The following is a 59,463-nucleotide window of genomic DNA, read 5'->3' as shown; positions in this document are numbered from 1 at the left end:
GTAAACAAAAGAGATGCATTCCTTTGTCACCAAGGTACAGAATGAATTTCGTCTTCCGCTGGCTTAAATACCAGCAATTTTTCAAAATATGTGCTTGAATTTGGAACAGGGTGGAAAATTTGAGCGAAATATGTGCTCTGCAGTGTGGCAAACGGAGAAACACAACTAGTAATCGCTATTTTCGGTTTGTTCCTCCAGCATCAGCTGTTCCCCAAAATGAGGTAAACATCATGTATGTACACGCGTATTTCGTGTTCGCTAGGGTGGGTGCTTAAGCTGTCAGAAAGCTCTATATCTGCAGTTTTGGCATTGTCTCCGCCGAGACGCACCATCACGTTTCGCAGGTGCACAGCAACGCGGATTTAACGTTTGAGTTGAAAATTCAGGATTTGGTTTGTAGACTATACCGACCACCCAGTTAGCTTCGAGGTACGATGCTGGTCTAACAAGCCGGTCGTCGTATGTTTGAATGTCGGCTAAGTAGGTGGTGCTGCTAGATAGAGTCGGTAGGATTTTTGCACTAGCCCCGTAACTGTCCTGTACTCTAAGGCCCCGTACAGACTAAACGCGACACGACTGCGCTCTCATTTTGCTAAATGTACAGTCCTGCTTCGGGCGAAAAAGGGCTGCGCGCAGGACTGTGCATTCAGCAACATGAGAGCGAAGTCGTGTCGCGTTTACTCTGTACGGGGCCTAAGGGTGCCTACAGAGTGCACGCGACAGCGACGTGACGCGACTTCGCTCACATTTGTTTGAACATTATGTTTTGTCCTTAAAAGAACATTTTGTCGACGTGATATGTTGGAAATTTAAGTCTTCTTTTCCGTCTTCTTGTGCAGCAACAAAACAGGGGTGACATTGCGATTCTCGTTTCGAGTGATTTTTGTTCGTTTCGCCCATTCGTTTAACGTGGTCGAAACAAACCAAAATCACTCAAAACGAGAATCGCAATGTCACCCCAGCTCGGATGTTCGGAAAGACACTTCTCTGAGCAGTGGTGACACCGGACAGCAATTTGTTAAACTCTTCGAAGTTGCGGATAGCCAGCTGCAGGTGACGATAATTCTGATCGTTTTGTTGTCACAAGCAGCATATTTCCAGCCAATTCCAGAACTTCAGCAGCCAGATATTCCATCACGGCAGCGAAATGAGTGCTCCAGCTCCAACTCACGGTCAGCAGCCGATGAACACGACCGACCGGGAACTGCAAACGTGCACGAGTCGAGCGTGACTTTCGTTTGCCCTGGTAAACGATGTTGGCAGTAGCTCAGCTAGCGTTTGAATAATGCTGTTCGCCGGCTTACCACGTGTTATGTACCAGACCAAGCGACAAGAATCGGCCACACCTATTTTTCATGGTCCTTCATTCTATCATCTACGTTAAATAAAATGAAGCATTTCAATTTGCCTGAACAAAAGAGTCAAGTTACCAGTGAGCCGTTCGCCTTTTGCTGCTAAAGAAAAATTATGTTACGTATCATTACTGTAGCATTGGTGATGGATAAATTTATGTTGCTAAAGAAAACCGAGTGAAAAGCCCTAAGTTTCAAGTTTCCTAGGTTTCATCAATTACCGAAAAACGTTCTTTGAAGAACGAACAAATTTTTATATGAAGATGCAAAAGATGTTACTAAAACTCTTTCATTTTATTAAACCCATGGTTTCATTCATTTTGACGCTTGACCGAACACATTTACTTGGAGCTGGTATATTTGTAGGCTGCTTCTTACCATTCGAGACGGCCAACTCAACCAGCAGCAACAAGCGAACAGAAGCGCGAGAGGTGATCAGTTAAAATTATTTGATAAGAAGCGAACAATTAGAAATAAAATTAAAATCAGTGATCGAAAATTCCTCAAATCTTCATGAACATTATGTTTTGTCCTTAAAAGAACATTTTGTCGACGTGATATGTTGGAAATTTAAGCCTTCTTTTCCGTCTTCTTGGGCAACAACAAAACAGCTTGGATGTTCGGAAAGACACTTCTCTGAGCAGTTGGGGATGGCCAGCTGCAAGTGACGATAATTCTGATCATTTTGTTGTCGCGAGCAGCATATTTCCTGGCAATTCCAGAACTTCAGCAGCCAGATATTCCTTCACGGCAGCGAAACGAGTGCTCCAGCTTCAACACACGGTCAGCATATTTTCCTTTCCTAAGCAGCCGATGAATACGACCGACCGGAAACTGCAGACGTGCACGACTGCATCACCGACTCATCGCTCGTGTTGCCGTTGGTGGTACATCTCAATAAGGAATTTTCAAGCCAATTAGCAATCAACGAGAAAAGGTAGGATTCCATTTAATTCTCTTGTAACTTTGTTATAGTATAGAATTAAATGGAGCTTTTCATCAACTTTCTCCGTTCAATTCATCCTGAATTGTACCAAGACTTGTTCGATAATAATTGGACATGATTCCAACCAATCACAAAGCTACAATTTCTAGTACGACCGAGTTAGAGTTATTTTCAATTTTTCAATGACGCGCATTGAAAATCAATGGTTTTCTATATTTTCAATATTTTCCAAATCGATTTTCCGATCAATTGGTGTAAATATCTTGGAAATCTATTGAAAATTGACTGAATTATAAGCCGAAGCGTGAAAACGCGTTTCTACTTTGATGACGTCATTTCCAACAACCAATCACGAAGCGAGAATTCTGGTAAAACATAGGTTCATTATTTTTAATTTTTCAATAGTTCAATATCAAGAATATATACTTTTCTTTATTTGGGTCAATTCTTAGAAAATTTTCCAATCGATTGGTGTAAGATTATTGAAAATCGATCATAAAACCGCTGAGCTATTAGCATTTTTCGTGACGCTCGCATTTTTCGATTTTTTGGAATGACACCCTATCTCAAAACTTGCCGTAAGACGTCGTCCTATCGTCAAAAAATGAGTGGTTTTTGCCAGAACGTTGGAATTAACACAAGGCTGCTTGTTGTATAAATAATTTTTACGCATTTAGCTAAAGGCGCAGTCCTGTGAGTGCAAAAGAGGTTGTGTTGCGCCGTAACTTGAGGGTTTTAAACCACCCCATCGACATCTCTATATCGAGCTGCAGTAAACGTCAGCGACAGCATGTCCGGGGCTCAAAATTTGACAGCGGGCCCAAATCAGACTGCTGGCAGTTGAGTGAAACGCAGTGCTGAATTGCTATCTCATTTTCGCACACACGAGATGTTGGCGGCGAGAACATGGTTGTCTGCCATGGGCTTGTTTTAAACAGTTTTCATTTTTCAAGTATTTTTCAATTTCGGGACTCATATCCCGCATTTTGCACCTTACTGGACACCGCAGTCTAAAAGTGCGACTGGCACAAAAAGTGCGACAATGCGAATGCTGTGAGTGAGAAAGAGTAACAAGTGCAATGTTGCTGTTTCGTTTTGTCATATACATTGGCATTAGAGAAAATAATCTAGATTAATCCAGGTACAGCTGCAAAGCACAATATAATTCCACTCCATCGACATCTCTATATCGAGCTGCAGTGAACGTCAGCGACAGCATGTCCTGGGCTCAAAATTTGACAGCGGGCCCAAATAAGACTGCTGACAGTGTTGAGTGGAACGCAGTGCTGACATGCTATCTCATTTTCGCACACACGAGATGTTTGCGGCGAAAACATGATTGCCTGCGCCGATGGGGTGTATAATTCAAATTCAAACTCAATTCGCACCGCACCTTTCGTTGTAACCACATTGATGCTTTCTGGCTGTTGTTTTGTTTGCGCTCTCTTCTTTTGTGTGACGTTTAACACTGCGTGTGCCTGTCAGTTTCTTTCGCTGTGCGAATGCGGAGGAGGAGGAGCAGGAAAAAATTGATCTTTTGTCAAAAGAAGGAAAAAACGGTTTTAATATGGTGGAACAACAGTCGGTCCGCGAGAAGTGAGCAAATTTTTGCAGTGTTTATTTGTTCTAGCTAACTGTTTATTGATTGAGTGCAAGGTGCGAAAACAGTTCCATCGATAGCGGTGGATTATGCCGTAGCACTTTCCGGAACGATTCCAGGTCGAGAAAATGCATGTAAGTACGGGGATGATCAGGAACTGTATCAGGGAGTACCTTACTAGTAGTACACAGTAGGAAAAGCGAAGGGAAGAAAAAGTGAGAGTGCTCTGCCTGAGCGGCTCCTCCCGAACGAAATAGTTTTTTCTTTTATTGGAGCGGGCTAAAGATGGCCGAAAGCGAAAATCTTTTGTGTGTTTGAATGAATGCGTTGAATAGACACTGTAACGTACCGTTGTTGCAACGGAACAAACGATAAGCTGGGACCTTTTTGGGGTGCATGAGATGCGATTCCGTTTTTGCCGCACATTCAAGCGGGGGTGTTCAGATGGTTCAGATAGACTAGACCGGACAGCCAATCGTCAGATAGTCGCAGCGTATTTCTTCCTTATTCGGTTTGGTTGAGGAGCCCCACCCTCACGCAGCAATATTATTTTAGCATGTTCCAAAATTGGAAACGTAAGGTCAGGAGGAGGATTGAGCGCTGTACTTTATTGGTAATGGCAATTATAATAGTAGTTATGATAATGATATAAATTTGTATTGTGATGGGGAACGAATGGCTACCATAATCAGAAGAAAGAAAAAAATCAATGATAGCCAGATCGGAGGATTTGGTTGTTGTTTCCTTCTGCTGGATGGTGAGGAAGAAAAACTAGATGAAAAAAACATAGCAAGCTAACCCAATAATTGGGATTTTCAATCGAAAGAGTGTGCAAAATTTTACAAGAAGACATATTTTAAGTGAAGTTCTTTAAGTGACTTTTTTCTAGTTAATTGTGTAATGATCTTAACTAGTTTTATAGTGCTGTGATGAAACAAAAAAGGTTATCGCTAATGTAATTCAAATTGATATTTTAATATGCACTCAAACAGTGATCAAAGTGCTTTCTGTTCCATGAAACATGAAAAAATTCAAAAATGGAGTGCCAATTTGAATTTAGGAACAAACATTCATGTAATCTAATCTGAATCTTTCATTATTTGAAATACAATCGTTTAATATGTCGGTCGAGTCGACTGAGAATGTAAATCGTAATGTCCATTATGATTGAGTGCAAACAGCAATCAAATTGAATTTGCTTTTGTCTAATTATGTAGTTTTTCTACAATTGTAGAAAAACTACATAATTAATTTCATTCTTATAGACCTACTTTGATGGTCGTTGATTTTCAGCATTTTCAGAACTTTAAGAAAAGGTAAGAATTTATAGACACGGTTACTACGATGTGAGTGACGCACTGAATTTTTACCTGTCAGAAGTTCTAATATCACCGAAATGTTATTTATTTTATTTATCTTTATTAGAAAGGTTTCTAGTTTGCTCTGCGGGTTTGCTTCCGAGCAGCAAAACATGCCGTATATGCGTGCCAAGGTGCGCTCGCCGAAAAGTTCAGTTCAAGCTCAGAGATTATAAAAATAAACCAAACATCCATCGCATGTTGTGTGGCGTACCGAAGCCGAAAACGGAAAAACATAAAAAAACAGCGAAATGTTTTCTCCTGTCCTCGAAAACCGGTCCGGTATGCCATTCATTGCATGCCACTTGAGCGATCAATTTTCCCATCAACCAAATCCCTACCCTCCTCTAGCGAGGTAGTGCTTGGGTGCGCGTGACAAGCGAAATGCTCTTTTACGACACCCATCCATCACCCGCGGGACGTCGCTTTGAGTCGGCTGGATTCGCAGCTAGGTACAAGCGTCATTCGGTTGTGATGCATTTCTACTGAGAAATAAAGAGCGATTCATAATGTTTTCCGTTAGGGATCGGAACTGAAAAGATAATTTAAGTTGCGTTATCACATTCGAAGGAGCAGCTTGCAGCTAACTCGGCTTATCTACTTTTTCCCTTTCAGATAATTTTCTCCAGCAGCGAAACTGGCATAGCTAATCATCCTTATCACACTAATCATCACACTGAATCATCATCACTAACGTTATCGGAATGCAATCAGCGGCAGCAGCACCAGAAGGTGCAAGCAATTCGGTTGGAAACGAGTCGGATCTAAGATACTCGAGTGCTAGTGCCCTCTCGCCGCCGGACTCTTCGCTGGAAGATTTGGAAGAGTACGAAGATCTGGAGGTAAGTGAAGTCGGAGAAGAGGAGGAGGAAACCGGAATCATGGATGGTTCCGATGGCAGCGGCAGCGGCGCAGTGCGGAAACCGCACTTTCTAGACTACGACAATAAACCACCGGTTGGGCTGGAGGATCAAGTTGTGTTTGTCGGACAGTCCCGCCGAAGGAGAAGCAACGGCCGGACGGTGGAGGGTGGAGACGGTCTGCCGAAGGAGGAAATTATTTCGCAGAGTGTTGTCTCGGAAGGAGAAATCGGTCTCGGTGCCGCTAGAAAGGACGTTGGTCGCGGAACATGGCCTTCCGCCTCGTCCGGCGGGACCGCAGCGAGCGGAACGGCCAGTACCATATCCGATGCCCTACGATTCGAGTGCGTCTACTCACTGTTTTCCATGCTAGGATCGACGAATTCATTGGAACGATCCACCAAGCTAATGCAGCTGTCCAAAAATCGAGAAACATGCAGCGCACTGCGCTGCTCAATACCACTGCTGGTGCAAATAATTCACAACGATCCAAACGAAACGGCTCGCCGCAATGCCCGGCAAGCGCTGACAAACGTGATCTGTTGCCATCCGGACGACAAAGCCGGTCGTCGCGAGGTTCGCGTTCTGAAACCGATCGAGCAGCTCATCGACTACGCCGATTTGCTGCGGGACTACGGCGAGGAAAGTCCGCTGGAAGTTCGGGACGTGGTGGAAGACCCGGAAAAACACCCCATCCAATCGATAACGACTCTGATGAAAATCAGCTTCGACGAAGAACACCGTCATGCCATGTGCCAGCTGGGTGCCCTGCAAACCATATCCACGCTGATCCAGTTGGATCACGCAGTGCACGGACCGAACCCGACGGCTTCCAAGTGCGTCACTATGCGGCGCTACGCCGGAATGATTCTCACCAATCTAACCTTCGGCGACGGCAACAATAAGTCGCTGCTTTGCTCCAACAAATGCTTTATGCGAGCTTTGGTCGCACAAATCCAATCCACCAGCGACGAGCTGGTACAAGTTACGGCTTCCGTGCTGCGAAACCTATCCTGGCGGGCGGACGGCACCATCAAACAAACGCTAAGCGAAATCGGAACCGTCAAAGTTTTGACGCGAGCAGCCATGATCTGTACGATAGAAAACACGCTGAAGGCGATCCTTTCGGCACTGTGGAACCTCTCCAACCATTGTCCACCGAATCGGTCGGAATTTTGCGAGGTCGAAGGTTCGCTCGAATTTCTCATCGACATGCTCAGCTATGAGGCACCCAGCAAAACGATGAGCGTCATCGAGAATGCTGGCGGAATTCTGCGAAACATTTCCTCGCACATTGCCGTGCGGGAGGACTATCGGAAAATCCTACGTAAGAAAAATTGTCTGAAAATTCTGCTGGAACAGCTCAAAAGTCCCAGCCTGACGGTGGTCAGCAACGCGTGCGGAACTCTCGGTAACCTTTCGGGGGAAAACTACGAAGATCAAAAATTTCTGCGCGAAAATGGTGCCATCCCTATGCTGCGTTCGTTGATCTACAGCAAACACAAAATGATTTCCAACGGTAGCAGCATGGCGCTGAAGAATCTGCTGAAACCTCCAGCGAGCGCCGTTAGTGCCAGCGCAAGTTTACCGATAGCGATTCAGCAGAAATCGACGCCGGCCGTCGTAAATGGTTCGGCCGATTCGAAAGAATTACCGAGCCTAAACGCTCGGAAGAAGAAAGCGCTGGAACAGGAGCTTGATGGTCAATTTCTCCCACCGAAAGGTGGGCTTCGAAGTGACGAGAAGGATGTTTGTACCGGTAGACGATCTACCACCCTACCGGATGATGAGGAACAGGAAGTGGTTAATCACGATGCCGTTCACATTCGACTGGTTGAGCAATCGGGACAGATGCAGGAGGAAGATTCCGAGCGACCGGTAAACTACAGCTTGAAGGAAGAGGAAACCGTCTATCAGGACTACCAGGAGACGGACATTGACCAAATCACGGACTATTCGCTGCGTTACGCCGAAAACCAATCGGAAGAGTCGGAAGACGAGAAGGTGGAAAACTATCGACAGTCATCGAACCGAGCCAACGGAATTCTGATGGCGGAGGATTCGGTCAAATGTTACTATACCGAGGGAACGCCGCAGATTATTTCCAGTGCCACGTCGATGAGTGACCTGCGGTTACAGTTGATGACCGGCGGAATGACACCCGCATCGGCTACGGTGGCGTCGCCCAAAGCCGAAGAAGAGGACGCCCCTGCCAAGGAGGCACCGATTCCGATGATCAATGGTGGTAAACCAGAGTCGCAAACTGCTGCTGCTGCTGCTGGTGCAGCGATTGTTGCGACTGGGGATGACACAGGCGATACGGGATGCAATACTCCCGACAGACCGTACAACTACTGCGAGGAAGGGACGCCCGATTTCAGTCGGGATGCGTCGCTGAATGCGCTGGAGTTGAACGGCGGTGAGAGGGTGAGTATTTTCTATGGTTGGTAGCTAGCGTTGATGTTTAAAGGATAATTGGGACAGGACTAGACGACGACGACGGCAATCTATTGACGATAAAATGATGTTCCAGAGAAATGATCTGCAGACCTAGGTGGATGAACAATATAAGGTGGACACCAAATTGATGAGCTAGGAAAGTCTGAGATAAGACCTTAAGACTTGACCCTTTTTCATCGACAGACTTTGCAGCCGGCTGTTGAAGAGTACCGTAACTCAGCCGAAATTCGAACATGCGACGACTGGCTTGTTAGATTAACATTGTTGTACCTCAAAGTTAACTGGAGGGTGAGAGTCTAAGATATAGGTGCGATTTTCAACAAAATAGTGTGAGAAGACTTAGAGTTTCTGAAAAATTAGCCTATCAGTTTTTATGGAGAATCCGTACAGAACTTATGCGCTGGGTCCGGGATGGGGAGGGAGATGCTTTTATTCTGTAATGCGCTAACTTGGTATCGAACTTTGCGCTCGTAGCACAGGCTTTGACGCTGGAACCGCTACCATGTGTGCCAGCTCAAGGCCAATCTTGTACATCTTGGTTTCAACGGGAAAAGTTTCCCAGCGTCTAACGTTGCGAAACGTATTATTCTTAGACAATTTCCAAAAAATTCAAGAAATATTTCTGTCTACCGGTATTATCCAATGACATCAAGTGCGAAAATGCGTGGTCAAACCGAATTTAAAATCTGATTATAGCACAAGAGTTTGATCTCGCGCTATTTTACAACGAACCTTATATATATTTGCCTATTTGTTACAAATCAATAGACACTAATGGTCCTAATGATGTGCTTAAAAAGTTTACAATAATTCTAGAACGTAGAATGTCTTAGTTGAATCCAGAAACTGCTGCCTGAACACTACCGCGAAGGGCTCGAAAACGAACGTATTCAAAAAAATGGGGCGCACGATATAGTACTTTTTTAAATAATTGCTTTATTTCTTTCAGTATATATTTTATTGTTTTTGCGTCAACACTTCGTTATTTTTTGCATGTTATTGCTTTTGAACCGTTTTGTGATATATCAATAGTAAAAACTAAAAGAATTGCCAATCGAATCACAGTTTTATATTACCAAATTAGTGCAAAGCAAAGTGATTTCAATTACTCTGTTTGCTTACAAGTGCGATCAGTTTTCTGTTGTTTACCACCGCCAACGAATGATTCAGAGTAACCGTCACGACCCGCTATTGGCACGTCGATAATGTCGTAGTCACAGTAGTAATTCACAGGAGTCGCTACCGGAATGTATACAGCCAGTGTTAGAAAGCTAAGTGCAGTTCCACTACGGTTTTAAATTCGAACCTCTTGATCTTCAACTTTTAATTTCAAACTCGAAAACGTTTGTGATCAGTATGCTAAACCGGTTCACGCCGACGGAGAACACATCAAGTGTATGGGTTTCTGCGACCAACTCGTGCACGTTCAATGCGCTAAAATGAACGCGGCTTTTGTGAAAGTTTTACGCAAACGTAAAAATCTGCTTTGGATGTGTGACGAGTGTGTTAAGCTTATAAAAATGACTCGCATCAAGGGGTCATGTAATCGGTAAGCTGCACTGTTTCATAGCCATGGTGAAGCTATCGTCGAATTGAAGCAAGCCATACTTGTCAACGGCCAACGCATAGAACAGCTTTCGAAGAATGTTTCTGAAGCCGCCACTAGACTAGACGTCACTAGACGTGGCGGGATCAACATTCCCCTCCGGAATGCGCCGATGGTCATCCTGAGGTGTATGGTTACAGACGCCCACGTCTAGAATGGCGAGCTTCACGGCTGGACGCTCGTAGATACCGCTGGCGGTCTGAATTGTTGCTCATCTCACTTGACTGTCTACTCCTGGTTTCGTGGCTATAACTTGTCCTTTCGGCCAGCAGTTTCGCGAGAAGTTCGGATCAGCAATTATTACGATGTCCCCGGTCTTAATGGGTCTTGCTGGTTCGAGCCATTTGGTTCGGCGAGTGATCGAAGGATGGTAGATAGTCGCGTATCCATTGTTTCCAGAATTGGTTGGCCAAAGCTTGGGAGAGCCGCCAACAGTTTCGGAGCATTGTAGGATTGTCGTCGAGATGCACCCAGGGCTTCAATCCACTAGACGAGCCTAGCAAAAAGTCGTTTGGGGTGAGCACGGGCGAGTCGTCGTCTTCCAAAGGTATACTGGTCAGTGGTCGCGAATTGATTATGCTCTCCACTTCTATCAGCGCGTTTTTCAGGATCTCGTAGGAGATCGGGCGATTCGACAGTAGCTTACAGAGATTCTGTTTGACTGTGCAGATTAGACGTTCCCACGCTCCGCCCATATGCGGGGAGGCTGGTGGGTTGAAACTCCAGGTAGTGTGGGTAGTAGTCACTATAGTGGGTAATTGGTCACTATAGATGACTGCCGGTTACCCTTCCTACGTATGACGTTACGTAAAGCCAAAACGCAGGAATCGGTACTGAGTGTGTGTTCAATTTGCAAGTGTATGGCACGGATGGTCAGACAGGTAGCTATCAGCACCCAGCGTTTTTCTATTTTACGGTTTGCGGAAACCAAGATCGGGCCGAAATAATCCACTCCCATATGTGTAAACGGACGAGTAGGCGGTCAGACGTGGATGACTGACTTGAGGCGGGGGACCGCTGTCTAACCTCGTTGAGGACAGTGTTATAGTTCTGGTGGTGGTACTTGCGATGGTAGTAGAGCAGTATCAGACGAGTGATGTGGTGTTTGCCCGGAAGGATGATAGGATTAACTGCGCCATAATCGATCGACGGGCATGCACCGGTCCGGCCACGGACTCTCAACTGGTCCTTCTCATCAAGGAAAGGACATAAGTAAACGATAGAGCTGCTCTTTATGATGGACTTCACCTCAGTTCCACTCAGGCGATTACCGTAGAGAATAGCAATTTCGTCAGCGTATTCGCTCTGCTGGGCTAATTAATTCTTGCTGCATCAGCGGCCCACCTTTTCGTTGATTCGTGGTGATCATTTGCTTTGAGTTGCATATGTATCGAGAAACGTACGCCGTGCTTCAGAGCATGGTTGTCCACGTTGAGAAGCTCTGCGGGTCAGTGACAGGTTCTGTAGCAGGGGCGGACTGGCCCACCGGGCAACCGGGCAAATGCCCGGTGGGCCCCAGTAAAAATTTCGTTGTTACACAAAATGAGATTTTCCAAAATTTTTATTTCAGCTAAACTCTTTCTACGACTCACAAATGTTCAATTCCTGGGGCCCCATGATTTATGAAATCAACCGATTTGATGATTGAAAATTCAGCTTCAAATGGGACTGTTGGAGCCCCGAAGTTTAAACCAAAATTTCTCTTTCAATTGAACTTTTTCCATGACTCACGAAAGTTCGATTGTTGGGGCCCCATGATTCATGAAATCAACCGATTTTATGATTGAAAATTCAGCTTCGAATGGGACTGTTGGGGCCCCGAACTTTAAACCGAAATTTCTCTTTCAATTAAACTTTTTCCATGACTCACAAATGTTCGATTGCTGGGGCCCCATGATTCATGAAATCATTTAAGTTGAGCTGTTGGGGTCCAAGCTCCGAAAATATTACCAGCTTAAATTCTGAGTATTTAAAATTAGAATTAGTATTTCATCCGCAGTTATTTGACTACTTATAAATATTGAACTGTCGGCTTAAGCTCCATACTCAGTTTACTTCAGTGGCGACGGTTCGTTATCGATCCTGCGCCGAATGAATTATGGTCCTACCTTTCTTCAAACCTCTCGAACACCAGCTGAACGTGCATCATCCTCGATAGCACATATCTATAAATGCGATGTCTACTCCGAAGTATACGGCCTCTTCTTGATTCTCTGCTTACAATAATTTTGGCTCCTCTTTCGACGGGCCTTCTAGACACGTGACCAATCCAGCGCAGACTGCCACACTGTGCTATCTTCATTATAACAGCATATTTGCATTCTTAAGATAGCTCGTGGTTCATGCGTGTGCGCTACACTCCATTTTGGATTTTGCCAAATTTTACGCTAAAACCCCAAGCATTCGTCGATCAGCTTCTTTTAGCGTCCATGATTCATGTCCGTAAAGGGCCACCGAGAGGATTAGCGTTCTCTAGAGCATCTGTTTTACGCGAATTTGCAAGCTACGGGACTTCAGCTACAAAATGTAATGCCTGCGTAAAGGCCAATTCGCAGCTGTAATTAGTCGTTTTATTTTGCGACTTACATCGTTGTAAGAGCATACCAAAATATATTCAGTTCCTCTTCGACACCAACACCATTTGGATTTCCACGCCATGTACTTCGTTTTGGCGGTGTTAATGGTAAGTCCCAATTTCTCAATAAATGACCTAAAGGCTTCTTTCGCTGCTTTACTTTTGATTTTGGTATATCGACGTTCTCCGCAAAATCAAAAAGCACGTGAGGTCTCATCTGCTATTCTGACTCATAATTTTTACTCATCCAGCGTCACACGAATCAACGTAACTAGTCCTGTGGGAAAACCATGTCCTAGCCTTAACTGTTACAGCTCATTTCGTTTGACTGAATCGTATGCCGCCTTGAAATCCATAAAAATATTATGAGTCTGCAAGTTGCACTCCCGGAACTCGTCAGTTACTAGACGCATGGTAAATATCTGATCTATCGTGAAGCAACCCTCATGAAAACCAGCTTGATACTCGCCAACGAAGAACTCAGCTAACGGACTCAGTCTAAAACACAGAATAGGGAGAGCACCTTATAGGCAAAATTGAGTAACGTAATGCCTCGATAGTTTTTACTCTCATGTCGATGTCCGTTTTTAAAATTATGGGAAATGAGGTCAATCAACCACTCCGATATTTATTTTCCTCCCATATACTGTTCCTGACAATGAGGTGGCGCTCGCTCCCCGTTTTTAGAAGTTCAGCCATCCTTTACAGGATACCATCCTTTACAGCAACCTTACCGTTTTTCAGCTCACTGATTGCTCTTTTGGCTTTCTCCTGTGTTGGCGGCTCCACAGCTTGGCCTTCGCTCAAAATTTTTATCCTGAAGATGCTGATCTTCGTGTTTACTTCTCTATTCAACAGCGTCTGAAAATACTCTTCCACCTGGCTGGTACCGTCGTTTGGTCAGTAAGCAGGTTGCCAGCACTATCATTGCACATCACAGGCATGGCAAAATTCTTGCACCTGACCGTTTTGTGGAAACTCCGTGTGTCGTTGCTGACGAACCTCTCCTCTGGACTGGCGAGCACGTGCTCTTCGTACTAGCGTTTTTAGACGGTGGGTTCTTTTTTCCGCAGCTCTACCAGGATGAACCAAAAAGATTCGCGCAGAGGCTCGGGCATTCCTCACATTGAAATCGTGTGAAGAAATTCTAGGATTCGCACAGAATACCTTGCTTATAGAAGCATGATTCTTATAGGAGAATCCAAGAGTTGAATCCCAGGGATAGCTATGACTCGGCACGGGAATCGCCTGCACTATGAACTGTTCTGTTCTGACGTGTAGACGCAGTAAGCTACTCATATATATTGAACTATTGACATCATATCATTTATCACGCAAATCAAATCAAATGTTCACGCTGCGGCAGATCCTCCAAAAAGTCCATGAATATAGAATTCAACGGACAATTATTTCATTGATTTCAAAGTTGCGTATGATACCTTCAACCGTAAAATCATGGCCATTCTAACCTCGCAAGGGACTTTATCAACGTAATGGTTCCTTATGTGGGCTGTTTAACATGCCGTTACAGGATGTTATCAAAGGAGCAACACACAGGCACAATCTTCAGCAAATCTAGTTAGTTCGTCTGTTTTCCCAATAAAATGGATATTGTCGATAGAACAGTATCTGGGGTGGTGGCTGAACAAACTAAAACTCAAAGCAGCGAAGATTGGGTTGAAGAAAAATGCGTCAAAACTAAAGTACCGTGAACCGCTAATATGACGCACATGCTAAAAGCTGGTAACTCGGTTCTAATAACGATTGAGTTTGTTTTGTTTCGAGCATCGAGCCGCTATGCTGCCCGTTCTCCCGATACTCGACACTCGACAGTGCCTGAGTCGAGTCGAGTTGCACGACATGACTTACAAAATAGAGCCCATATTCATTCGATTTACTGTCCTTGTAACGCTGATGTCTTTAGAGTAGATGTCTTTTTTTGTGTTAATTTACTAACATGAGAATATTGCAAACTGGGGCCCCTAATATCAAAGGTCCGGTGGGCCCTTTGGCTCCCAGTCCGCCCCTGTTCTGTAGCAGAAGCGTGCGTTAACAGGTGAGCTCGCAGCTCCATATCTGTCGCTCCACATCGAGGAGTAGCAGGCCAATCTGCTTAGTCGCTTCCTGATGTTCTCTCCATCCATAGCAATGGCTCCTGCGGCGACATCCCTTGTCATCGAGTCTCCGTTCCCAGCACTCACTCAAACTGCCATCCACCGGCTACTTCAGCCTCCGAACCAAACTGCGGAGTTGTTACAGCTAGCAGCGTGGAAAATAACTACCCGAACGTTGCATTGCCTATACTTGAAGTCGATAGGACACCGGGATGCACCGACAGTGGCACCATGGAAGTCCCTATCCTCCCCACTGCAGTCGATATAATCGCTTTAACTGAAACCTGGCTTGATGAACGAACCTCGTCCACACATATTCGGACCGAGCTATGAAGTCTTCCGTTGTGACCGGAGTGTGCACAACAGCCGAAAATCAGTATGGGCGGTGGCGTTTTAGTAGCGGTTCCTCGCCAACTCAAGGCCTCTGTCTTAGAACACAACGATTGGTTACCTGTTGAGCAAGTTTGGGTGACTATAAAATTATCCGATCGCTCTTTATACCTGTCCGCTGTCTGTCTTCCACCGGATCGAGTAAGGGACGCCGTGTTCCTCAAGGCTCATATGGCATCGGTCTCCGCCATTTCTTCTGCAGCCTCCGCCTCTGATGATTTGCTAATTCTGGGAGATTGTAACATTTCTGGGTTTAATTGGCGAGAACGCGGCAACGGCTATCTGTTCATGGACTTCAGTTCTGTTCTCACCACCGAGTTGTTCGATTGCTATAGTACAGCCACTGTGCAGTCAATAAACAAAATCACCAATGAAAAGGAACGCCGCTCGGATCTCTGCTTCGCTAGTGTTCGCAGTCAGGCTCCAGAATGTATGTTGGCGCCTACTCCACTCGTTAAAGATGTTCTCCATCATCCACGGCTAATAGTTTCGATTCATCAACACATACACCATGCAAAACGGCCGACTCACCACTGTCCGTCTATTACGATTTACGAGCCGTGCCGATTTTGATGCGATCCAAGGTATATTAAATATGTTAGTGCTCAACGGAAAGACGACGGTCTTCCATCAGCCAGGTTCTTTGGAAGCGACACTGCGACCAAATTGGATATGGTTTGTCAACAGTTCTCACGGAAATTCTCCAGCGTCTTTGTCGATGAAAGGCTGTCCGAAACAGAAGTATCGACTGCTCTAGACAGCGATTCTCTCACTAACCTGACTATGGATGATTCTATAATCAAGCAGGTCAGTTAACCGGATGGCGCACCTTCGATCTTTTAAAAGAACTGCATCGATGCCTTGGCTGCTCCAGTTCGACTTCCATTTAACTCCTCGATTAGCTCAAGCATATTTCTTTCTGCTTGGAAATCCGCTTACATGTTTCCAGTATATAAGAAGGGAAACAAAAGAAACAGACTACTACAGATGGATCTATTTATTTATTGGTCTATTTGTACATTAACAGGGCTTGTGGCCCAAATGATAATTTAACCTAAAAACTACGCGCTATTGATAAAAAACGATTTTTTAGCACGTTTCGGTTGACGTCAAATTCGAAGCTGGAGTAAAAACAATGTTAAAGTGGCGTAGGAGACCGGTAATCGTGCTGAAGCTGCTGTAGTTAGTCCTTTGATTCGGCACGTGTAGAAAGTGCCTGTAATCAAAAGCGAACGGGCTCAGCTTTCTGGAAAGTGTGATGACTTCACACTTGTTGGGGTTACTTTAGCAGCATGCGGTTGTCGAAACGCCATTTGGCAAAGGTCGATAGTTCCTCCTGAAGGACATCAGCGGTGTCGGATAGATTTTCAACTTTTGAGTACAACCTGCGGTCGTCAGCAAACAAGAGTCGCGGACCTTTGAAGCAGGTAGTTGACGTCAACTAAAATAGATAAGGAATATTAAAGGACCGAGAGGGCTGCCTTGTGGTATTCCAGAATGAGCAGTGAACGATCCTCAATGTTCATGTTTAAGTGGCGATCGGATTGGTACCAGCGCGGCAACGGACCACCTATGCCAAGATTATCTAGTTTGGCAATGGCCATTTGGTGGTTCAATTTGTCGGAAACTGCGGACAGATTAGTGTACCTATATGACATCTGTTTGCGACCGACTTTCGAAACTATTTATCACGTAGGATGAAAGAGTCAAGAGATTGGTAGTCGTGAAGCGCATGATATAAACCCATGTTGGTTATCAGAGATGTACTGTTTGAAAAATGCAAATACTGGTTCAAAGCTCACGTTTTTCCTATTTCCCTTTTTATACTGTATGCCGATGCATGCTGAGGGAAAGACTCCTGGGTTGACGGATCAGCTGAAAAGATGGTTCATTGGAGCGTGGAGCGAGAGCGTGGAGCGAGAGCGTGGATGCATTTTTTCAGGAAAACAGGTGGTATACCGTCCGGTTCAACAGATCGAGAAAGTTTCGACTTCGCGGCGGCCGATGTAACCATCACTTCATCGATGGTGAGGTTATTCAATGAATGGCCCCGGAAAAGGAACATACTCGGTCACTGTGGATATCTCTGCAATCATCAAACTTTCATCAGTAAATACACTGGAGAATTTCATCGAGAACAATTCACAAATTTGCTCAAAATTGCTCGCTGTTTTATCACTCAGGAACATAACCGAGGGTAGACCGTCATCTTTCCGTTGCCGGTTGACATATTTCCAAAAAGATTTAGGGTTACGTTTCATTCTTCGCTCGACATTTCTAAGGTAATTTGTATCTCGTGTTGATCGACAGTGTCGACAGGTAGTGGTTGCGGAGGGGTAAGGTCCTGTACCTCGAAAATTTCTTTGAGTAGCTTTCCTTTCGGATTTTTAGACGACGCAACATAGTGTTTAGCCAGTATATCTGGTTCAGAACGGGAGCAGTTCTTTTAGAAACGTGGCGATCCATAACGTAGTTCAAGATATTAGGAAAGGTCGTGGCAGCAGTGTCGGCATCTCGGATGCGATCGGGAGGTACATAGATAGCACACAACAATAGTCTACGGTCTGAAAGTTGGACATTTACCCATAACTTGCTCGACCGGCAACTACTCGACGTTTTCGATGACGAAGGTCTGCAACTGGCGGTGGATCGCAACCAAGACTCCGCTTCCCGTAGCTTTGCGGCTGTTGTGCACACTTCGATCACAGCGAAAGACCTCTGTAGATGTTGCATCAGTTGCTTTAAGGTTAACCCGAAGCCTACCAATCAATTCATGGGAAATCTGCCATGCAACCGCGTGATGCCTGCTTTCCCATTTGAAATCGCCGGAGTGGATTACGCTGGGCCCATTACCATCAAGAAAGGCCGCTATAACCAAACCACAACCAAAAACATCCACCTTGAGCTAGTGTCCGATTTGAGCACCGATGCTTTTCTGGCTGCTTTAGATCGCTTCGTGAACTGCAGAGGCCTGGTAAGAGTGTTGTGGTCTGACAATGCAACTAATTTCGCTGGAGCTTCAAATGAATTACGTCGCCTGTATCGATTATTGAGGGATGAAGCTGCACAAGTAAAGATACCAGAGCTCCTGTTACCGGACGAAATCGAATGGAAGTTCATTCCTTCCCGTGCGCCACATTTCGGTGGCTTGTGGGAAGCTGGAGTCGAGAGCGTCCAAAACCACCTGAAGCGAACTCTACAATCAGCTGTTCATCGCAACGGTCCCAGGAAAGGGTTCATTCGTCCGAGTAGCCGAAGTAAAAACAGCTTCCGGTAACAGGTGTACAGGGATACCTCGATATAAGACAATTTATAATTTCTAAAAGTTGTCTTATATCGAAATTGTCTTATATCGAAACATGTTTTTTTCAAAAAAAAATTGCATTAGCGGTCGCCAGTTTTGCTCTGTGTTATGTGTTTACGGTTTTTGAACTATTTATTATTGTTTGAAATATTAGTTTCTTACTATTTTTGGGGTTATTTTGAAATAATGAACATCTTCATGGCACCGATTTCAGAATGGAAAATCAGCTCTGGTACCGTTATCAGCTATGTCAAAGGAATTTGTTTCGATATAAGACAAAATTGTCTTATATCGAATTGTCTTATATCGAGGTTGTTTTATAACGAGGCTGTCTTATATCGAGGTATACCTGTATATCGTCGATCTACTGACAAGCTGATTCCGCTTCCAATTGCGGACAACAATCACACGGTAGATTCGAGATTCCCGCCCGGGGAGAATGTATACGCCTAAATTCAGCGGTACGTTTAAAATTATCGCCTATTTCAGAAACAGAATGTTCCGGAAACAGAATGTTTCAGAAGCGGAATATTCCAGACGCGGAATATTCCAGAAAGCGAATGTTCCAGAGGCAGAATATTTCAGAAACAGAATATTCCAGAAGTAGAATGTTCCAGAACAATCCTTCTATGCATTTAGAACATTCTGCCTGCTATATAAGACGGCACCTGCGCGTGCAGGCAGTCAGTATAATTAAGTATTCAGTGTAACTCAGTGATAGTGAGTGTTTGAAAATAAAGTGTTAAAATTAAAAACTAGTGTAATTTTTTAACAATACAGTGCACTCATTTTCCATCGGAGTTGGTCCCGATAATTAGAACCAACAGCCTCGTGGTTCGGTCCAAATATCTGCCGAGAGCACGTACGGTTGTTGAGGCCAGGTTTCGGTCAGTACAATTATCTCGCACGGACTGCCGGCGCATGCTAGCAGGTAGTCAGGAACACTAGCGTTCATACCGCCAACGATCTGGACTAATAGACGTGAACGGGATGGAGTTGTGAGAGGCTCGATGGCGATAAATTATAGAACCGAAGAACGGATCAACAGTGGAACTGGGATCAGCGATTTCAAACTTGCCTGGAAGGTGATTTTGGAAGCCCCGTTCCCTGCACCCGCCAGCAGAACCAGCAGACGGCTGCTGGTCGCTGGATGGAAAGGCTCGACTGCGGCGGGGGGCGTCCATAATTCTATCTACAGTGCGTCCCAGTATTACGTTCGCGGATGAAACATGCGGATGTCTGAGGTCACGGTCGTTCTGGTGGAATATCCAAAGTCCAGGACTGGTAAGTAAGGACTGGTTACGGCTCTTGCAAGTGCGTAGTACTGGGAACACGGTGCCTAGTTGCGAGAGTAGTAGAGAGAACTTGGCCAAATTCCAACGAGCAAGGAACCAATTGACCACGATCCTGAGGAGTACAAAGCGCCAAAAGGAGGAAAGAGATCGTGAAGAATTAGAACAAGGAGTGATTCGTTTCAACTATCGCGACATTACGCTGGTAAACGCTGCCTACTACAAGGGACTCTCCCAGATCCTGTTACGTTCATGGGGCGCCCACGCACCTACGGAGCAAATTTTACCATTCGACAGAATTGTCTTGCAGAATTGTCGGGAGTACAATGTGCTCACGCATCACATCTTTGTTGATTTCAAAGCAGCATACTGTACAGTCGATCGAGACCAGCTATGGCAGATAATGCAGGAGCACAGTTTTCCGGATAAACTGACGCGACTGATCAGAGCTAGGTACATTGGATCGAGTGATGTGTTTCGACACTCACGAGTCCCTTTGAGACGCGGCGAGGGCTGAAGACCCACGCAGAATTGGTATTTTATGGTTGCGTTTGTGTAAATTTGACAGTTCTTCCATACAATTTGACAGATTATCTGTCAGATCTACACGACCGCTAGCATAAAGTACCAATTCCGCGCGGACCTTATTGTGCGTGCTGTTTAACATCACTCGAGCGGTCATCGTAATTCCTAGGCTGTGTTCGAGTGCAAGGTGCTGCGGACGATATTTGGCGGAATACAATGCCGGACGATTGTACGACGAAAGCAGTTCTCTTCAACAACCGGCCACCGCACACCGACCGGCACCAGGACAGGAACAGAGGGGCTAACCGTGCAAGATGGCTCGACCAGATCGAAAGGGATTTACAGCTTCCGAGACGGCTTGGAAATTGCCGACGAGTGTCCCAAGATCGAGTCGAATGGAGACGACTGCTTGAAACAGCACGACCCATTTTGGCTCTAGACTGCCGAAATTACCACAATCGGGGATTATATGGATGGGACTAATTTTTCTAATGACTGTTTCCAATAGACTAAAGAAATCGTAGAAGAAAATAATAAAAAATAGATATTTCATAGTACCCACACAAGACGTGGGGGTTGTCATTAAAGACGCAGTTACTAGGCTCGTAGTTCGTTCTTGCTTTGAAAGTTGAAAGTTGAAAAGCGGTCTTTTAATACATTTTCAAACGATGCGTTTTATCCTCCTACGATAAAACTGAACCTTGTCGTGGTGTAGGGCTTTTTAACTAATCAGTAAATGAAAGAGTCAGTAGGATTTTTGCACTGGCCCTATTGTGCTCTGATGGTCGGCCGCGGGGTCTGTCGACGGGGGAGGGGTCGAGTCTTAGAGAGAGCCGTTTAAGCCCACAGCTAGCTCTTTGGTCTCGAGGTTTGTAAGGCGGATGCGTCTCTATACGTTAAAGCTTCTGTCGACTACCGCGAACGTTCAGGTTGTGCTGCGCTCAATTTACTTTGTATCTTGGGACAGTGCATAACTGCTGGGGGGGGGGGGGGGGGGTTGAAAGATTAATTTTGCCCTGATAAGTTGATAACCACTAATGCTCCGAAATTCGTTTTTCCTATTAGTTCATTTGTGGTTGTTTGTGTTGGAACATTGTAAGCGGGCGCGCGGTTGAGGACCGGTGTCGGGCGAAGCTGACTTATCATCATCATCATTATTTTTAAAATATGGCTTTGCGACCTTTGGCAGCGAGATCTTAGAGTCAGTTCGTGGAGTCCGCGCAGGGCCGGGACGCCTCCGCTTGCGGGCATAGGCGGGGGACGGCTATGCTTGGGGCTCTACCTGTGCGTTTTAGTGGGCGACATTGCCTGACTCGTCAGGTCAGAACTGATGTTTGAGGTCTCCCTGACACTTTGTTGACATCACAAAAGGGTCCAGCGCAGGGTTTTATACGCTATTCAGCGACCAGTTGGATGACCCGAAAAAAAGAAAAGTAAAAGAAATTTACAAACGATGCGTTTTAACAGACCTTTCCGTCTATCTGCCAATTTCTCACACACTTTTTCTATTTTTAAGTTTCATGGGCTGAGGTTTGGGTCAGTATAGTTTGTTCAACATAAGGCTTGAAGCTTTTAATATTATTCAAAACACAAGCTCGTAAGCTGCTTCTTGAAATTCTAAGGAAACCCCGAACAAATGTTCTAAAAGATACATCAAAGACTCAAACCGCTTTGCAATAATGCATGAAACAAATGAATGCAGAGAGCCACAGGTTCTATTATCAATAGCACAGTTAAGCAACGGTTTACGCTTAACGCTTTTCCAGAGACAATCGAATTAAAAGTCCTCTTACGTTCTGGTAGTAAAGACGATTGTCAAACCTGCCAATTGACGAAACAGACAGTTTTTTTTTAAATTGAAGCGTAGCAAGTAGAAAGGTAATAGTAAACACAATATTTTGATGGTAATTGTGTGAAAAGCAGTACTTTTTATTAGATTTTTTTCAAATTTGTATGTTTTTATCTCTGCTGTTCGTTATTTAGTCACTATCAGAAGAAAAGTAATTTGAAACTAGTATTTAATTCTATCATTCTCCACTTTTCAGAATCGAAACCGTTCCAGCAAACCACCTGAACTGGGCGACCCGCCCGATCAGACTGTTCCCACGACACCGGGTTCTGTTGGTGGTGGTGGAGGAGGTGACGGCGACGGCGGCGCCGCTGGCAGCAGTATAATAGCCGGCGGCGGTGGCAAGCAGGTTTCCTTCCTCAACACGGCCGAGGAAACACCACTGATGTTCTCGCGCACCAGTTCGGTGGGATCGCTGTCCAGTGCGGAACCGGCGGTTTGCATCGACGACAAAAGCTCCATCATCAGCGAATTCAGTCGGCTGGCGTCCGGGGTAATGTCTCCCTCGGAGCTGCCGGATTCTCCGACGCAGAGTATGCCCCATTCGCCGAGGCGTACCGCCGGTGATGGTGCGATTATGGCGCCGACGGTGGTGACGGTCGTAGCGCAGAATAGGCCTCCTCTGCCGGGTGGTTTCGACGGACACACGGAACAACGACCGCCAGCGGGCGGCGGTGCAGCGAAGAGTGCTTTCGAGGACAGCGTCAGTAAGTTCAATGTGGAAAACACACCGGCAGCGTTTTCCTGCGCTACCAGCTTGAGTAATCTCAGTATGGAGGAAAAAGAGGACCAGGAATCGAAGTTGATCTCGAGACAGGCACCCCCGGAAGGACCACCGGTGTTGCCCGTTCCGGAAGTTTGTAATGAAACCGAACACTCGGACACGGACTCGGACGACGATGCGGATGCGGAAGACGATTTGCTGTTGGAATCCTGTATCAATATGGGAATGAGTAGTAGTCGAATGGCTAGGAGTTCGGATTATCAGACACCCCGGGAATTGCCGGAAGATTCGCTGCAGAGATTTTGCACGGAAGACACTCCGGCACGGTTGTCCAAGGCTACCAGCAATTGTGATTTGAGCGTGTTATCAATGGGCACAGAGGAGCACGGTCATGACTCGGACGAGAGCTCGAGTAATTGCGAGCAGGACGATGAGTTGCTTGACGAGTGCATTCGAAGCGGCATGTCCCAATCGAGAAAGAAAGATTCACCGGTCCCACTAGCAATGGGGGCAGTGCCGAAAACTAATGGAAATCAATCAACGACGAAGGAGAACCCAATGAGTATGATGAGAAACCCGGTCCATATGGAACCAATCTACGCGAACGATGAAGTCACCAAATTCTACGTGGAGGATAGTCTATGTGCCATGTCAACAATGTCTGGCTTGTCGGATTTGACGGTCGCTACCGAAGCCACCGGAGGAGCGCAGAAGGTAGTTCGGATTTCAACTCTCAAAGGTAAACCTTTGTCTCAATTACCCCCGCCTCCGGTACCGTTGGGTGAAGCAGTGCTCAATAATGGTTCGCTAAGTTCCATCTCGGTGGAGTCGGATGATCAGTTAGTGGACGAAGCTATCGCGGCCGGAATCAAGTTCACCACCAACAAAGCCAAACATAACGCTTCAACATTCAAGCACGTTCACAGCATGCTTCAGTCGGGCAATCGAATGACAGCGGCCGCTGTAAACCTGAACTATTCTACGGATTCTGACGACTCCAACGATCCACAGAGCAATTCTCTTCTTGACGAGTGCATTGAAACCGGAATGAAAAAATTAACCGAAAAGCACAAAGAGGACGGATTTGAACTCCGAGCCGGAATGAATTTCACCGAGTTGGGGATGCGTACTGCGGCGGCAGCTGCCGCCGCTGCTCGGATCCCACCATCAGACGACAGTATCCCGGACTCGGACCGGGACCATGACCTGGTGTTGGAATGTATCAAAAGTGGACTGCCGAAGGGAAAGGCCAGCCAGCAGCTGGCGCTTGAGCTAACGCAGAACCTGCAGCGATTGTCGATTTCTGGAGCGGGGGCCACCAAACCTGTCCACGCCAAACACGTTTCAACGTCGTCGGGTTCAAAAAACGTGCACACTACGCCTGTGAATACGAAGGATGCCGGTGCCACCAACGTAATGTCAGCAGGCGTAGTAGCAAACACAGCAGCCGGAGGCAGCAGCTTCTCCATCAACACGGCGGCGGACCGTCCGGGACGGGACGTCACCGCAGTCATCACCAGCAGCACCACTCCACCCATCAGTTCACCCACAGCTATCATCACCACCACCACCATCCCGGCCACCACCACCAACAGCAGCAGCAGCATCATCAGCAGTCATCAGCTCACCACCAGTCGCACCATCGCCACAAGAAACGAACCAGTTCCTCCATACCAACGTCAGCCACTGTCTCCATGTCAACCAACGCAGCAGCAGCAGCAGCTGCGTCAGCCCCAGCCGCTAGCTTCTTCCACCACCACGCTGGTTCAGAGTGGATATGAGAGTCTGCTGGAGCGGTCGAACGAGTTTCCGGCCGCCCCGTTCGCAGCCAGCTCGGATGCAACGACGCTGAGCGGCATCATGATGGCATCCAGCGGGATGCAGATATCGAACGAATTTATGGTCGACGCCAGCATCGCGTCCGATTGTGGCCCCCAGGACAAACATAAGGATCCGGACTTGATGCTGAAATCGGTGGAACGCCTTACGCAGGAGCTGGTTTCGACGGCGGAGTACCTGCGGACGGTGTCCTCCGGTGCCGGTGGTACCGGTTCCTCCGCGATGGTTACCAGCGATTGTCGGGAGACCAACAGCACCTGGGATGAGGATGCGACGTGCTCGAACGATGTGTCGTTTCCGAGCTTGAGCGTGCAGGCACCGAAGATTCACCATTCGGTGACGGATGATACGGACGATACGGCCACCATCAGCGATGAGGTGAGTTTCTTTTTTCAGAACTTTCACAATCATTTGTACATTCAGATAGGTTTTTGATACGTAAATTTTCACTTAATTTCGACTTTTCATGTATAAATTTTTGGCTTGATTTTGAACTCGGATGAAATAGTTGTTAGTGTTAGTGTATAACACTTATTGTTTGGTCCGAATTACGAATTTTGATATTTAGAATCACATGATTGTATACTTTCCAGTTTGCGCTGTGAAAGTAGCATATTCCATTCATTGATATTACCAAAAAGTACGAGGACTTCGGTCCCACTTTGGACTACATGTACGAAAGACAGTGTACGAAAGAGTGTACGTGCACAGAAGGTTTTTATTCGACTCATCTTCGACGCAAAATTGTGGAAAGTGCATTCACACTGAATATAACGTTTCAATCAAACATATGTAGTGGGGTCAGGGTCAGTGGTGAAAGAGAAGCTTTACTCCGATGTGGTTGTGCAAATCACAAAACCGCTCGAAGCAATCGGAATGAAGACCGAGATTGATAGAGCTGCCTTACTGCCTGCGCCTGGTATTATACAGCCGTACATTCGACCATTGAAAGTTCCTTTGCCTACGTTTGATGGCAAATGCGATACTCAGGTTTACCTTTAAAAACATGTTTGAGAACAATTGGGAGCTTCTTTTTTACAAACAGATAACGGAGAGTGGCGTAGGCGTATGAACCACGAATTGCTGGCATTTTTTTGTATGCCAGAAGGGCATTGGGTTAAAAGGCCACTGCGACAGTCTTATTGATCGTCTTTTGTGGCACATGGTTTATAAAACCAATGACCGTTTTGGGATTTGGGTTCCATATCTGATATGGAGTAAGAAGGGAACTTCCTAAGAAGTTGTGCCTTCGCAATGGCAGAGCAGATGCGCTGAACTTTCAGGTTCAAAGTTACAAAAGCGGCAGGTGTCGGATGGTACCTTGCCGATATTCTTTAAATGATAAAGAGCGGGGCTGTGTCCTGTTAGGAGTCCCGTGAGTGTGCGTAGTTCACTACGAGTTAAATGGAGTAGTTGTTTAGCTACTGCATGGTTTGGGTAGATAAACTGTTTGGCTTGTCTACAAGGCAAGGGGATGGGCTGTGCTGTAGGTTATTCAATATCGCTATTAAAGGTGTGATCCGGCGAGCGGGCATCGACACGAGAGCAAGACTAGCCTACTCCTAGCCTTTGCAGACGACCTCGACATCATTACTAGAAACCTTGGGACGGCGGAGGCAATCTACGCCAGACTAAAAACCGTGGCTGGGAGGATGGGGTTACAGTTCAATGCGTCGAAAACCAAATATATGGTAGGAAGAGGCTCCCGAAAAAGTAACGTTTGCCTCCCACGGATAGTGACTATTGACGGCGATGAACTGGAAGTGGTTGATGAGTTCGGATATTTGGGATCTCTGGTCACCGCCGATAATAACACGAGCAGGTCGAGCCTGCTTTTTCCTCTTCAAGGGGCATACGCCGCCACACAAAGCTGATGATGTACAAAACGCTAATCAGACCGGTAGTCCTCTACGGGCTTGAAACGGTAACTTTGCTTACGGAAGACATTCGTGCACTTGCCGTTTTTGAACGAAAGGTGTTGCGGACTATTTTTGGCGAAGTACAGACGGAAAGACGGAGAGTGGCGGAGACGTATGAATCACGAGCTACAGGCACTGCTTGGAGAGATTCCCATCGTACACCTGGCGAAAGTTGGGAGACTACGGTGGGCCGGCCACGTCGCAAGGTTGCCGGACGACTGTGTAGCGAAATCCGTTCGCTCCAAGAACCCCACCGGCGCCAGGAATAGAGGGGCTCAACGTGCACGATGGCTCGACCAGGTTGAAGCCGACTTGCGTGTGTCGAGACGCGCAACGAATTGGCGACGAGTAACCCAGGACCAAGTACAATGTAGAGGAATTCTTGATACGGCAAGAACCACCCCGGCTCTCGGCTGAATAAGTAAGTTGTCTACAACCCTGTGTTTGATTTCAACGGGATTCTATTTCTAGCTTTTCCCATGTCATCAGTTCACCTATCACGGCGGATTTGGAGTTGCCCAGAAACGGTTCAGGACCAATAAATTGCTGAGCTGATCCTTGTCTTGCTAGGTTGTCAGCAAATTCATTGCCCTCGATTCCGCAGTGACCGGGCATCCAAAGTAATAAAACTTTGTTTTGGCGGGAGAGCTCCCTCAATGCTGTGCTGCACTCCCAAACCTGATACCGGGTCCGTAGACTTCGGAGCCTGTGCAGGCCCCCATCTGTAAAAAAGCAGATAGTTGCAGATGGAAGATCGGGCCCTCCATTATTCCACATTGAGCGATCCGTTTCAATCACCTCGTATGGAACGTCCATATTGGGCCTGGCTTCCATGCAGTCAGAGACTGAAGTTACTAAGGGTGTCAGATTGAACTCCCGAAGTATGCGAAGATGGCAGATTTGGTCATCTTTGAGTATAGTTTTACTCCTTTGCAACCGTAGTGCGCTGAGTTCTGCTTCCTTCTTCACATGAAGATGCAAAGGCAGTAAGCATAGCATTGCCTCCAAGGCTGCAGTAAGTGTTGTACGCATGGCACTGGTAACTGTAAGACAGGCCAGGCGCTGAACGTCATCGGCGTAAGCAATGGTCTCATAACCAAGCTGTGATAGCTTGTGAAGAAGTGCGTCGGTCACCAGTGGCCAGAGCAGGGGGAGAGAACTTCTCCCTGTGGACATCCTTTGATCAACGAAATCGTTACATATCTCCCAGTGATGCTGTAATTTATCTGCCCGAGAGCATTGCTTAAATCCAGCTCGTTGTAATCTGGTCGATTCTCTTTTGACAGAGAGCCGTATTAATTGACGCGAAGGACGTGTTATCGAAAGCGCCTTCAATATCAAGAAAAGCACAAAGTGCCTACACCTCATTGCGGATATAGTTATCCGTGATTTTCTCCATCAGCTTAAGAAGCGTTGAAGTCAGACTTATCGGTCTGAAAGCCTTAGGCATGGTTTTGTCTTTTTTGCCAGCCTTAGGTATGAGCACCACCCTTACTTTCCGCCAATTCTCCGGGATATAACCCAAAGTGAAACTGGCCCGAAAGAGGTGGATGAGCTCGGACATTATAACACCGTCCGTTTTTTGTAAGAAAATGGGTAGAATACCATCCGGACCTGGAGATTTCATTGGTTCAAAAGAGCTGAGTGCCCAATTGATCGAAGGCTCCGTAAACAATCGGGGTGCAAGTAGAACCGAATCATTTGGCACATTGTGTAATGACCCACTCCACTGTTGCCCGCCTACGTTTTGTCCAGTGGTCACTGTCGAACCAGGGAAGTGCGTGTTCATTAGAACTTCCAGAGTTTCCCTGGTGGTAACAGCGAGACTCCCATCCTCTTTTTTTAATTGCCCTAGACCATTGCAGTGATCCTTGGATATCGTTTTCTGCAGACGCGTTGTATTTGGTGAGGGAGGTTCTGTAGTCTTCCCAGTTAGACGTGATTTTGGCCCTGTTGAACAGACGCTTTGCCTTCCGACGGAGATTGCTTCCACCAGGGCACATCACGGCAAACTGTTCGCGTGTTTACGGGACAGTTTGTGTTAGACGCGTCTGTGATCCTACATTGCAGGTCACTAGCCTAGCGGCGATATCCAGCTCAACTGGAGTTCGTATATTATTGTGACAGGAATTACGTGAGGCAATCAGATGATCCCTAAAGGAACTCCAATTGGGTTTCGTCGGATTCCTGAATTGTTCTCTCTTTTGAGGATTAGCCTCGATGTCAAAAATGAAATGTATGTGGTCTGATAAACTTGGTTCATCAGAGACATGCCTATTTTTGACTTTCTCAGCTGTAGGGGCGCTACATAGAGTAAGGTCTAAGACCTCTTGTCTGATAGCGTTTATAAAGGTGGCCACATTGCGTACATTGATAACATTGACATCGTTGTTTGTGTCCGTGCTGCCCCATATCGTGTGGTGCGCATTTGCGTCGCAGCCTATCACGTACGGCTTGTTGACTGCCCTGCAGTACCGCACAAGTTCAGAAGCCTCGGGCGGTGGTATTTCGTCCTTGTCCCCTGGAAAGTAGGCGGACGCAACGACTATCTCCTGCTTCCCTATAGTCGTCGGGACTACCACCGTAATGGCAACGACATCGCGTTGGATGAATTCTGCAATTGCAGAAAATGTTATTTTCTTATTTAACAGAATGGCAGTTCTAGGCTTGGACCTAGTCCTAAGCTTAATCCATGGCTCCTGGATCACAACAGCACTCAGCTGCTCATTGGTGAACCTCCGGCATAGGACACTAGACGCGCCCTTGGCATGGTGGAGGTTCATCTGAATGCAGCGAAAGCTGCTCATTTTGAGGCAGGATTGCCGTTTTCAGTTTGATCCAATAATGGATCGAGCCTTGGCGAACGGGTACCAGCAGCGGCAGGCTTCGGTTGCTTCAGGCGACAGGCCACAGATATCCGACCCGCACTTCACGGCGGATTGAGCCTCTGAGGTCTGCTATCGTCTGGTGGTTGCTGAGTACGCCTCTTGCGAGGTTTTTGCTACGCCTGTCTAGTCTTCGCAGGAGTGCATTGTTTAGGTGGCGGCGGGGCACTCCCGGAGGGAAGTTCCGCACAGTTCGATGGCGTATCTGCCGCGCTTGTGTTGAAAAGCCGTCGTTCTGATTCTGGAGGAATCTCAAAATTCTCGTCCGTGGTGCCGACACTGTCCTGGAAGTACCCTATCGAGTAATGTGCATTCGGCAGGTCCTTCGTGTCGTAGGCCCGTAGTTGTGCCCCTTCCCACGGGACGAGAGTAGATGCCATTTGCTCCAGCCATTTGACCGTGTTCTGGTCAAAGCAAGCCAGTGTCAAGTAGCCGTTCTTGAACTGGCAGCATGAACTTTGGCCTAATGTCTGGAGCCTCCTGGTCAGCAATGTGGTCCAGAAGAACGGTGCGGACAGTCTGAAGCTGATCCGTAGTGATCGTAGGGAAACGGGATAATCAGCCGTAGTTATGGCTATGCTGAAAGCATCCACTATTTCCCTGAATGTGCACCCCGAGATTGGTTTTGGTACCGAAGGACCCGCGCAGGCTCGACTGCGGTGGTCTCTTTTTGGTGGGACCTTTGTGGCTGATACTCGGGGACGCCGTATCAGCAGATCGTTGCCTTTTGGTAACCCCTACGATAAAACTGAACCTTGTCGTGGTGTAGGGCTTTTTAACTAATCAGTAAATGAACAGCGGTCACGTTTACTTCTGAATGTGGGTATATATCAAATTACTTTTGTGATTTCAAGTGGGACTCGGGGTAAAAATTTACCAAATGTGATTGTTGCGTTGTTCAGAAAGTTCTTTTATTCCGTTTAAGAATAAGGCCAGTAAGGGGATTTCTGACAATAGATTAAGTTTTCTGGGATTCATCCCTATTTATCACAACTGTCACAAATATCTCCGAAAAATGTCGGATTGATTGAGTTGGTCGGGGGCTTAGGGTTAGTAAGGGGATCTAAGCGGGATACCAGATCCGATTGGATGCCGAAGGACCACTCTGTAATGATTACGGGTAATAGCACTTCTTAGGTAGCAGATGGGAAAATTAGGTCAATTCGTGTCGCGTGTTCGAGTTTCGGCTAGGCGGTGCTGCTAGATAGAGTAGAGCTGTCCTGAGCTCTGATGGCCGCCCGCGGGCTCTGTCGATTGGAAGAGGTCGAGTCTTAAAGAGACGTTTAAGCCCAGAGCTTTACAGCACTTTGATCTCGAGGGTTGGAAGGCAGGCGAGTCTCTATATTTTGAAGCTTCTGTCGACTACCGCGAACGTCCAGCTTGTGCTGCGCTCAATTTACTTTGTATCGTGGGAATGCACTGTGAATGCTAAGGGGATGAAAGATTAAATTTGCCCTGATAAGTTGATAACCACTAATGCTCCGAAATTTGTCTTACCTATTGGTTCATTTGTGGTTGTTTGTGTTGGAAAACTGAGAGCGGGCGCGCGGTTGAAGACCGGTGTCAGGCGGGGCTGACGAATCCTCCATTTCTTCACTATACCACATATTGCAACTCGAGTGGTACAAAAAGTCCAAAGCACATTTACAAATTCGATCTATTATTTTTCTTGTCATCATCATCATTATCATCATCATCGTCATCATCATCATTATATTTAAAATATGACATTCCGGCCTTTGGCAGAGAGATCTTAGAGTCAGTTCGTGGAGTCCGCGCAGGGCCGAAACGCCTCCGCCTGCGGGTATAGGCGTGACGACTATGCTTGGGGCTCTACCTGTGTTTTAGTGGGCGACAGTGCCTGTCTCGTCAGGTAGAACTGATGTTTGAGGTCTCCCTGACACTTTGTTGACATCACAAAAGGGCCCAGCGCAGAGTTTTATACGCTATTAAGCGACCAGTTGGATAGGGGAGACCAGGTAGACTTGATCCCTAGGGACACTTGATCCAATCTTTATTTCTCAGTAAATACAATGATTTTTCTGCAGAAAAAAATTAAAGTTGTACGTTTCATTCAACTAACAAAACTGCAAAACAAAACTGTAATGAACTTTTACATTGCAATGAAAATATAATGTAATAAGATTTCCAACGGAATAATTCTTCATACTTCTTTTTTTAGTGAAGCCCAATTTTTTGGCTGCGGAGAACTGTCTTGAAATTTTTGAATTGCTTTTCAAACAAAAAATTAGCTAAACATGTTTATTCATTGATGCTGTATACATTTTACAATAAAACTTACATATATTTTACAAGAATAGTTTTCAGTAAAACATACTACGACAGGTACACTTGATCCACATAATTTCAGCGACACTTGATCCTTTTGATGGGAAATGACGAATTTGGATGCCATGTAAGTTACAAATACTAAAATGAACGATTCTCCTACCGTAAACATTCGTTTTGTAAAAATCACGAAGAATCATTAAAACCAGCATCACTGCCATATTTTCTCCAGCTGTCATGACGTACCGGTTTTGTTTACATATAGCTTCGGTACGATATTTTATTCTGGTTCACTTTTTGTAAAGAAAGCAGGTTTCGGAGACTGCTTGATGCAAATTTCGGATAACAAGGTAAGAAAACGAAATTATTCTAGTTTATGGGTATATATCTAATTGGTAGCTTTGCTCTAGGATGCCGAACGTGTACAAACCGAGTCGAGAGTCGCGACGTGTTCCGATTAACCCAAATGTTATGAAGCAAGCAGTAAACCTGGTGCTAGCAGGAGATGCGGTCAGAACCACCGCAAAAAATTTCAATTTGAATGTAATGACACTTAAGCGATATGTAAGAAAACGAAAGAATGCTTCGGAAGAGATCAGTTACCAACCGGACTACGGAGGAGCAACCCGTGCATTTTCCAAGGAAGAAGAGAGGCTGCTCGAAGAATATATTGAAAAAGCCAGCAAACTTAATCACGGATTGACCACCCGTTCGGTCCGAAAACTTGCATATGAATTTGCTGTGCAAAACAACAAACCTATAGCGGGAAAATGGAAAAACGGTATGGCAGGTTCTGATTGGTATTATGGATTTATGCGTCGTAGCGGTCGCCTATCTCTTCGTGTGGCTGAACCAACTAGCTTGAGCCGTGCCACAAGTTTCAATAAATATAACGTTGGCAAATTTTTTGAGAACCTGCGCGATATCATGGAAAGATTTAAGTTTGGACCGGAATCTGTTTGGAACATTGACGAAACTGGGTTGACAACTGTACACAAACCAAGAAAAATTGTAGCCATTAAAGGTACAAAGCAAGTGAGCAAGGCTACGTCGGGTGAACGCGGGCAGTTGGTTACTGCATGCTGTGCAATTAATGCCTTTGGAGGAAACATTCCTCCGTTTTTCGTTTTCCCCAGGAAAAATTGGCAAGACAGAATGCTGCTTAATGCGCCCGTAGGAAGCCGAGGCGTCGCGTATCCTAGCGGTTGGATGACGTCGGCGAGTTTCATAAAATTTCTCGAACATTTCCAAAATTTCACCAAATGCTCTATCCAAAGCCCATGTCTGATGATCTTAGATAACCACGAAAGCCATATCAGCATCGATTCGCTTAATTTCGCTAAGTCGAACGGAATACACTTGCTTACAATTCCTCCTCACACTTCACATAAACTGCAGCCTCTCGATAGGACAGTATATGGTCCACTTAAAGCTCACTACAACGACGCTTGTGATGATTGGATGGCTCAGCACAGTGGAAAAACTATTACGATTTACGATATTGCGGGATGCTTTGCTAAAGCCTTCTCGCAAGCTTTCTCCGCAAAAAACGCTACGAGTGGTTTTCACGTTACTGGAATTTATCCTATAAATTCAAATGTATTCAATGACAAAGATTTTCTACCGTCATATGTAACGGATCGAAATGAGCCAAATTCTTCGCAGACAATAGAAGAACAAACTTGTTCGACAGCGAATCAAACTGATACAGCAATAAAAATTAAACGTGGACGCAAACGGGTCAAAACAACGAAATCCGTACTTTCTGTACAAAACAATTCATCTTCTATGAAAAACTCTACTAATCCGGTACAAAAATCCATGGTTCCAAACAATATAATTATCAAAACACCTGAAGATATTAAGCCATTTCCAAAGGCATCACCACGAAAAAGTACGCGAAGAGTAAGAAAACGAGGAGAGACACAAATCCTTACAGATACACCGATAAAGTTGAAGCTGGAGGCTGCTTTAATTGTTAAACAGGAAAAATGTAACGCTTCAAAAGTTAAAGCCCAACGAAAAAGTTCTCGTCGCAAATTATAAAAATTGTCAAAACCTATACTTTTATAGATCGATGTACTACGATTTCTAAATTTAAATACATAAATTCATTTCTAAATACATTTTATACTTTTGAAATCAACTGTTGTACACTAAATAATGATATTACAGGAATTTTTCTTATTTTCGTAAAACTATCAAATGAAAATTAAGCAAAAAAATATATGTTTGCAAATGGATCAATTGTCCCTGAACCGAGGATCAAGTCTCCCGCATATTTTAATATGTAAAATTATCAGTACTTTTCAAAATGTCCCATATCTTTTGTTTAGCGTTACATAGCACTGACTGATAAATTGTAGGTAGTAAGTTGTATTGTAAACTGCCGAAAAATTAAAAACCAGGTATTTTTTCTCATGAACTTTCGAGAAATACACATAAAACAAAATGGGGATCAAGTCTCCCTTGTTTCCCCTAACCCGAAAAAAAGGAAAAAAAAAGGAAAAAAAGGACCTTTGTTGCTGATACTCGGGGACGCCGTATCAGCAGATCGTTGCCTTTTGGTAACGACCAGCTCCAGCTGGGCTGGCTATAGGTGTTGCTGTTGGTGAGTTTAGTGGCTGTTGGTGAGTTTAGGATCAGGGATGAAGCCGAGAGTCCTCCTTTCAGCGACATTCTGTCGAGGTTTAAGTCCTCTTCCATCCCTGTGTCCATCACTCCACCAGTATCGACCGTGCCGATCGGAGTGCGCACTTCAGGTCTATTGTCGTGCGCCACCTCTACACCTACTCCGGTATTTATCACCAACTCATTCTTTTTGGTGACTTCAACCAACCTCGCGTTGAGTGGAGTGCTACTACAGGTGGCTACTTATTCGCTGATCCACTATCATCGCGCAGTTTCCACCGGCTTGTCGCATGTTACTCGATGGCTTGTCGTTCTGCCGTCTGATATAACGTAATGCAGTTCGCAACGCCAGGAATCGTATTCTTGACCTGATTTTCACTTCCGATCCTGTAACTGCTATCAGTACAGCTGAAGAGGCTCCCGACCCTGTGGTCCGATTGGACCCTGATCATCCCGCTCTTTCGTTAACCGTCGAGGGCCTCCCTGATATTCCTCTTTATGACAACGTTGACATATTTGAGTTCGACTTTCGTAAAACTAATTTTCATACCCTCAATGGATTGCTATCCCAGATAGATTGGTCTGATGTATACGTCAGTATTGAATGTTGATGATGCTGTTACTGCTTTCAATGATAAACTACGTTGCTGTTTTTCTGAGGCGGTACCCCCGTTCAGACCTCCCAAAAAACCACCCTGGTCTAATGCGCGGTTGAGGTATTTGAAACGACAACGGTCGAAAATGCTCAAGAAATACTGTCAAAATAAAAACCAGTTCTCCAAGCGCCTATTTGAGGAAGCGAGTCGAGTATACCGTTGTTACAACCGATTGCTGTATAGACGACATATTATTCAGACAGAAGGCAACTTACTTAGGAATCCGAAACGGTTCTGGTCGTTTGTAAACTCTAAGCGAAAGGATCATGGTCTACCTACTTATATGAGATTGGGTGATCTAACCGCTTCTACTGTCGATGGAAAGTGTGAACTTCTCGCATCACATTTCGGGACTATATTCAACTCTACCGCAACCCTTCATGACCCAAATACTAGCACAGCCATTCGCCATGCTCCCGTCGACGTTGTTGACATGGATATTTTCGATATCAGTGCTGAGATGGTTATTACGGCACTCGCGAAGTTGAACTTATCATCTATTGCTGATTGTATAACATTTCGCCGAATACCATTTCGCGGAAAACCAATTCGCGGATGACCATAACGCGGAATATACTGTTTCGCGGAAAACATTTTCGCAGAAAGTACCATTTCGCGGAAAACATTTTTGCGGAAAGTACTATTTCGCGGAAAAAATTTTCGCCGAAAGTACTATTTGGCGGAGAACCACCGCTCATTCAGTTTGGAAGCCGCAAAAAGCGGCTTCGCCGCTTTGTATTCAACGAAAGTTAAATCGATGCGAGGACTAGGGAAAACTAACTAGCGGTCAGTAGACCTAGGAAAACGAATAGACCTAGACAGATGTGATCTCTGCAGGGGGGCTGCCCCCCGCAGTGGTCGGCGCTTTCGACGGCGGGTCACCGGCGAACACTCGCCGTTACCTGCGGCCGGCTCGCCCTGAATCATCTAGGAAAAGTTTGCTACTAACATGGTTTTCCGCGAAACAATATTTTCCGCCAAATGGTTTTCAGCGAAATGGTTCTTTCCGCCAAACGGTTTTCCGCGGAATAGTACTTTCCGCGAAAGGGTTTTCGGCGTTTTGGTACTTTCCGCGAAATAGTACTTTCCGCGAAAATGTTTTCCGCGAAACGGTACTCCGCGATATGGTCTTCGGCGAAATGTTATACAACCCTATTGCTGGGCCAGACGGGATCCCATCGTGCGTGCTGAAAAAATGTTCCGGTGTTCTGGTAGAACCTCTGCGAGCGATTTTCAACGTTTCACTGCAAACTAGAACGTTTCCCACAGCCTGGAGAAGCTCGTGTATGACACCAGTATACAAAAAAGGAGATAAAACGGATATTGCCAACTATCGTGGGATAACATCGCTATCCGCTGGATCAAAATGCTTTGAGATCATATTGAATAAATTGGTTTTTGAGGCGTGCAAACACTATATTACGACTTCCCAACATGGGTTCTTCCACAAGCGTTTTGTAGAATCGAACCTCTGTGAGTTCACTTCCTTCTGTATAAGCAACATGGACAGTGGTGTGCAAATTGATGCGGTATATACAGACATTAAAGCAGCTTTCGACACAGTAGACCATGAAATACTGTACGCAAAATTTCGTCGTCTCGGCTTCTCGGATAGACTGTGTGACTGGCTGAAATCTTATTTGACAAACCGACAGCTATATGTAAAGATAGGATCGGCTGAATCGACAGTATTCACTCCGCAGTGTGGCGTTCCTCAAGGAAGTAATTTGGGACCCCTTCTATTCGCTCTCTTCTTCAATGATGTCTCCCTGATCCTACCAAACGGAAGTGTGCTGATATACGCGGATGATTTGAAGATATACCTTGCCATCCGCAAGTTAGATGATTGTTTCCGTCTACAGGATATGCTGGGCAGGTTTACCAGATGGTGCCGACTAAATCGTCTTGTGGTTAGTATAGCGAAGTGCTGTGTAATTTCTTACCGGCGTCTGAAGAATCCTGTTCTGTTCAATTACACCATCGACGGGATTATTTTGAATCGAGTCGACCAAATTAAGGATCTAGGCATTCTGTTAGATTACCAACTAACTTTTAAAATGCACTACTCATCTATTGTAGCGAAGGCCAACTGCCAACTAGGTTTCATTTCGAAAATTGCTGCTGACTTCACCGATCCACTTTGTCTTCGCGCATTGTACTGCTCATTGATAAGATCCATTCTTGAATTCGCGTCAGTTGTAGGGTCCCCTTATGAAGAAGTATGGATTTCCCGAATCGAATCAGTGCAGCATGACAGACGCACCCGCATGACTTACCTTCTTATGAAGACCGGTGTGCATTGATTGGCATCGAAACTCTTGAAGATCGACGGAACACCAACCAAGCTGTTTTCGGTGCAAAAATTTTACGTTCCGAGATTGACAGTTCCGCACTGCTTGGTCAACTACACATCTACGCACCACAACGTATTCTAAGACCGATACGATGGTTACAACAACCTCCTAGAAACACTGTTTACGATAACAATGACCCTATGATTAGTGTGAGCGGACGATTCCAAGAGACATATCACTTGTTCGATTTCAACGTGTCCACAAAAACCTTTCGGCAACGTATTTCTAGTAGCTTGTGAAATTTTATATATGTAACTTTAGTTCATTAAGACTACATGTAGTCAGATGATTTTTTATACAATAAACAATAAACAACTCTTGGGGGTCGTGTTGTTACTTCTAATATGGCGCCGCTTGCAGCACTTGTAAAATATAGATAATTATCGTAATAGACAGTATGTACAAAGTAAGTTTGCATCTGTACGATGTTATTTTGTCTGCTGTCATCTCCAGAAAAATTAAAGAAAAATGAAAAATTCCACGTGCCTTGAAACGACAATTAGGAGTTCGCCGACATGCTGAATTTTCACCGAATATCTTTAAAAAAGCGATAGACGAAATTGGGAAACAAAACATACCTCCAGTGTCTCTAGTTTTACTACAAATACACTCAAAATATTTAAAAATAGTCATTCGCGGTTTGAAATCAAATTTAAATTCATAAGAAATGCAAAATCAGAAAAGTGTTGCCAGTAACCCCGTTTCCTAGGTAACTTGCAACACTCCTATTTTCGGTTCATTCTACAGATTCATTTAGTTGATATGTTTTTTCATAATCATAAATCAAAAGTACTGACCACTATACAGGTTTTGACTATTTACACTTGGACCTAAGCGGTACACTTCGAAAGTAACACCAAGTCAAAGTTCAAAAGTGTTGCAAGTATCCCCGGATTTCTACAAGATTTGCCGCGGAAGAGACTCGAATTGCGGTTCCGGATGGATCCACCACAAATTTGCCATAGAGCCATCCGGAGCCGCACGCCAAGCGACAAAGCTTAACACTTCTCCTTTATCCTGGCTTGTGACAGACAGCTCGGGTCCCGATCCAATTTTTTAGGGAGCCACACGTGGCGGTTCATCAGCAAAGGTCCGTTACTGGCGGAGTTATAAAAGTAGCTTATTCCAATCATTTATATTACCAAAAAGTGCGAGGACATCGGTCTAAACTATGACTACCATATTTTGATTTTTTTGTGTGTCATTGTTATTAGGCTTGATTTGTGTTCTTCTCTGTACCGTATTTATTACAAATCTGTTAACTATACAGTCACTTCAATCAATACCATTTTTACTCCTCCCACAAAACAGGTTGACTCCAAAGCCTTGGACGCTTTGGAGGAACAAACTCCGATCAATGAGAATCGTTCGCTACCAGGTGAGGAGCTGCTGGCAGCAGCAGCAGCAGCAGCAACACAGGAGGAAATCCGATTCCAGCTGGGTGGAGAAGTGCAGCATCCCATGGTCGGCGGCGGTGGGCATTCGACGTTTGGCCCGACAACGACAACCGGTACCGGTACGACCGGTGACGGGTGTTCGTTCAGTACAGTTTCCACGCTGACCAATTCTACGATCATCGCCATGGAAGCCACCAAGGTGGCGGCTCAGCTGCAGGATTTGGCCATCGTTGAGAGTGCCGATATCGATTTGAGCAAAATTAATCCGCCGTTTTTCGGCTCGGAAAGTATTCTTATTTCGGATTGCTCGGATTCGGAGATGACCTTCCGACACGATTCCATTTCGAAGGAAAGAAAGATTTCATTACCTAGCGGTTTGGTGGCCAAGCGTGCCTTGGGGCACGCTTTTAACGATAGTTTGAACTCGTTGCACAATCTGGACAGTATTGGGCCTCCGTCGTTGATGGATGAATTGATGGATTCGATGATTAGTGTGGCAAGCATAACGTCGGAAGTGGTCGATGTGGATAGTGGTAACGCGGGAACGGTTTCTGCCGCTTCGGATCAAAACTTTTCCTCCGGCCATTCCAGTTTGACATGGAACAGTAGCCTGGAAAATTTGATCAAGTTTTCTCCGACGGTTAACGCTGGACCAGGTGCAACTCCCGGGGGGAAAAGCACCCCGATGAGTCCGAAGCGAGCCGAACGGCGGCAGGCGATGAAGGATCGCTACAAAACCTACACGATTCCCAACGGGAAGTTGGTCGATTTGAATCAGGCTGTTGAGGATGCGGTGGGTACGGAAGTGAAGGTAAGTTTGGTTGAGGGGGGAAATGTGGTTGAGCAAAAGTTTATCTATTTTTTTTATTCGACAGACCCCAACGCCAAGCGCACCTTCAACGCCTTCTCCAAAGAAGAGCTCAAAGGAACGACGTCAGGAAAACAAATCTCGTTATGAAACGCAAGTCATCAACGCCAGCATTCTACCGCTGCTGAACGGCGAAGAACGTCCGCGCACTCCACTGTCGAGCATCATTGCAACTCCGGTAGTCTTTTCACCAATCACGCTTCATTCGCCGGCTCCAATGTCGCTGGAACGTATTGTCACTCCTGAACCCGTGCACCCGTTACACGACGATGAGGAACCACTAACCTATACCATTGAGGAAAGCTGCAGAAGGGCATCGTTTGAGCAAAAACTACCGACCATTCCGGCGGCGGCGGCACCAGAAACAGTGGCGAATGTTTCGAACAAACAAACTCCACTTTCCAGTCCGAGTAAAGTTCCCACTCCGACGAAAGTAGCCGGTAAAGTGAATCCTTCCCCGGTTGCGGATCCGTCGAAGGTAGTCCGTGGAACGAAGAAGCCCGCCTACGTGTCACCCTATCGGAGACAGGTGGTATCCGCTCCGGTCAATTCTACGAGAACCTCAACAGCAACCGCTTCTCAACTGGCCTCAGCATCGAAGAAAGAACCCGCTGCTGTTGCTTCGCAACCACCTCCCAAACTGAAGGCTCAAACTTCGCTCGTCGAATCCCGCAGTCGGCCGCAGCCTTTGAAGGCCCGGACCAGCGTTGGTTCGAAGCGAAATTCGCTGGAAATGAATGGTAACGGTTCTGTTCGAGGCGCTGACTTGCCAAAGATTCGTGACCGACAGTCCTCTTGTGGGGCTTTCCAGGGGAACTCGAAAGCTTCGAAGGTAATTTGGTTTTGGTTGTTTTTTTCTCTGAATTTGCAATTGAAAAAGTGTTTCGTATTTTAGCCGCAGACACCGGTAGCGACGGAACCTCATCTAATTCGGCAGGGTACTTTCACCCAGGACGAACCGACGAACCCGGAAGTGCCAATCGTAACATCCGCTCCTTCCACGCCGGCAAAAACTTTGCGCCGACCGGGATCGATGATCCCCAGTTCGGCTTCGTCGTCCCGATTGACTGCGATGGCTGCCGGCAAGGTATCACGCATCAGTCTGCACAAAAGCGTCAGTATGGATGCCAGCAAAACGGTCCCCGGAACGCCTACCAGCGGGCCCGGTACGACACCATCGAGCGGCGAAAGCACCCCGCTCAGCAGTCGCTTTCGGCTAACGACGGCTCGAACCTCCCTCGTTGACTACAAGAAACCGTGCACCGGCCGGTTGAGCACACCGATCAGTTCCAACTCGTCGCAGGAGCAAATCGCCTCACTGAACGGTGCCGTAACTAGTCCCGGCTCGCTGATACCGATGCGGCGCAAGAGCGGTTTGGTGCTGCCGAAGCGGACCAATCTGACGATGAAATCCAACCCGGACGTGCTGAAGGGTAAATTGGACGGTGTGCGAAATGCTTTCGCACGTACGGCCCTCAAGACGGGAACGCGATGAGCTGATGCTGAAGTTAGGTAAGTAAGAAGGCTCCTTGCTTGGGGGTGCGCTTCGCGTTAGGCATAATGGACGGTAGGCATAATTTCCAAAACTTCGCTTTCCTATGAGCGAATCATCGCTCCGTTGCAAAACGACGACAACCGGGGCCGCCCGTTTAACACCATTTCATTTGGCTTAATGCTGTTTGGCATAACGACGTTTACCAGACAAAAAAATTGGTATAAACATAACTGACCTCCAGACAGAAAAATATTTAACATAACGACCTTTTGGCTTTAATTTATTTATTTATTACATCTTCAACATACAGTTGTACAAACAATTTGCTAAATTTAAAGGTTGGATTCCACGTCTATAAACAGTCTTACTTATTCGAAAAGAATAGGCTTCACAAACTTAATAGAAAACACGGCAGCACAAGGCCCAAGGCTCGTTATACCAATAGTTTGTGCGATAGAAGGGTTGCCATAGTAGGATACGATTTGGGAGCTGCCTTCGGGGAACATGGATGTCTGGCTGACTTAATCTGGCTCAGTAATCCGAAGAAAAAAGCCTTTGCAGTTATAAATTTTCTTCGGTAGCTAAAGAATGCAGATCAATAAGCTTCGTTCCAGGGCAGAAGACGCTGAACATAACGCCGAAGTTCTTCTCATTAACGAAAAGTACAAATATCAACGACCCTAGATGGCTACCTTGGGGCACGCCAGATAGTAATTAATACCTTTGATAGTGACAAAAGTGAAGCGTTTAGTGAGATAAGATTGGAGCAACTGTGTCGCCCAGCTTGGTAAGCCCAGGCACCTCAGTTTTTCAACTATCATGTGCGAAAAAAATTGGCACGTATCGAATGAAGAATCCTTGTCCGATCATAAGCAAATCATATTTGATTACGAAGCTAATCAGCAATTTAAGGAAATTATAATAGATTCCGGGAAAACAAACCGGGATCAGTATAATTTGAAACTGAAGGTTGGAGTCAGCAACTTGAAAGGCTGCTCAAGAAAATGTGAAGAATTTGAGGACAACTCAAAACAACTTTCAAACCTGATCCAACAAGCTTATCACGAAAGCTGTCCTGCAAAGGAACGCTCTACGAATAGAGACGTACCTTGGTGAAACAAAACTTTGCAGAAATTTAGAAAGAAAACTCGCAAATTATTTAACCGGACAAAAAGAACACAACAGTGAGAGGAGTATAAACAAACTCTCACTGCCTATAATAGAGAAATACGAAGATCAAAGAGGATTCACTGTAGGCACACAGGTGAAAACATTGAAAATACACCAGCAACTGCTAGTAGATTGCAGAAAATCCTCGCTAAAGATCATTCTAATGGGTTAGGTACTTTGAAAAAAAAGAGGATGGCTCTTTTACTAACACAACTAAGGAAACATTAGAGTTAATGATGAGAACACATTTTCCCTGTTCAATCATTAATACATGCGGAGACCAAAGTGCACCGGCATTGAGAACTGTAAATCTTGAAACCAGGACAGACATTCACGAAATAGCGAGTGAAATGACTGGGTTAGATAGAAACAGGAATGATGCTTGTACTTTGGCCAAAAATTTTTCTACGAGAAGCAAGGTTGACACTTTTGAACCCTTCAAATCACCGGGTAGGGATGGAATTTTTCCTGTACTACTACAGAACAACAAACCTTTTTCAATCAAGCCTGATACTAGGTCATTTACCAACAGTATGACGACAAGTACGGGTCACGTTCATTCCGAAGGCTAATAGGAAGGATAAGACTTCACCAAAATCCTTCAGGCTGATGAGCTTATCGTCTGTTGTGTTAAAAACAATTTCAATTCGCATATCAAGAAGGCAAATCTTCAATAACAGTACAAACTGTTGTAAAAAAACTAGAAAAGTCTTTTGAAGCGAAAGAAATTCGCACTAGGTGCCTTCCTTGATATAGAAGGCGCATTTGATAATTCGTCTCATAATTCAGTGATTACGGCTATGACGAAACGTGGTTTCGATATATCCATTATCGACTGAATTAGCGAAATGTTATCAAAAAGGGAGATATCAACAAGCCTCGGAAGCTCATCTATGAGCATTAGAGCATTAGAGTGGTCTTTAATAGTTGATGATCTTCTTCAACCGTTGACGGCGCTAGGCTTTGAAATAATTGGCTTCGCAGATGATATAGTCATACTTGTTCGAGAAAAATTTGGTTCTATTATCGCAAATGGCTTTAAATTTGATTTCATCATGGTGTGATAGGCAGGGCCTCAGCATAAATGCCAATAAAACTACTATCATTCCATTTACAAGAAGGATTCGGCCATTGTCAGACCCAGGATTACCTTATGCTTCGTTGGTCTGGTGGCCAAAAACGAAAGAGAAAACTACCCAAATAAAGCTGGAAAAACTTCAAAGGCTAGCCACTCTCTCAATAACAGGTGCAATGAGAAGTATACCATCGAAGGCATTGGATGCTTTACTCTATATACTTCCATTGCATCAGTTTATACAATTAGAAGCTGAAAAAAGTGCTCTGAGGATCAAAAGATCAAAGAACCTTTTTGAAGGGGACTTAACAGGTCATCTCAGTATTCTAAAAACTATTAGTATAAATCCTCTTGTAACCAGTAATGAAGATTGGATGGAGAAAAAATACAACTTCAATCGAAGATTTCGTGTATTTGAGCCTAGACGTGATTCCTGGGAAGATGGTGGTCCCTATCTTCGTCCAGGCTCGACAGTTTTCTATACAGATGGTTCAAAAATGGACAATCAAGTGGGAGCAGGAGTAACTGGCCCAGGAATAGACATGCCAATTTCTATGGGCAGATGGCCAACTGTATTCCAAGCTGAAATACAAGCAATTCTAGAATGTACGACTGCGTGCTTGCGCAGGAACTATAGGCATTCAAATATATGCACCATGTCCGACAGCCAAGCAGCCCTAAACGCTTTAAAGTCGGCGACATGCACATTAAAACTTGTCTGGGAATGTATTCAATTACTCCAAAAATTGTCTTGTCGTAACCAAATCAACTTGTACTGGGTCCCAGGTCACTGTGGAATTGATGGAAATGAAAGAGCTGATGCACTAGCAAGACTCAGATCATCTCATCAATTTGTAGGATCTGAGCCCTTCTCTTGCTTATCTGCTTCTGCTTTAAAAATGGAGCTAAAAGCATGGGAATGTACGAAAGTGGAATCAAATTGGAATAATACTTTCAATGCTAGGCAGTCGAAACGTTTTATCTCTCCAAACGTTTCAATGACTCGCAAAATCCTGGAGCTTTCGAAGAAGAAAGATCCCTGAATAATTTCAAGGACTTGGGTGGAGGAGACTCTACCGGAGGAGTGGATGGAAGGTGTGATTTGTTCCCTCTATAAAAGGGGCGATCGGCTAGATTGCTGTAATGACCGCGGCATTAAGGGCCAAACAGAATGCTGCGTCAACGCATCCGTCAGCGTTAATTTGACAGCAAACCCATGGAAAAATTGTCAGAAACGCTGGTCAACGCCGCCTACAAGATGCTCTCTCTCAGATTTTGTTGCGTCGTCTGTCCCCAATAGCAAGAGAATTCGTAGGACAGCATCAGGCGGGCTTTATGGGGGCCCGTGCTACTACGGATCAAGTTTTTACTCTCCGACAAATCCTTCAGAAATGTCGAGAGTACAACGTGCCCACGCATCATATTTTCCTGGATTTCATGGCACTATACGATGCAGTTGAACGCGAACAAGGGGATGGACTGTCCTGTATGTTATTCAATATCGTAAGTATCGAAACGAGAGGTACGATCTTCAGCAAGAGTAGCCAACTCCTAGCCTTCGCAGACGACCTCGACATCATTACTAGAAACCTTGGAACGACGGAAACCATCTACGTCAGATTAAAAATGGAGGCTAGGAGGATTGGGTTTCCGTCGAAAACCAAATATATGGTAGTAACAGGCTCCAGAGAAAACAACGTTTCCCTCCCACGGACAGTGACTATTGACTGCGAAGAACTGGAAGTCGTTGATGTGTTCATATATTTGGGATCTCTGGTCACCGTCGACAACAATACGAGTAAGGAGTTCCAACGACGCATTCATAGTCTGATTAGAGAGTAACTTTGCAGGCACTACTGGGAGAGATTCCCATCGTACAGCTGGTGAAAGTTGGGAGAGTACGGTGGCCCGACCACGTCGCAAGGATACCGGACGACTGTGCAGTGAAATCCGTTCTTTTCAAAAGAAACCCACCGGCACCATAAATAAAGGTCGATCAGGTTAAAGCCGACTTGCGTGTGTTGTCGAGACCAAAAGCCCAGGACCAAACACAATAGAAAGGAAATCTTGATACGGTAAGAAGAAGGAACGCGAGAAAAAATTTGGCATGAAAAAAACAAAAACGAAAGAAAAAATTTGACAGAATGGTAGGGAAAACGGGACACATGAAGCGAAAAAATAGGGAGAAAGAAGAAAATGGAAGAGAAAAAAGGGGCGAAACGCGACACAAAACGGGGATATTACAACAAAAGATACGAAGAACGGAAATGAAAAGAAAAAAAATGAGAGAATAAAAGGAAAACCACAAAGAAAACGGAGAACGAGAAAGAAAATAAGGATAAACTGGGCCGAAAGAGGCCAAAAAACGGTGCAAAACTGGAGAAAAAAACGGCACGAAAATGGAGATAATCGGAACAGAAAAGGAAGAAACGAAAAGGACAAAATACGGGAGTAGGAAAATGGAAGAACGAAAACAGAAAAAGAGGATAAACGAGATAGAAATAGAAACAGGAGGAAGAACGGAGCATATGAAAACGAAAAAAAAACCGGGACAGAAAAAATCAAAACGGGACAAAAAGTTACAAAAAACGAAACAGGAACAGAGGAAAAATGGGTCTGAAAACGAAGCAAAACGAAAAAAAAACAAGACCACAAACTGAACAGAGGAGATTCAGGACTCAGAAAAAGAACGAAAGGGAGAAAAGAAACGCAACAAGAAAACAGCGCACAGAAGAAAAAAAGAAAACCGATAGCGAAAACGAGGAAAATGGAAAAGTGAGTTAAACGAGTTATAAAATGAGAAACAAATGGTAAAACGGAATAGAAAAGCAAAAGGTAGAACAGAAGAGAAAAACTAAAGCTAATAAAAGAAAAAAAGGATAAAGAAAGCGAAGTAAACGAAAAGAAAATAAAGGCAAATTGGATAGTAAAGAAGAAAAAAATCAGAGGGGTTGTGCACAAGACACGACCGCATAAGTGAGGTAGGACTACGTAAATCTCTTTGTGGCGATAGTAGGATGTATCCATGTATGTAGTAATACAATTCTTCATGTATACATGATGCTACATGCGTTGTACGTAACGTTAATCAAAGTAGGAACATTGTATACGTTCAATTCTCAACAGATTTAGGAGTTATTTCTAACAATTGATTGATTATTATTTTATTAAAACGAATCAGTCACACTAAACCAAACAGTAAATCAATTTTCATGAATCTGTTTCTACGTTTGATAGTGCGTTTCCTCTGGTAATCGATACACAGTACGCGCTAGTTTTCAAAAAGCTGAAAATTTTACGCAACACTTTTCTGCGGCTTACAAAAGAAGAACACTGCTACAGACGTTTTGGAAGTGGTAGAAAATGTCCGTGATTCTTATTGAACTTATTCCCGCCGTTTGTTGGTCGTCCGCAACGGCGAAAAGTTCAACTTTTCCCTCGTTGCCTGTGTTATTATCGTATTAACTGGACAGGAAAATATAATAAACTCGTCAATTGTTGCGTGGTCCTTAAAAGAACCGATTGTTTGATTATCATAACTCCAGCTTGCAATAAACTTGCACTAACGCATTCAGCGTAATCTTCTTTTCGGTAAATTGGAGTATCGATAACCGCAAACTAAGCACAGCTTGTTGCAACGAGCCAACCGGAAAGGTCTGTCTGTGATTCTGGTCTCTTGTTGTCTCGAGTAGCATTTCCTGCTAATTAAAGCAGCCAGATAACCTGGAGCTCCAGCTCCAATGCGCTCAACATAGCCGGTTTCCTTTCCTCAGCAGCCGGTGGATACGACCGACCGGGAGCTGCAGACCTGCACGACTCGAGCGTGACTTTGCATTGCCCTTTTTTTCCTTGTCGGGGACCTTGGTCCACTGCGACCAGGATTGCCCTTAGGTTTTCCTCCTTTGCCGCGTCCAGACTTGTCAATGAGATGTTGACATTAACTGAGCTAGTGTTTGAATAATGCTGTTAACCGGCCTGCCTCTTATTTTATATCAGAATAACTGTGCCAAGCAGCAAGTCGTTTTATTCGAATTCGAAGTATATCTTCGGCCAGCCCTTTTTCGTGGTTCGTCATTTCTGCTTTTCGTAGTTACTGCCTTTCCAGCCGCTCGTTACTTTAGTATATAACAAAGGGTAGCCGAAAATCGGGTTCATTTTCATCGGTTTGTTTGCCGTTTCAAACGTTTCGTCTGACATCCATCTGGGATCTGGCAAAGCGGAACGGAAAAGTGCCGCTGGTCTGCGGTTTGCTGAGGAAGCCAAATTACGTACGCGCGTATATGAACCAGCAGAAGTGATTTCACTGCTGAAATTTTGGATTTATCCGCACACAGGCAGGCAGATTGTGTGGTGACGAGTAGAACAGTCTGCAGCTGGCAGTCCGTATCGACGGAGAAATGAACAAACTTTTCTTCGGAGTTACTAGAGGTGTTTTGCTAAACATTCAAGCTGTTGTATTGTTTAATCAATTACCAGACACCGCCCTTTTTAGGATGAAAACATGCTTTTAGGAAGATATAAAAGATTGTTGTTCTTCGCTGATCACAATAAAGTTTATCGGGCCAGCAGTATTATTTATTAAAACAAAACATTGGGTTTAGTTTTACGCGTTTTGCTGCGCATTGTTGCGCATGTTGCGGTAAAATAGTGTTTCATTTGGTGTTAATTTGGTATTAATCGCTATCACTTGTTCACGGCAGACAATGTTTCAATGTGACGATTATTGAAATTAAAATATCTGCGGCACCGCTTGTGTTGCCGTTGGTGGCAAATAGCAATCAACGAGAAAGGATAGGATTCTATTTAGTTCTCTTGCAACTTTGTTATAGTAGAATAAATGGAATTTTCCATCGACTTTCTCGTCGATTTCTGAATTGTACCAAGACTTGTTCGAAAATAATTGGAAATTATTTCAACCAATCACGAAGCGACTATTTCTAGTTAGACCGAGTTAGAGTTATTTTCAATTTTTCAATGACGATTGAAAATCAATAGTTTTCTTCATTTTCCAATTCGATTTTCCAATCTATTGAAAATTGACTGAATTATAAGCCGAAGTGTGAAAATGCGTTACTACTTTTGATGACGTCATTTTCAACAACTAATCACGAAGCGAGAATTGCTAGGTGGACAATGCTCCATCATATCCAACTTTTCAATAGTGCGCACCTAAAAATCAATAGTTTTCTTTAATTGGTTTGGATGCGTGGAAGATTTTCCGATCGTTTGGTGCAAAAATATTGAAAATCGGTCGGAAGACCGCTGAGCTATTGGCGCTCAAAAACTACCATTTTTCGTGACGCTCACATTTTTCTTTTTTTTTTTGGAATGACACCCTATCTCAAAAACTTGCCGTAAGACTTATTCCTACGTTAAAACGGTGCAAAAGAGGAGAAAAAAACGGGTCGAAACTGGAGAAAAACTAGATAGAAAAGGAGGTAAAAAAAGGAAAAAAATACGGGAGTAGGAAAAACGGGCTAGAAAAAGAAAAAAATGAAGAAAATGAAAATTAGACACATAACAAGAGGAAAAACGGAGCCAGCGAAAGCGAAAAACGGAAAAGCGAAAAGGAGTTTAAAGCGAAAAAAGACGGAAACCGGGATCGAGAAACTCGAAACGGGACAGAGTGTGACAAAAAACGAAACAGGAACAGAGCAAAAATGGGCCCGGAATCGAAAAAAACCGGAAGAAACTAGACAAAAAACGGGATAGAGGAGATTCAGGACTCAAGAAAAGGGCGAAAGGAAGGAGAAAACAGCGGACAGAAAATCGAACCGATAACGAAAACGAGGAAAATGGAAAAGTGGGTCACACGGGATATGAAATGAAAACAATGAAACAGAAAGAGAGGAGATGAAACAGGAAATGTAGTGAAAAAATTGTACGAGAACTAAAGATAAAAGGACTAGAGAGATAGAGAGAGAGAGAGAGAGAGAGAGAGAGAGAGAGAAAGAGAGAGAGAGAGAGAGAAACAGCGGTAAAACGAGATAGCAAAAGAGGGTAGACGAGACAGAAAACGGAATACGGAACAGAAAACAATAGGGAAAATAAGAGAAATCAAAAGAGGAAACAAAGTAAAACGGGAAAAACAGGTCAAACGGACTGTAAACAGAGAAGGATGGGCCGAAAAACAAGAAAAAGAAAAAAAAAGAAAATCAGGAAAGCCGGATTAAAGAAAATGGTGGAGCGGATGATAAAAAGATGGATAACGAGAAAAAAAAACCGAAGAAGAAAGCGGGAAAAGGAAATTAACATTAGAACAAACGTAACAGAAAAGAAGAAAAATGTGGCATCAAAAAGATAAAAAGTGGAACAGATGAAAACGAAATATAAGAATGAAAGGGGATGAAAGGAGTTAGGAAAAGACGTAAACGAAAAATAGGGAAAAGAGAATAAAAAGTCGGAATACGGAAAAGAAAATAACAAAAAAGGGTTGAAAATTTGAAAAAAATGGACCATGAACGAAGGAGAGCGAAACCATAAAACAGGCAACACGCCCAGGAAACAATTTGGGTTTTATTACACTCTTATGATAGCTTTCAAGATCAAAATTGGCCTTGAAAACCGCCGTAAGAGTACAATAAAACTGACATTGTTGCTTGGGCGGGATAGAAGTAAATGTACACGAAAGAATTAGACGGAAAACGGAAGGATAGTGAGAGAAAAAGCTAAGAAAACGGTACAGAAAAGATGAAAACACGAAACAGAAAGGAAGTAAAACGTGTGAGAGAATAAGACAATTTTATATGTAGTGCTTTTTTAAATTGAGTCGATTGGACCTCTTGTAAGCTAGCGATGGCAGATGGCCCAAGCTCCATTATGCCTACCGTACACAGTGCTTTCTGCGTATTATGCCTATCGTCCATTATGCCTAATGTATTTATGCCTAACGTCCGTATGCCTAATGGGGTACACCCTTTGCTTGGTTTGATTTGCATGCTACTTTTCCGTTCGAGAAATGATTCGTGACTCAATGCTGTATTTGCTTGGATGTCTTTTTTTCAGATTTCATTTTCAGATGTTCGTGCAATTTAAAATTTTGGAAATTTTTAAACAACGACAAAATAGTACCACACCATTTTAGGTTTTTTATAAGTCCCAAAAGTTTGCAACGTCTGCATTCATCAGCTGACGTGGAAAGGTACCAGTTATTTTTTAACCTAAAAGAGTTTCTGGAGCAGAAAAAAAAGCACGAACAAGATTTCCTCGTTTAATTTTAAGCGCACCACACACAGCAACTGATACGCTCATCACGTCGTGTCAGGAACACATTCACCGCGCACACATTTAACCTAATCTTAAATTCGCATCGACTGCGTTGACTGACCAGAGTGTCACTCCAGAGTCAGTCCAGAGACTGAGATGAACGGAACACAATAGTAGTGGTAACCGAGGTAATGCTGTGGAGGTAATGATGCCGGAAGCAGACAAAAACAGAAATTAAACAAACTATTCTAGTCCCAAAACGTTCATCGAGATGAAGCCTTGTTGAAGGCGGATTTAAAATTAAAAAAAAAAACAAGAGAATCAACCAAGATCGACAAACGTGCCCGACCCGGCACGGCTCTAACAGTTAAGCTTTGTTTGTGATGGATGGATAAAATTGTAGAAATGTAGAGCCGGAGACAATTGTATCAACTTTGATTGAAAGCTAATTGCTAATATATAAACTCCTTAGATTGCTATCATAATTACACTGCTATTATTATTATTACCAATATAAACGTAGCGATATTATAGTAGAGAGTAGTAACTTTCCTGCATTTACATACTACGCACCAGATTGATGATGATGCTTTGATGTCTCGCGAAATATATAGATTATAGGAAATTATTAGAGGGCCGCGCCGTGTGACCGTGGACGGACCGATACAAAACAGAGGAACAGAGGAGTTCAGAGAGGAGTTTTTATGTTTTATGGCATTTTAAGAACCAGCTCAGTTAGTTAGTCAGTCAGTCAGTTATCAAAGTTTTATCCATTCGCGGGTGAAAACCCCTTCCCGTGCAACCCGAATTTTATTTGAGAAAACGAATTTTTCAATTTGATTTTAACCGTTTATTGATTAGTTTTTTTTGTGTTTAGTTTTATGTTTGGACTGTCATATCAAATTTTATAAAAACAAAAAACTTGTGCTACTCTCAGATTCGTACACGGAAATAAACTGTTATTGGAGAAACATTTGTGCTATATATATAAAACATTCGAGTATTATTATAATACAAGTTCTTTGCAAAAGTAGAGTAGTTTTTGCGCTTATCTGTAATGGACTTTTTCGGAGGAGAAAACAAAAAAGCAGAATTGCTGTTGTCGAAATTATTTAAAAATCTTATACTGGTAAGGAATAAAAATTATATTATCCATTACTCAACTGTATGAAAGAAAATAGAATATTTTCCTTCTGTAATGCCGAAAGCCGGATGTGATATCTGAGAGGATTTTGAGTGATTTTAACATTACTTACCTATTATCCAGTGTAATCAAACTAGACGAAGTCAACCGCCATGCAACGATTAATAGTAAAAAACTTAATTATTTTATTGTTGGATAATTTTCTTTCCACATCTGAGGAAAGAAGTCACTGAATGTCATTATGTTGCATTTCATTTCTGACACATTTTTGGTTTGATGCCAGCATAAAAAAATTACATAAAAATGTTAAGATTCGAAATGGCAAATTACACCTTTAATTATTGCTTTTCATTTGTCTATTTACTTAGCTGTGAAGAACACGTTAGAGGCTAAAGTTCGCAGTAGATTTCCAGATTCGGCAACGTGACAAAACGAAACCAGTCGTTTATTCTATTATTGATACCTAGAAGGAGCTCACAAAGCTGTAAAAGAAGAGAAACGAATTTATGTGTACCGAATTATCATTTTTTTTGTGTGACAAAGTATTTGCAGTTTTGTCTAGGAAATCACAGATAGAACAGAACACAGATTGCAGACGCTACATACTATACAGAGGTAACTATATTATGTTCACAGGAATCCCATAACAAATGCTATTTATTCCTTTCTACTGTACCCTGTTCTGGGCTACTTGTCGCCAATTCGCTGAGCGTCTCGACACACGCAAGTCGGCTTCCACCTGATCGAGCCATCTAGCATGTTGGACACCGCTGTTCCTGGTACCGGTGGAGTTCTTGAAGAGAACGAATTTCAATGCACAGTCGTCCGGCCCCGTACTCTCCCTAACTTTTGCCAGAGATACGATGGGAATCCCTTCAAGTAGTGCTTGCAACTCGTGGTTCATACGTCTACGCCACTCTCCGCTGTTCGTTTGTACGCCGCCAAAACTAGGCCAATCGAAACTCATCACGAAAAACGAAAATGGAAATACGGAACAGATGAACCGGATACGGCAAAGAACAAGGTATGTCCGAACTCTCCATGAACTGGCACGAGTTGGCTTGCTTGCGTACGAGAGCTTCAAGTTCGTAAAAACGCCATCGGAGATGCAAATCCGCAAATCAAGAGGCAGGAATTTTTCCGACCTGTCTTATTGTAAAACAACAAAGCCTTCATCTGTTGACCAATGATAACGGCAAAAGGGTCACATGGCCATGGATGGCCATCACTTTCCACATCTGAATATTTGGAAACACATCCGGGCCACCTTAGCTCAGATCGATCATGCCTTGATTATAGGTCGATACTTTTCCGGACGACATCGCCTTTGACCACTATCTCGTTGTGTGTAAGATTCGCGTTAGATTGTAGAACACGACCGAAGATTAGCACCTGAGAGGACGCTGAGTTTCGACATCCAGCGGTTGACGGCAGACGGCGTGGCAGCGGAATAAACCTGAAAGTTTGATCAATGAATCGCAGAACAGTATGAAGAGAGAGAGAGAAGATATAAATGGGCTGTGGTGAAACCTACATGGTGCCATTGAAACATTTGCAATGGACAGGACGTGTGGAAGGCAGCCTAACAGCTGGTTTAATGCTTAATGCCAGAGAGTGACAGATGAGAAGAACCAGTCCATGGTCACGGCGTAAGAACAGAGAAAGATATGGAGAGACTAGTAACGAGGGAAATTGGATCATTCTCAGGATTTGAGAGAGGAAGAACAAATGCGGAAGGAATAATTCATCATCTGTTTGCGAACTTTAAGGCGGCGTACAGTTTAGTCGAACGAAATGAGCTGTTATAAACAATGCTAGAACATGATTTTCTGACGAAACTAGTTAAGCTGATTCGTGCGACGCTGGATGGGTCAAGAATAGCGGGTGAGCCTCGCTTAGCCTCGTGACGCTGGATAGACCTAAGATACAGGGGATGCAGTCTAATCTACTAAGGCCTAGCTAAAAGTAAATTTGTACGCCGCTTGATGCATCACCGGCACGTCCCTTGTAGTAGAAACTGAAACCATTTGACATAACTTTGTTTACTTGTTTATGAAGAACAACCAGTGCAAGTTTCGTCAAAATATTCCCCCACGTTGCGGAGCAGTAGAGTGGAACTCGAACGACGTAAAAAAATCTTGCACAAACACCTAGAAAATCCAGGTTAAAAGGAGAAGCTATAGGAGTGGGAAGGTGGGAAAGAACTTTTATCAAAACTGGAACTATGGTGCGAAAGCTGAGGAGGAAGATTGTAGCGATTCCAAGAGATGGGAAACGACTTAACTATCATTAGCCTAGTAACCACCCCGACCGATGTATCCTGAAATCCGGATCACTGAAAGGGGAGACAAGGCAAGTGTGAACAGAGCCGGAGATGAGAAACCAAAACCACCGATCACGATCCTGTCTTATCCTATATCGAACCTACCGCCCATCAATCAACCCCATTCCTTTCAACAACTGCTGGTTTAATGCTCTCTGTGAGATTTTCGCCCCACAGCATAAACACATACGTCAGTTGACGATGTGATGGATATTCCCGCCATATAAAGGAAACCCGCAGACGCCATCGCCGAGACTTTTAATTCTGAAGTGGACTGTGAGCGAGTCAAGACGTACCCTAAAGTACGAAAATAAATCTGTCCGTTCTTTTATTATAAAGGTTCCGCGAGTGCCAAAGTGCCAAAGAGACGGTACACTAATCGTTGTTGACCGCATCCGTTATTCGGGCCACCCAGAAGAACCCGTGGGGGAAAGGCCACAGATAATCCGGGAACCGGAGCAGTGTCCATCGCGAGGTGTCCTAAGCCAACGGGATTGGTGGAGAAGGTGAGTCTAAGTGTGATAGGTGGCCGGATACACACATTAGGGGTGCATTATTGGGTGAACATAGCTTCACCGATCCCTCTTTTGTTTCTTTACAGACCCGCCCTAACATCATAGCTCTGCCGATGCCATCGAGTGCTAAACAAAAGAGGGGGATTCACAATACCTTGTGTTGAGCCCACCGTGCAGCCCGACGGTGTAAACGCCGACAGTGAAACAATATGAACCCTTTTAACTGGCAGCGACGTGACAGCGGGAAGGAATCAAAACAAAAAGGACCCATTACGATAGTGAGTGAGAAATTTTGTACACTTTCGGAAGATTATTTGCAAGATTAGTGAAGATTGGAGTCGAAATTGTTATATTTATTTAAAGAAGAAGTGATTTCGAAGGAATGCTTGGTGGTAGTTAGTGATTATTCATCTGTAAGTAGTTGAAAAGAGAAAATATAAATTAATATTAATAGCAATATTCGTGATACCTTACCTACAGCAACCGTGGCTCCTGTTGTACGCAACCTGTGAAGAAAAGATTAGTTAACAGAGAAATAATCGTAAGTAAATTGATCAGATTAATAGAATAACCAGTGATTAATTAATGAACTGTAAAATAGGATTCAGAAAGCAGGCAAAAACAGTGCGCAGAGATAAGAATTTTCGGATGATTAAAGATTGGTAGAGGAAATCGTGTACGGAGGGAAAAATATAGGCGAAAACTATTTATTGTGAGTTGTGAAAAGTTGGGAAAAGAAATAAACCCTCTCCAGTACTTTGTAACATTAATAAACTTCCAAATTTCAGTTTGAGCTGTACAACAAAATACTGCTACAAAAAAAGTTTACCGTTTTATCCGAGCACCTTGAATAAAACGAAGCTACTGGTTTTAAATATTGTTTTAATCCCGTAAGCGGGCCTATTCACAAAAATCCAGTTTACAAGATATTGAGGTGCGTTAAGTCCAATCCTGGCATCTCCATCCGGGATATGACTAGAGGGTACGATGCCTGCCAACTATCAAACTACGTGAAATATCTTTGCTCGAGAAGGCTGTAGGTCTTACAGCGTCAGTAAACATCCGAATCGGCACTTGAAGCCAATGAATTTGGTAGCTAAGAAGCGTACTAGGCGTTTGTACGAGCAAGTTTTGACGAAATTCAACGGATGTATTTTAATGGACGACGAGACCTACGTAAAAATGGATTTCAAGTAACTTTCCGGTCAAAAATTTTACATTACAACTGGGCATGGCGATGTGCCGGGCAAGTATAAGTTCGTGTTTGCTGATAAATTCGCAAAGAAGGCCATGATCTGACATGAAATATGTAGCTGTGGACTGAAGACTGAGCCTTTCATCATTTCCTCAACAATGACATCAAGTTTATACATTCGTAAACATAGAAGAATGGCTCCTAGAAGAATGGAAGAAGTCACTGCTCACATGTTGGAACATGTAACATTTGTATCTTGCTAACATCTTTCTGAAAGGACTCGAGAAATTAGGTTAAGGTGCATCCTAGCTCATATTTGCGGCTCACTGTTTCGTCAAAGGTTGGCCTATTTTTTCAAAGACTGGAAAATTTGAAAGATGGAAGTACAGTAACCGTATTACCAAACTCGTTATATCGAGTTCAGATTGACCCTAGAGGAATCAACTGAAAGGATAATCCAGCAGGAGTGAATATTTCACGAACCTTATACCTGCACCACTAGAAAGTGATTTTTGAATGAAGAAACTTTTCTGAATCAACTGTTATGCTAGGGTAGTTGCTCCAGTAGTTGTGGTAGTACCAGTAGTGGTGGAAACTCGAAATATATCATAATTTTGGCGGATTTCGAGATAATTTCCGTTTTCTATTGTTAAATATATATTTGTTAACAGTTTTATCTAAGATACACAGTTAAAATTCAAGGTGTTGGTGCAAAAATTACAAATTCCTTTTCAGCAGTCTAATAGAGTGCAATTGCTTAAGAAATTCGTAACAATCCATAGCATTTTAACAAGCCTACGTTGTTATCCACCTGCTGCCATGCTCATTGCAAGCGTTGCTAAGGCGGTAAACAACATTCCACTATTATAGGCAAATTTTCCACTATTATAGGAACATTACCACTACTTTAGGAGCACATACTAATGTCAGGAAAAGCAATATTTTAGATATATTACCCAGCAGAATGGTATAATTTTGGTATGTATTTAAAGCCAACACTATGGTGCACCATATTATCCGGTAGTTCAATTGGAAACTGATAAATTGAGCGTTCAAATTGTCTTTACACACTATCCCCCGACATAATCCCTCCATTCTGGAGCATCTACCCTATGTCTTAGGATTTCGATGCTAATACTTATGTCTCACTATTTTTGAAGCCGTCCCACTGTGCACCGGCCCGCAATACCTGAGTATGGACTGGACCACGTTGGCTAAAAGCCTTCGCTTGCTGCCATATACCGCAGAGCTATTAGACATCATACGAGACAATGCCGAAATAGCTGTGGACGCCTTCTTGCAGGCATAGTCGACATGGCTGCCGAACTTGAGCTTGTTGTCGACCATGACTCCAAGGAGTTTTAAGGACCGCGTTGACGAAGAAGAAGAAGAAGAAGAAGGCATCACCCCACGGGTTGAAGCGGGTTGAAAGCGTGCATCGCTTACAAACTCATCTGTATATGTATAAATCGGCCGATTTTTGTAAAACTCCACCATTAAAGTGAAAAAACTTAGACTCCAAAGTAACTTTCTTAGACAATAATTCTATTTAAAAGTGAGTGGGTTACGAATCTGCAATGGTTTATTGGTAAACGAAATCGTTTCATAGATGTATTCAATCAACAATGCCTTCATCAGCAACCGCTCGTCCGAACGGGTTCATTTGATTCCATTTCGCTTCCCAACCGATAAGAACTCTAAGACCAATTTGCTGTTCTGAAAGCAAAACGGGTTGACAATTTGCGTCCGTTCTTTTCTGTTAATAAATCGATCAACGATTAGAACTAATTTAAAATAGAACTTTTGTATGAAAACAGGCACCCTTAGCTTAAGCCTATTTTCGCCTATTTTGAAGCCATTAGAACCAGTCATTCATTGTGTGTAATTCTTTGCATTAGAAATGATTGCGTTAAAATCTTCGAATTTTCGTATTCCATCAGCAACCTTTGGTTACTTCAATTTTGACCACAACATTCAATGCTGTTAAAATTAATTTATTTGAAGCATTTTTCCAACACGCTTTACCTTCAGCACATCATTCAGTTAGTCTAGCCAGTTTAAACAAAGCAGAACATTTTATTCTAACGGGCAGGTTGTCGACATATATTAAAGAGAACCGAGACTGATTGAAATGGACTACATTTTTGAAGTTGCTAGGCTAAATGGCTATATCGTAGAAATGCCATTCAAGCCATTGTCCAATATCGGATCCAATACAGGAAATATTTTACCACGCTCACTCCGATAACAGAAGATCTGAAAAGAGTAGCTGTGAAATACGATACGGTTTTAACGCACCACCTTCGTCCAAAATTAAATAGAATTGGTTAGATATTGTCTACACCAGTAGGAACAACCAAATCAAAAATAGATTGGAGTCTACTAAAGATAAAATTGAATTGTTAAACATAGGAGGAGCTTACAAAATTGCTTGTAGCTAGTGTGGACAAACTAAAAAGTACTTGGGTATTCGTTTTAAGGAACACACGGCTGGGGTTGCCAAGGCTAACAAGGACGCAGGAAAACGGATAACTTTCCATTTTAAGTCTAAAGTAGTGGAACATATATTCGAGAATATCCATTCACTAACCTCTGAAAACATCCATCTTCTCCGCCCAATTACCATCGTGGAAGTTGGATGTTGTTGAGAGTCTGGATATATATAAACAAGAATCTTCCTCGCTCTTTAACAATAACGGAGGAAACAATTTTACATGGCTCTGCAAGTTTATTGCAAATCTAGCCCGACAAGGGACGGATCATCTTTCCATAGAACGCGCCGATTCCTCTATATAAACTTTTTTATTTTTCAATTTTGAATTGCGGAATGACTCATTGGGTACTCAGTCTGGCATTCTTAAAAATTACCCATTTGCCTTTATATATACCGATGCTTCTTCACTCAGATCGTTGAAGCATTGAAGAAGGCGGAATGTTTACGTACAGGACTTCAATTCGGTCAGATCCCAACAGCTTACCGTGTCGAAAAGGAAGAATTTTTCAACACACTTTACTTTCAGGACATCGGTTTCTGCACTGGTCTAGGTGGTCGCAGCGAAAGGTTTCCGTCTGTTGATCAGGCTAGTGTTTGATATAGTCAAATGCAATCGCTAGCGTCATTAACAGAGAATATTTACATAAAAAGCGGGTGCCCGTGTGGATATGTGAAATATTAGCTGCATTTCTGTCTCAGACTTAAACCAGATTAGATAATGTTTATTTCTTCTATTATGCGCATTTAATTGACCGAGCTTTCCGAGCACGGATTAATCAGGTGTCAAGTGAATTAATTCGCGCTTAGGTCAAATGACACATAAAGTCTATTATTTCATGCGATGCCGGCTTGTCTCTCTGCCAACCAACGATTTGACCACTTGGACTTGCACGCAAGGAAGCGTGCGAGCGCGCTGCGTAAGCTACTTTTTACCTAATCGTTTGGCAATGCTAATCGATCGGTTGTTGGTTCTCCGTAATTACACAATCCGTGCAGTGCTAATTTTATGAATCCTTTCTAATTCCCCTGCGCGCAGGGGCGTGTGGCATGTAA

The 59,463-nt window shown here is 44.1% G+C and overlaps 1 protein-coding gene across 1 annotated transcript; it reads left to right on the top strand.

Annotated features, from left to right (window-relative positions):
• The first annotated feature begins 3,898 nt into the window (after positions 1–3,898).
• LOC128732796 (adenomatous polyposis coli homolog) lies at positions 3,899–51,865 on the top strand. The gene is made up of 7 exons (XM_053826181.1): positions 3,899–4,032; positions 5,872–8,543; positions 22,428–25,172; positions 38,840–39,736; positions 39,801–40,625; positions 40,689–41,305; positions 50,539–51,865. The coding sequence occupies exons 2-6, from the start codon at positions 5,961–5,963 to the stop codon at positions 41,286–41,288; spliced, it is 7,650 nt and encodes a 2,549-aa protein (XP_053682156.1). The 5' UTR covers positions 3,899–4,032; positions 5,872–5,960; the 3' UTR covers positions 41,289–41,305; positions 50,539–51,865.
• The last annotated feature ends 7,598 nt before the right edge of the window (positions 51,866–59,463 follow it).

Source organism: Sabethes cyaneus, chromosome 1, assembly GCF_943734655.1.
Source record: "Sabethes cyaneus chromosome 1, idSabCyanKW18_F2, whole genome shotgun sequence".
In the NCBI taxonomy this organism is placed as follows: Eukaryota; Metazoa; Arthropoda; class Insecta; order Diptera; family Culicidae; genus Sabethes; species Sabethes cyaneus.
This window is presented reverse-complemented; position numbering and strand designations above follow the sequence as displayed.

What these genes read in the sequence shown, in the direction of transcription:
- LOC128732796 (XM_053826181.1), top strand. Translation starts at nt 5,961, where the DNA reads ATGCAATCAGCGGCAGCAGCACCAGAAGGTGCAAGCAATTCGGTTGGA. An exon ending in AGTTGAACGGCGGTGAGAGG is followed by an intron (nt 8,544 to 22,427) that starts GTGAGTATTTTC and finishes TCCACTTTTCAG; the next exon opens with AATCGAAACCGTTCCAGCAA. An exon ending in CGGTGGGTACGGAAGTGAAG is followed by an intron (nt 39,737 to 39,800) that starts GTAAGTTTGGTT and finishes TTTATTCGACAG; the next exon opens with ACCCCAACGCCAAGCGCACC.